This window comes from Vanessa tameamea, chromosome 29 (genome assembly GCF_037043105.1).
Source record: "Vanessa tameamea isolate UH-Manoa-2023 chromosome 29, ilVanTame1 primary haplotype, whole genome shotgun sequence".
In the NCBI taxonomy this organism is placed as follows: domain Eukaryota; kingdom Metazoa; phylum Arthropoda; class Insecta; order Lepidoptera; family Nymphalidae; genus Vanessa; species Vanessa tameamea.
The window spans coordinates 11,286-83,374 of NC_087337.1; the positions used below are offsets into that span (position 1 = coordinate 11,286).

General features: G+C 39.6%; 1 protein-coding gene across 1 annotated transcript; it reads left to right on the plus strand.

Moving 5' to 3' along the window:
• Positions 1-26,669: 26,669 nt before the first annotated feature.
• On the plus strand, positions 26,670-53,258 carry Cv-d (crossveinless d). The gene is made up of 29 exons (XM_026641927.2): positions 26,670-26,729; positions 28,538-28,581; positions 28,907-29,097; positions 30,106-30,198; positions 30,674-30,796; positions 31,263-31,406; positions 31,742-31,863; positions 32,077-32,233; positions 32,926-33,020; positions 33,452-33,620; positions 34,061-34,307; positions 34,420-34,583; positions 35,150-35,370; positions 36,640-36,832; positions 39,493-39,630; positions 40,307-40,400; positions 40,918-41,019; positions 41,576-41,690; positions 42,055-42,201; positions 44,244-44,364; positions 45,180-45,271; positions 45,639-45,833; positions 47,069-47,213; positions 47,633-47,863; positions 48,475-48,579; positions 49,560-49,686; positions 51,284-51,398; positions 52,000-52,098; positions 53,080-53,258. Exons 2-29 carry the CDS (start codon positions 28,551-28,553, stop codon positions 53,240-53,242), a joined length of 3,939 nt encoding a protein of 1,312 aa, XP_026497712.2. The 5' UTR covers positions 26,670-26,729; positions 28,538-28,550; the 3' UTR covers positions 53,243-53,258.
• Positions 53,259-72,089: the final 18,831 nt, after the last annotated feature.

The window sequence follows — 72,089 nt, forward strand, 5'->3', positions numbered from 1 at the left end:
TTTTATTAAATTAGTAACCTATCTACTAGATTAATAAATTTCCAAAATTTCAGATTTTTCCAATTAGCAGTTTTGATTTTATTAAAGATTTAATTTTTTGTTTACGCCACGAGGCCCCCTTTCGGGGCCCCTGCCATAAATTCCGAGTGTGAGGTCCTTCTGGCCTCAACTTTTAAAGCTAAAATTTGAAAGAAAATTTTAAATACACCTACAGACCTCGGAGCTACAACCGTTTCAGTAGTTTTTAGGGGAAAACTTTTTCCAGGTTTCCCGGAGATAAGTGTAACCTATCTAGAATTACTCGGGACGAGAAGACCTTTCTTGTGATACCAAACTCGATACTCCTGGGTCACCTGGTCGCCGAGTTTTTATATTACTGTCAATTTTGACATTTAAGGCGGCCATCTTGAAAAACTTAGAACCACAATATCTCGGGTTCTAATCGTCCCAGGAGACTGGGGTTTGGCACAGGATTGGTCTGGCAGCCTCCGGAAGCTATTCCCGTCACCGATAGGAACACAAAAAATTGACAGATTTTTTCGTCGTAGTTGACAGGACCATCGCGGGGCAACTCACGGGAGCCCACGCAGGCCAATATCCGACCACCAGTTTGGTCAGGAGTGAGTTCCAAAAATTGGGCCGCCATATTGGTCGGCCATCTTGGAATTTTAAAACATCTATAACTCCTTAAGGAATCATCCTAGAGAGCCCCGGTTTGCTCCTGTGAACGTTGTTTCCTGACGTTATTAAAATAGACATCTGTCAAAAAAGTTGTTTATAGGCGGCCATTTTGTTTATCCAGAGCGGAAAACTTAAACCCCAATATCTCCGTAACCAGTAGTCCTAGAGTCACGCGGTTTCCTTCACCGTGTCAATACAGGGGCACTCTACCGATTTCACCCTAATTCCCCTGGGTCACTCCCTCTTAAGACATACCTCGCCCAAAAACTTTCAGAAATGTCTGAAAAAAGCGAAAGTTTCGGCACGGCCGCTTCGAGGCAAAGCAACAGGAAACCGTGTGTGGCGTCGCCTAGCGCCAAACATGGCAAACTGACTGCGAGGGAGACATTAAAGGCTAGGAAACAGCTGGACCTAACCAAGACAAAGATGAAAACATCTAGCAATCCATCACAGAACCCAGCAGAGATACCTATAATTAACATCACCGAGTTTAAGGGCCCTGAGGATATCAGATCAGCTGCCAGTGAAGGCGATGCAGAGCCAACAACATCTACTCCGGAAATTGATCGCTTAGATCGCCCCAAATCCGACTCCGCGTTGCTGAGAAAGATAACAACCATAAGAGCCGCAACCCAGGCAACAGTGAACGACAGTATTCGCTCGGTTTCCGAACCTGGGGATCTGGAGGGTTCCTTCACAGGAACCTCAGATATCTCGATTGGCTGTGGAGGTGCTCTGCACGAAATTCCACAACTGGCGGCTGCACTATATCAGAAGTGTAAAACTCGTCTAGAGGAATCCAGAAATCTCAACCGTGACATAAGGGAAGAAGTCAGCAACGGGATGAATGGCCTCTATGAAATGATTTTGAGATTGGCTGACTCAAGAAACCGTCACATAGCGGAGAAAATGCGCCTGAAGGCCCACTATGAGCATTTGGTGGCCAGAATTGAGGCAGCGCATGGCAAGACTCTGGTGGAAATAAAAAGCCACCATGAGTTAGATAACAAATCACTTATGGAGAAGGTTGATAAAACATTTAAAGAGTCTGAAGCTGCGCGCTGGCTGGTCTATGAACTTGAATCTAAGTTTAACGACCAGCGTTCAGCGCTGGAGCAGCTCAACAAAACAGTTGAGACCCTGCGTGATATCAACCGCATAGGACATGATCAAGTCATAGTAAATGAAGACCTCAAAACCCTGGTGAATGAGTTGAAAACGCAGAATAAAGCTTCTGAAATCGATGCCCCAAAAACTACGCAATACCCCACTGAGGGCGCCACCAAAAAAAAGAGCTACGCAGAGGCACTCATTAAACCAAGCTACGCTGTAGTGGTGGAGTCGGCTGACCCACGGCACTGCAGCGATGACATAGTTAAGAAAATAAAGGATAAGGTTGACGTTATTGAGTTGGGCATTGGTATCAGTGGAGTGAGAAAAGTCAAGAATCAAAAAGTAGTCCTTACTTGCTCAACCGATAAAGAAAGATTGGCACTCTCTAAAGCGATTGCAGGGACTGATAGTAAATTAACTGTGGCCACTCCTAAAGCCAAAAAACCTCTCCTAAAACTGATTGGAGTGTCGCACGACCTCGACAACGACAAAATAGCGGAAGCTTTAATAAAACAAAATCGTCACATCTGGCCCGAAGATATTAAAGAGGACGACAAAAATGTCAAAATAATACGTAAACAAAAAGGCCGCAATTCCGCTATGAGTAACGTTGTCGTGGAAGTGAGTACCACCATTTGGAATTGTATGAGGGATCGGAAGGTAAAACTTGGCTACCAAATGATCTTAGCAGTGGACCAATCCCCAGTTCTCCAATGCTTTAAATGCATGGGTTTTAGTCACAGGGCCTCTGAATGTAGAAATAAAACGAACTGTGGCTTCTGTGGTGGTGACCACGACACAAGACAGTGTGGAGCCCGTAACACAACGCCCTGTTGCATAAACTGTCCTGAGGGAAATCGAGCTCACCCGGCGTACTCCAAAGACTGCCCGGAATGGCGTAAGTGGGACAAGATTGCCAGACAGGGAGTATCATACCTGTAAATAGGACACCACAGGAGACTCAACAGAACAAAACTTAAGATCTACAAGGGGGTCACTAATTAAAATGGCCCAATGCAATCTGGGGAGAGGTTTTGCGGCTACACAAGAATTTTTACAAGCGGCCAGTAAGAATAAATTCTCAATCGTTCTGTTACAAGAACCATACGTCGGCGCACAAGGAACGGTATCTTGCCGTTTCCCGACGTACCAAAAAAATATCAATAGAATAAAACCAGTAAAGTCTGCCATTGTGGTTCTTGACCCTAACTTAAAAATAAATTGTAACCTTAGTATTGTCACTGAAAATATTGCATGCATCACCGTAGATTTAGTTAAATTTAGACTAGGATTAATTTCGGTATATTTAGAAGCAGACCTAGACATAAGTACACAAATATTAGAATTAGAAAATATCATTCATTCACTGAACACAGAACAAATCATCATAGCGGGAGACATCAATGCCAAAAGTCAATGGTGGGGCCATGATACTGAGGACGATCGGGGATCGTTATTCGCCAATTTCCTGGCGGCTAATGATTACGAAATCGCAAATATAGGTAACACACCCACATTCTACACAATAAGACGAAACATACCCTATAAGAGCTGCATTGATGTAACATCTGCAAAACAGGAAATCATACACCTTATCGAAGATTGGCGAGTTAACAAGTCCATGGTGACCACTTCAGACCATAGAGCTATAACATTCACCCTAAGGACACATAACAACAAATCGACTTTAACCAGAAAAACAACAAGAATTTATAGGACAACCAAAGCGGACTGGTTAACATTCAAAAAAGATATAAAACAAATAGCCAACAGTAAACAATTAACACCAGAAAAAATCGAGAACATTAGTAATACTAATGAACTCGAAGCAGCTGTTCAAGCCTACGAGGAATGCATGAGGACAGCTTGCAGTAGCTCAATCCCTGAACTAGGACCTCCGAAAAGGAAAGAAATAAATTGGTGGAATGCAGAACTAGACCAGCTCAAAGCAGAAGTCAACAGACTGCGTAGAAAAATAGCAAAGGCAAACCCCCGGAGGAAAAATTACATAATAAAAGAATATCTAGAAAGCCTCGAGCTATACAAGACCTCAATAGCGAATACAATCACTAATAGCTGGAAGAACTTCTGTACCAAACAAGAGAAGGAATCCATGTGGGACTGTGCATACAGAATAATTAAATACTCAGACAGAACCCATGATGAACCCAATCTTAGAGGTACAGGGAATACTGATCTTAACCCCCAAGAATCTGCAGACCTGCTGGCGAAGACGTTTTACCCTCTTGATAATAATGAGGAGGATAACGAATATCACGAGAATATTAGAATTGAAGTGGCAAATCATATGGAGAAAATAACTAAAATAAACAGCAACCCCCTGTGTAACCCCTTCACACACCAGGAGATAATACACGTCTTGGATAATATCAGTCCATCCAAGGCCCCAGGAATAGACGGATTTACAGCGGACATCTGTAAGAGTGCATACGAGGCACTACCAGAAGTGTTCCTGTGCATTCTAAATAGATGTCTTGCACTGGGATATTTCCCCAGGGTATGGAAGAAGGCCTACATCCGAATCCTTCGGAAACCCAATAAGGAAGATTACTGCCATCCAAAATCTTATCGACCAATCGGCCTTCTCCCCATAAACGGAAAAATCTTGGAAAAGTCCTTATGCAATCGACTCACCTGGACACTAGGCAATAAAGGTGCCATAAACCCGAGACAGTATGGGTTTACGCCTCAGCGGAGTACCGAAGATGCCCTCTACGACGCTATGGAATTAATCCGGGAAGGAGTCCGTAAAAAACGAATAGTGGCAATAATTTCGTTGGACATTGAGGGTGCTTTCGATAACGCGTGGTGGCCGATGATCCTGAAGCAACTCATTGGAAAAGGAATCGAAAACGACCAACTCCGCCTTATATCTAGCTACCTCAGTGAACGCGAGGTTGTGGTCAACTATGCGGGCACACAAGTCACTAGAGCAACCAACAAGGGTTGCATCCAAGGCTCTACAGGTGGACCACTAATGTGGAACCTTCTAATGGATCCACTTATGTGGGAAGCCGAACACCTAGAAGCCCACGTGCAAGCATTTGCAGATGATATCCTCGTGATAGCAACGGCCAAGGATAGTATAGAACTGAGTGATAAGGTCAATATAGCGTTACAGAAGATCACAGCCTGGGGTGACAGAAATAAGCTTAGATTCGCACCCCATAAAACTCAAGCCTTAATTGTCACAAAAAAGCTTAAATATCTTGAACCTACGTTCAGAATATACGACACGACTATAACAATCAACCAGACCCTTACACTCTTAGGCATTACCCTTGACCCTGCATTAAGTTTCAGCACGCATCTCGACAAAGTGATAGGGAAAGCCATAAGTTTATATAGAATGGTAGCTCGGGCAGCCAGAGCATCCTGGGGTTTAAATCCATCAATAATTAGAACCATTTACAGAACTGTAGTCGAACCTACCATCTTGTATTCTTGTAGTGTATGGGAACCCATTGCCTATAGAGTTTATGCCCAAAGAAAACTAGATAAAATAACCAGACTATTTGCGATCAAGATAGCCAAAACGCACAAAACTGTATCACTAACAGCAAGCACTCTATTGGCAAATATTCTGCCATTAGATCTAAGAGCACAAGAAAACGCTAACCTGTATCGCCACAAGCGAGGTAAACCGTTGGACGATTACCCAGGGAGAAAACTCGAAAGGAAAGCAAGCCCATATGAGCTGCCACACCCCTCAAAAAGAATATCTCTTTCACATGGGGTAATCACCAACGAGCAACATCTGCTAGAATTAGGTACGGACAGACCTCAGCTTTATACAGATGGCAGTAAGATTAACAATAGAGTTGGTGGTGCAGTTACATGGTTTAAAGATGATAGAGAAATAATTTATACAAGTTTCCGTCTGGAAAATTACTGCTCAGTGTACCAGGCGGAACTTATGGCTATTTTGAAGGGATTGGAGTTAATACGGAAAAAAAATAGAATTAATGCAATAGCCAACCTATTATCAGACTCCAAATCAGCTCTGCTAGCACTACAAGACCCGAACAACTTACATCCGATCATAATAGACATAAAAAAATGTATCGCAGATATATGGAAATCCGGTGGGGACGTAAAATTGTTCTGGATCAAGGCCCATGCGGGTTTCAGGGGCAATGAGAGAGCTGATGAACTGGCAAAATATGCTGCCTTAAAAAATAAGTGCAGAGCATTATATGACGCCATCCCGGTCTCCTCAGTAAAGTGGCACCTACGTCAAACAACTCTGACTAATTGGCAGACAAAGTATGGTAGCAGCACATCCGGCTCAACCACAAAAATATTTTTTAAGGACATTAAGTTAGCCCATAAGATTATTAACCAAATTAACCTAGACAATAAGACAGCTCAATTATTAACCGGCCATGGCGGGTTTGCTGAGTATCTGTATAAATACAAACTTAAAAATGACCCGACCTGTGACTGTGATGAGGATACTAGGGAAACAATAATCCATCTATTATGCCAATGTCCCAAACATGAGTATGAAAGGTTAAAACTAGAACTGATAATAAACTGTACTATATCCCCCAACTCAATAAACACAATAATGTCAGACGATAAAAAAAGAAATAAATTCCTAGAATTCGCGTTGAAAATAGTAAAACATAGTAACATTAGAAATAAATCAAAATACTGAAAAATATAAATCCATGTAAATAATAATAGTAAATAATAGTATAATAGCATTGTATATAGTATACCAATAGTTTTGATTAATAGTATAAGTAAATATAGAATAGTAGTATTAGATAGTAGGCATTAGTTACATAAGTAGTTATTTATAGTAATAAGTAGGACACTAAGGAAAATAAATATAAGTTGTAGAATATATGCGGATGGAACCACAATGGGAGACAGTCCACCCGCGGATAAGTGGACGCTAGATAGGATAATGATAGCAATAGATAAGAAATGTATTTAGACTTAAATTATGTAAGATATTAATTGTAATCACCACTGTCCGCTGGGAGAAAAAAAAAAAAAAAAAAAAAAAAAAAAAAAAAAAAAAAAAAAAAAAAAAAAAAAAAAAAAAAAAAAAAAATATATATATATATATATAAATATATTTTAATTACTAATTATAAACAGGTTTAAGTACCAAGTATAAAACATGCAAAGAATATAAAGTTGTTGCAATATAATAGCAACAGTGGTGATAGTTTTAAAAGGAAAAAAAAAAAAAAAAAAAAAACCTAACCTAACCTAACCTAACCTAACCTAACCTAACCTAACCTAACCTAACCTAACCTAACCTAACCTAACCTAACCTAACCTAACCTAACCTAACCTAACCTAACCTAACCTAACCTAACCTAACCTAACCTAACCTAACCTAACCTAACCTAACCTAACCTAACCTAACCTAACCTAACCTAACCTAACCTAACCTAACCTAACCTAACCTAACCTAACCTAACCTAACCTAACCTAACCTAACCTAACCTAACCTAACCTAACCTAACCTAACCTAACCTAACCTAACCTAACCTAACCTAACCTAACCTAACCTAACCTAACCTAACCTAACCTAACCTAACCTAACCTAACCTAACCTAACCTAACCTAACCTAACCTAACCTTTTTTTTTTTTTTTTTTTTTTTTCTCGCTGGAAAAACGCGTTACGCGCTTCCCCCACGTGATGGAAGGTGGGGGGGTGTGTGGGACTCCCCGGAGCCCTGGACGCCGAGTGCGCCCAGGTACGCCGGGTTTACCCACTAAAAAACCAGCGGTACCCTCTCCGTCTTTCGGTGGGCGCCACGGGATCGCTTGCGCATGCTACCGTGACGCCCTGACGGTCGGCCCGCCTATGCGGGCCTCCAACACCTAGAGGGGGTTCTCGGGGTACTGAGACCCCCCCTAGTCCCTGCGACGCCTATTGAGGCGGGGGGAGAAGGTGCGCGTAGCGCTTTTTCCTCCTCCCCGGTCGTCAACCTAACCTAACCTAACCTAACCTAACCTAACCTAACCTAACCTAACCTAACCTAACCTAACCTAACCTAACCTAACCTAACCTAACCTAACCTAACCTAACCTAACCTAACCTAACCTAACCTAACCTAACCTAACCTAACCTAACCTAACCTAACCTAACCTAACCTAACCTAACCTAACCTAACCTAACCTAACCTAACCTAACCTAACCTAACCTAACCTAACCTAACCTAACCTAACCTAACCTAACCTAACCTAACCTAACCTAACCTAACCTAACCTAACCTTTTTTTTTTTTTTTTTTTTTTAGTTTAACGAGGAGGAAATGCCTTTACGCATGCCGCCCGGCCGGGGGACCGGGACGGGTATGTGGGACTCAACCGGGGCCTAATGCCCCGTGCCAGGGCCTAATGCCCTGTCCTACCCACTAAAACCTCCTCGAACTTTTCAACTCGCCGCAGGGTGGTGAGGTTACGGGAACGCTTGCGGCTTACAACCGCGACCCCACCAGCGGCAGCCGCTGAAAGGCGACTGAACACAAGGACGCGCGCCCAGGGCGCGCCTTCCTTCTCTGCCTCCGTGGTCGAAGTGACGAACTCCCCCGAGTTCGCCACTAGAGGCCGGGCGTCAACGGCTGACAGAAACTAACCGAGACTACCCTAATCTACGCTAACCTAATCTAACCTAAACCTATTCGAACCTAACCTAATCGGCCTAACTTGACCTACCTAAACCTAACCGGCCTAACTTGACCTACCTAACCTAACCTAACCTAGTCTGATCTAATCTAATCCTAACACTATCCTAAAGCTAACCTCCCTACGTAATCACGCCGTCGACGACCCAATCTACGTCGGCGTAGCGGGAGAGAATTTATGTCATCCTCCCGCTGTCTCTCTGCCTCCTCCTTGGCGGACATTACAGTTTCGCTAAAAACACGTAATGCCGCCCACGCTTCATTACTTGCGACCATTTTGCGGACTAAGGCCGCAAGCGAAATGTCGCCTCCAAACGCCGTGAACAGGGCTGCGCGAGGCTCCGCCCAAGCTGGGCACTCTGCGCGCGTGTGTTCTGCCGTGTCCACGACTCCATCGTCACAATGATGACACACCACCGACGGCTCCCTCCCGACCACTTCGCACAAGTATTTGGCGAAGCAGCCGTGACCGGTCATGAGCTGCGTCAGGCGGTATGTGAGTGGGCCATGCTTACGCTCGACCCACTGTCTTAAAACAGGCCGAATGGCCGCCACGAGCTCCCCACTAACTTGTGGGACTCGTAGTCTATCCTCCCATCTGTCAAGGAGACGCTGATGTGCCTCCTTTCGCCACTGCCGAACCTCACGAGCGTGGGGTCGGCCCCCCTCGACTCTTGCAGCCTTGGCCCGCCAGTAGACACTCGAGTTTACTTCAGCCTCGAGGTCCCATGGCGGACTTCCGGACAGCAAGCCGGCTGCAGTGTATGACACCGTCCGGTACGCCCGAGCCGCCCTGAGCACCATCGCCCGCTGCGGACGTCGCAGTGAGGCGACGTTACGAGCGCTCAGAGCATCCGCCCATATCGGCGCACCGTAGAGTGCCATCGAGCGCACCACGCCAGTATAGAGCCGCCTGCAAATCGATCCAGGCCCTCCAATGTTTGGCAATATTCGCCCAAGAGCTCCAGCAACAGCCACCAATCTCGGGGCCAAGCGCCGAAAATGCTCGTCAAATTTCCACCTTCCGTCAAGGACTAGTCCAAGGTATTTTATCGCTGACCCGACGGAGATGGAACTTCCGTCAATATTTAAAACCATACCCTCAGGTGGCCTTTTCCGAGGACCATAAAAGACTAGGGCCTCAGATTTGTGCAATGCCACCTTGAGACCTAATGCGCAAATGCGGCGGACCATATGTGCCACACCTGCAGTCGCTAAATGTACTGCCTCCTCATGTGAGTTGCCGCGGGCCGTTACGAGGGTGTCATCCGCGTAACAGGTTACGCTGACCCCTCGCAGCATGACCCCACGAAGTGCCCAATCGTAGCCGATGTTCCACAGTAGCGGCCCCAGAACCGAGCCCTGTGGAACACCGCACGTCATGTTCCTCCTACCATAACCACCCTCCACTGTCGGATACGCCACCGCCCTGCCGGCGAAGTAGTCGGCGATGATTCGTCGTAGGTAGCCCGGCACATTATGATATCTGAGTCCCTCCAAAACTACTTCCCAGGGCAGAGTGTTGAAGGCATTGGAAATATCCAATGACACTGCCAACAACACCCCACCCCGAGAAACCTCCTCCTCAGCGAGCTCCCTTAGTCTAGCAATTGCGTCCAGCGTCGAACGACCAGGACGAAAGCCAAACTGCACCTCGCTCAAGCCAGGCTCCATACTACCGACCAGACGGGCTGCGATTATACGCTCAAAGAGCTTGCTAATCTCGTCGAGCAGCACGATAGGTCGATAGGCCGACGGCTGATCAGGGGCTCGTCCCTCCTTACGGATGAGTACGAGCCTACCCGTTTTCCACCGCTCGGGGAATCTGCCTTGAGCCAGACATGCAGAGAACAAACGTCGGATGTACTCTCCGACCTTCTCTGCAGCAATCATCAAGGCGCACCCCGGTACCCCATCAGGCCCAGGGGCTGTTCTTCTCGAGCGGAGCTTCAGAACAGCCGCACGCAACTCCGCCTCGGTAACCGGGTACGCCTGATCCACTACCTCTTGATTTGAGGAGGAAGTCGGTATTCTCATCGGCGGAACGAATGCTCCTCGCTCAGGGAAGAGCTCTTCCAAAACGTGTTCCACGAACGGCAGCCGGAGACCGCTGGTGAGCGGAGGAGTCCAGGGTCGGAGCTTCTTCCTCACGACCCGGTACGGTCTCCCCCACGGATCCCTCTCGAGCGTCGCCAACCACTCCTTCCAAGCCTCTTCTTTAGCCTGTGCAATGGCCTTTTTAAGACCCTCACAGGCAGCCCTGCAGGCAGTGTAGAGGACACCCTCTAAGTTATGATCGCGTATCCTTCTTCTTCTGCTCCTCACGTAGTGGCGACGAGCCGCAACGCAAGCCCGCCGCAACTGGCGGAGTTCCGGGCGCCACCAGTACACACGGCGACGTGGAGTCTGAGGCTTCACTCTTGGCATCGCCACGTCGCAAATGCGAAACAGGGCGGCACCAAGTTGATCAGCCTCTCGATCGACCTGGACTACCGGGTCAGAACCGGCACACCAGGCTTCCACAATGGCCGCCTCTTTTGCCAACTGGCTGTCGAGACGACCAAGACTCCACCGCGGACCTTCTGACCGCTCAACAGCCGGCTGGACGACGGGAACCGTGGAGACATCAAATCGGATATAACGATGATCCGATAGAGTCTCCACCCCCGTCTCCACCCTCCAGTCACGAACACAGCGGGCCAGGGCGTTGGACGCGAACGAAATGTCGACGATCGATTCGCCCTGTGGCCGCACGCACGTGCTCTCCGACCCACTGTTGATCACCGTGAGACCCAGCGAAACTGCCCACTCCTCCAAAGCCTCTCCTCTGGCATCCGTCACAGGGGAACCCCAAGCCATAGATTTGGCATTGAAGTCCCCCGCCACTAACACCAAACTCGACGATACCTGCCCAACCAGAGCCCCAACCTCGACGAGCAACTGCTCGAACTCGGCGAGAGTCCGATTGGGAGAGGCGTATACTCCCACAATCGCTACACTGCCTACGATGGCACGCACACACCCCCTACCTTTGCCTACACCCTCGATGGGCGAGGAGCCGACAACAGCAGGGGCAACGATAGCCACCACTCTTTCATGATCGGAGACCCAGTCATCCCGTGAAGGAATGAGGTAGGGCTCAGATACCACTGCTACCCCAATTTGCCACTCTGCCATGCTTTGGACTAGAAGGTCCTGAGCCCTGGCAGAATGGTTAATATTAGCTTGGAGACATCGCAAGGCCATTACGATGCGGTCTCCATTGTCACCTCCAATGTCCGTAGGGACGCAGTAACGGGAACTTTCGTTACCGCTCCTCTTATTCTTTTTACAAGATGAACTTTATTGCTCTGACACGCCTTACTTCCAACGGCATGTGTCGCCAACTTACCAGCCGCTGAGCAGACGACGCATTCTGCTTCAGGGGCGGCACATTCACGGGCCTTGTGGCCGGGCAGACCGCAGCGGAAGCACAGGCGGCTGCGGTCAACACCTCTGTCGCATTTGGCCCCTACATGACCCCCCTCGAAGCACTTATAGCAACGTAAAGGCCTGGGCTCGAGTAGCATCACTCGCGCCGAGACCCATCCCACCTTCACGCGACCAACCTCCACCACTTTTTTAGCAGCCGCCACAGGACAGCTAAGCCAGAGGGAACCAGAGCCACTCGAGCGCCGAATAATCGTACCCGGCTTAATCGCTCCTGCCGAGCATCCTCCCTCCTCAGCAACCGCTGCCACAACCTCCTCTGCTGAAACAGAGTCGTCCAAGTCCATGACCCTTATTTCAACACACTTAGTCGGACGGTTAACCTGGACATCGTCCGGGCTGAAGATCTCGCGGAGCCTGTCCGCCAGGGCATCTGCCGCCTTCTCTGGTTCACTGGTGCCCGGCGGTATTTCGAGCATCCGCGCTCCCGTGGCCGCCATCCGAAACCGAATAGATGTCAGGCCTATTTCATGTAATCTTATGCTGCTCTTTGCCTGAGCCAGGACCTGCTCGTATGTCATTCCGTTTTCTTCAGCGCTACGCCTTATGGTGATTGTGACCACCGCGGTGCGAGGAGGGCGGAGCTTCCTCTTGCGAGGGGCCTTCTTCTCCATCGTTGAATTCATGGTTGCCTTCTTAGCCGGTTTGTTCTTTGCTGTTTTTCGAACAACGGCACTCCAGGACGCCTTAGAAGTACCTTGATCCGCTGTAGTTATCTCCGGAATTCTTCTAGCTGCCGCTTCTTGGGCAGCCAGAGTTGGTCGTTTTGTCCGTTTCACCTTTTTTCTGTTAGCCAAAGGAACAACAGATACTGATGCAGTTGGAGCACCCACATTTTCGACAGTCTCTTCAGCCACAGCAGCAGCCCGCGGCGCGTTGCGGTCAGCAGCCAACGGAGGCCGCAGCCGAGGCTCCGGAAGAAGGCGGCGCTCGATGCCCTCCATCCGAGCGTTCAGCATGTTGCCGAATTGCTCCCGGTTTGAACGCAAAGCCTCCTCCACAACACGCTGAACATTTGTGTCTGCCAGCACCGGTTGCCGACGCATCTGGGCCACTTCGCGGCGCAGCTCGACCAACTGGCCCGAAAGCTGCGCGTTGGCCGCTTCCAGTCGAGCCACTTCCTCCGACATGGTCATCGCCCTGAGATCTGCCACCGCACCTTTTATAGTATCCGCAGCAGTCCTCAGGGCCCGAATGAAAGTTCCCTTCAGGTTGCCCGATTTGTCGGCAACCTGAAGCACCACTCCTAAAGCCTCCTGGACGGCTGCATCCAAAGTGGCAGACGTCTTCGGTGGGCCTTCCGAAGTACCCTCAGTATTACGAATTCTTAAACGAGCTGCTCTCTCTTCAATTTTTAATTTGGCCGCCTCATTGTAGGCTGCCAACGCATCTTCTGCTTGAAGACGGTCCTTCGCCGACTGCACACTTCTGGACTCCATCTGTGCCTTCTCCAGGCCAACGTATTTTCCATGGGTGAGCTGCTGGCCCCGCCCTCTCTTGCTGGCGGGTTTCAGCCACCTATTTATTGATTTCAGGTCGTCGCCCTGCTGTGCAGCAGGGCTCGCGTCGCTGTCAGAGCCCAAGCAACTACCACCAGCATGAGTTCGTTTTTCACCTCTTCGCCGATCACAAAATTCACTAGCCGAACCCGGTGATTCCGCCGTCCGTACGCTGCAGACCGACGAGTCCGACTCAGAGAGTAGAACAGGTCGGGCAGCAAGTCCTTTTTTCACGCCAGGGTAAAAGGTTTCAGCGCGCGCCATCGGGGCGCCCACCTCCACCGCCATATCGTCAGTTTCCAATCGTTTAGCACTTCGTTGTCCGTTGTGAGTTTTTGATTTTTGAACTTCCATATAAAATCCCACGAGTATGGGGGAAGTGAAGGTCCGTCCAGGTGGTGCCCCCTGCACCTGGATAAGCCTAGCGTAACTCGTCAAGGGTGTCGGCTGGTACCCTGACGGGGATCGCAGTTGCGACTGAACTTCCCATCAGCCATGCATCCCCTCGCGCTGCGTCGCCACTTGGGATTCGGGGTAATTTTTATAGAGGTTTTCTTCCTCGTGGTCCGGCCAGTTAAGGCAAGACCCTCGGTCCAACACGAAGTCGCGAGACATGTCCACGACACCTCGGAGAAGGATTACGAGTTTCCTCCTCAGGTCTCCGGTGACTCAAAAGATCCCGAAGACCAATCCTCCATGAACATACTATTAACACCAAATAAACAAAACAAAAGAATTGTATATACAACAAAAACTTAACAAAACCAACAAAATATAAAATATAAAACCCCCCAAATTGTCACGAAGCCACTCACAAGGTCCACTCTGCTCAAACAGAGACGCACCACGAGCGGCCCCGCGACATCCCTCCGCGTCAGTCTTAGCCGTTGCCGACGAAAAAGTCGTCGACACCGTTGCCCAGGGTACGCCACGAGGAGGCGACTGACATGTACCCCAACCTAACCTAACCTAACCTAACCTAACCTAACCTAACCTAACCTAACCTAACCTAACCTAACCTAACCTAACCTAACCTAACCTAACCTAACCTAACCTAACCTAACCTAACCTAACCTAACCTAACCTAACCTAACCTAACCTAACCTAACCTAACCTAACCTAACCTAACCTAACCTAACCTAACCTAACCTAACCTAACCTAACCTAACCTAACCTAACCTAACCTAACCTAACCTAACCTAACCTAACCTAACCTAACCTAACCTAACCTAACCTAACCTGTTCCATACCCCGGTGAAAGGGACAAGTATGGAAAAGAGCCCCAGGATGATCTCGACACCACCAAACCAGACTGAGACGACAGAAACGTCCAGTACAAGTGAGACTTCCCAAGTCAGAAAAAGCATAGGAGAATGGGAAACGAAAGGACCACTCATTAAGAAAGTGAATTTAATACAAGAAAACAAAGAAGTACAAAAACGAGCCTCAACCGAAGTTCTTAACATTTCACCGGGCAAGAACAAAGAGCAGGTGAAGTCCACCGACAGGGTGACCCAGGCCCGGATCTGGCTCCGGAAAGCGAAGACCCACCTTAGTGAGTCTCGCAATCTGAAGACAGATCTGAAGGCCGGGATCACAATGGCGCTGGACGAAATGTTTAAATTGATAAAGGAAGAGGCAGGAGACACGAAAAAAGGACAAGTGAAAAGAGACGGTACCTTCATAAAAGAGAAGAGTGAGAAAGGTACAATGACAGAAAGAGAAGAAGCAAACACAGAAAATAGGGAAGTGATAGAAATACTGAAAATACAGATGAAAAAAATGGAAGACACCTACCTCGAAGTTGGGAAAGTGCGAGAGGCCATCACGACCCTACAAAATTCCGCGACAACACAACCGAGGACCTATGCAGAAGCAGCAACAGCAGCAAAAAACCAGAATCATAGGGAACCGGCATTACACTCCATTCTAATCGCACCAAAAGATGACAAAGACACCGGAGACCAAGTTTTGGAAAGAGTACGTAAAGCGGTCAACGCAAAAGACGGATGGATTACGGTGGAGAAGGTGCGCAAAGTCAAAGATCGAAAAGTAATAGTGGGCTGCAAAACAAAAGAAGAGAGAGATAAACTAAAGGAACGGCTGAGGTGTGTGGAGGAACACATACACGTGGAGGAGGTTAAAAACCAAGACCCCATGATAATTCTAAAAGATGTTCTCGCCGTGCACAATGAAGAGGAAATCCTCACGGCTTTAAGAAATCAAAATAAGTCAGTGTTCCACAGCCTCAACAAACCGGACGATAGAGTTGATATTAAATATTATAAAAAAGCGAGAAATCCACACACTAGACACGTCGTGCTCAGGGTCTCTCCGGCTATCCACAGCAAAATATTACAAACCGGAACGGTGCACATAGACATGCAGAAGATAACGGCCTTAGACCAGTCCCCCCTAGTGCAATGTTCCATGTGCCTAGGCTATGGACATGGGAGGCGCTTCTGCAAACAGACTGAGTTAAAGTGTTGTCACTGTGGAGGACTCCACTTGAAAGAAAAATGCCCCGACTGGATAGCCGGAGCAGCACCACGCTGCGTAAACTGCACCAGTGCAAAACTGGAAGACGCTGAGCACAACGCCTTCAGTGACCAGTGCCCGATACGGAGAAGGTGGGAGGCACTAGCTAGGGCTAAGATAGCCTATTGCTAAGGTGGTCCCCAGCCGTTCCAGGGTAGGCAACCTCACCAGGAAATATGCAGTAGCCCAAGCCAACCTCCAGCGTAAGGAACTGGCAACAAACGAACTCATGATAGAGGCCAGTGAACATAAAACCGCATTTGCGTTGGTCCAGGAGCCATATGTGGGCGGCGTGAGAAGAATGAAGGAATACCGCGGAGCGAGAGTCTTCCAGAGCACTGTTATAGGAGATGGGACTGTGAAGGCAGCCATAGTTGTCTTTGACGACGACTTGGATGTCATCCAGTGCCCGAAACTTACCAACAACAATATTGTTGTAGTAAGGATCCGAACCAGCGCCTGGGAAATCGTAGCGGTGTCCTTCTACTTCGAACCGGATCAGCCCATAGGGCCATACCTGGACCAAATTAAGAACATCAGAGAGGAGCTGGGCCCCACAAAACTACTGATAGGAGGAGACTGCAACGCAAAGAGCACCTGGTGGGGTAGCACCATAGAGGACCACAGGGGAGAAGAAATGTCCGGGACCCTGGAAGAGTCCGAACTACAGGTACTCAACGTAGGGAAGACACCCACGTTCGACACTATACGGGGGAACAGAAGGTTCACTAGTATAGTGGATATAACTGCATGCTCAATTGACCTGCTGGAACTAATAGAAGATTGGAGGGTAGACCAAACCACCACCAGCTCCGACCACAATACTATTTTATTCAATATCAAATTGCAAAGAAGTAAGGGTATAAAAATTGAAAGAACCACAAGGATCTTCAATACCAAAAAAGCCAATTGGCACCTCTTTGTTGAGACTTTAGCGCAGGCAAAAACCGAAAATAAACTCAGCCAAACATATATAAAAAACATACGTAACAAAGAGGATCTTAAACACCTAGTAAAAATATATATACAGGCAATTACGACAGCCTGTAACAAAAGTATACCCTTACAGAGTAATAAAATAGTACTTACCATCCCGTGGTGGAGCGAAGAGTTATCTCAACTAAAGAGGACCATGGTGAGATACAGACGCAGGATCAAGAATGCCGCGAAATCCCGAAGAGAGCATGTAGTCGAAGAGTACCTGAAAAAGAAAGAAGAATATGAGTGCCAAGCCAAGAAAGCCCAAATAAAAAGTTGGAAACAGTTTTGCGAGAAACAGGATAGGGAAGGAATATGGGACGGAGTGTATAGAATTATAAGAAAAACCACCAGGAGACAAGAAGACTTGACCCTAACCAAAGATGGAGCACACCTAAACCCCAAAGAGTCAGCTGACTTGCTAGCTGAGACGTTCTACCCCGAAGATCTCGCTAGCGCAGACAATGTCCACCATCGCCGCACCAGAGAGGCGGCAGAGCGAATAAACGACAGGCAGGATGATGAGCATCACGACCCGCCGTTTATTATGCTGGAATTAAAGACCGCGATCGGAGGATTTAATCCAAAGAAGGCTCCAGGGGCGGATGGTTTCACCGCGGACATATGTGGTCGAGCTATATGCCAGGACCCGGACGCCTTCCTTGCCCTATACAATAAATGCCTAGAAATAGGATACTTCCCGGACATCTGGAAGGAAGCCACAGTGGTGGCATTGAGAAAACCGGGCAAGGAAGATTACACGAACCCCAAATCCTATAGACCTATAGGCCTGCTGCCGGTGTTGGGGAAGGTCCTGGAAAAGATGACAGTAGCAAGGATTAAATGGCAGCTGATACCGCGTTTTAGTACTCGCCAGTTCGGATTCATGCCCCAGAAGAGCACCGAAGACGCCCTCTATACCCTGATACACCATATCAGAGGGTTGATTAAGCTCAAAAAGCTTGTCACCCTGGTGTCACTGGACATAGAGGGTGCCTTCGACAGCGCATGGTGGCCAACTATCAGAATCCGTCTGGCTGAGGAAAAAGTACCGGTAAATATCAGGAGGCTACTAGATAGTTATCTCGACGAAAGGAAAGTCAGACTCAGGTACGCAGGGGAAGAAACGGCAAGAGCCACAAACAAAGGATGTGTGCAAGGGTCAATAGGTGGCCCTATCCTGTGGAATCTCTTGTTAGACCCACTATTACAGGAAATGGAGAGAAGGAAATTCTTTTGCCAGGCGTTCGCGGATGATGTGGTGCTAGTTTTTGCGGGAGACACCGCTCTAGAGATAGAGGGACAGGCCGGAGCCGCCCTGAGCTTTGCTCACGAATGGGGTGTTGCGAACAAATTAAAATTCGCACCCCATAAGACCTGCGCCATGGTAATGACCAATAAATTAAAATACGACACCCCACGTTTGAGCATGGCCGGGGTGGATATCGGAATGTCCGACGAGATAAAGATCCTGGGGCTCACGATAGATAAAAAGCTTACCTTTAACAAACATGTCGCGAATATATGTGCCAAAGGCACAGACATATATAAAAGATTGTCGAAAGCCGCGAGAGTGAGCTGGGGTCTACACCCAGAAATAATTAGGCTTATATACAAAGCAGCAGTAGAACCAATCATTACTTACGCAGCAGCGGCGTGGGCGCCTGCGGCGGGAAAACTTGGGGTACAAAAATATTTGAATGCGGTTCAGAGAGGTTTCGCCCAGAAGCTCTGTAGATCCTACCGCACAGTCTCCCTGAACGCGGCACTAGTACTGGCCGGGATACTGCCTCTTGACCTAAGAGTAAAGGAAGCAGCCGCACTTTACGAGGCACGGAGAGGGTCATCCCGTTTAGTGCTGGGCGATCGAGAGACCGAACGAGCGGCTGGATTTGCGGACGCTCCTCACCCGGCGATGCAGATGGACCTGGAGATCCGAAGTCTCTTGGACCAGAACCAGGTAGACCAAAACAATGTGCAGCAGGTGCGAATCTTCACCGACGGGAGCAAGATTGACGGCCGGGTCGGGGCCGCATTATCCTTATGGAATAATGAGGTCGAGACCAAGGCGGTCAAACTCAGCCTACCCGCGTACTGCACAGTCTACCAGGCGGAACTCCTGGCCATCTGCAGAGCCACTGGCGAAATCATCAAAAGCGGTGGGAGTTCCTTTGGTCTGTACAGTGACTCCAGAGCAGCGCTGGAGACTGTAACGGGCCAATGGAATCTTCACCCGTTAGCGGTGGAGATCAGACGCAATTTACATCGGGCTTTGGTACAAAGCAAGATAGTATCCTTGTTTTGGATCAAAGCCCACGCGGGTCTCCCCGGTAATGAACGCGCAGACTGCCTGGCGAAGGAAGCAGCGCTCTCGAGCCGGAGAAAGCCGGACTACGACCAGGTTCCGGTTTCATTCGTCAAGAGGAACATTCGTGAGAAGACTCTCGATGAATGGAACCGGCGATACCAGTCGGGAGGGACGGCTTCCGTAACGAGAGCGTTCTTTCCGGACGCGGTAAAGGCACACAAAACAATTCGGAACATAAAACCCCAAGGCTACCTAACGCAGATGCTCACGGGCCATGGTGGATTCTCCGATTACTTGTACCGGTTCAAGTGCAGAGAGAATCCATCATGCCTATGCGATCCACAGGCGGTGGAATCGACGCTGCATTGCATACTAGAGTGCCCTATCCATCAAACGGATAGATTTAACTTAGAACAAAAGACGGGGGTGAAACTTGATAAGAGTAACCTACCGTATTTGATTGACAATAAAGAACACAGTGCTGATTTTATGCGCTACTGTGAGAAAATATGTAAAATTGTAAATATCAGAAATGTAGATGAATAGGAAAATAATATTATTGGTTTAGCTGTAAGTATTTATAAAATGTTTTAGATTAGATGTAAGCTTTTAAATTGTATAGTATATTGAAATTTTGAATTATTATTTTAAATTGTATATAGTATATTGAAATTGTAAATTGAAAAATGTAAATAAAGACCCTGAAAGAATATCAGGGGTAAAGGGAGGAAAAAACGAGCATAGAAATTGACTTGCTGACAACGGGGTTTTTAGCTAACCTAACCTAACCTAACCTAACCTAACCTAACCTAACCTAACCTAACCTAACCTAACCTAACCTAACCTAACCTAACCTAACCTAACCTAACCTAACCTAACCTAACCTAACCTAACCTAACCTAACCTAACCTAACCTAGACCTAACCTAACCTAACCTAACCTAACCTAACCTAACCTAACCTAACCTAACCTAACCTAACCTAACCTAACCTAACCTAACCTAACCTAACCTAACCTAACCTAACCTAACCTAACCTAACCTAACCTAACCTAACCTAACCTAACCTAACCTAACCTAACCTAACCTAACCTAACCTAACCTAACCTAACCTAACCTAACCTAACCTAACCTAACCTAACCTAACCTAACCTAACCTAACCTAACCTAACCTAACCTAACCTAACCTAACCTAACCTAACCTAACCTAACCTAACCTAACCTAACCTAACCTAACCTAACCTAACCTAACCTAACCTAACCTAACCTAACCTAACCTAACCTAACCTAACCTAACCTAACCTAACCTAACCTAACCTAACCTAACCTAACCTAACCTAACCTAACCTAACCTAACCTAACCTAACCTAACCTAACCTAACCTAACCTAACCTAACCTAACCTAACCTAACCTAACCTAACCTAACCTAACCTAACCTAACCTAACCTAACCTAACCTAACCTAACCTAACCTAACCTAACCTAACCTAACCTAACCTAACCTAACCTAACCTAACCTAACCTAACCTAACCTAACCTAACCTAACCTAACCTAACCTAACCTAACCTAACCTAACCTAACCTAACCTAACCTAACCTAACCTAACCTAACCTAACCTAACCTAACCTAACCTAACCTAACCTAACCTAACCTAACCTAACCTAACCTAACCTAACCTAACCTAACCTAACCTAACCTAACCTAACCTAACCTAACCTAACCTAACCTAACCTAACCTAACCTAACCTAACCTAACCTAACCTAACCTAACCTAACCTAACCTAACCTAACCTAACCTAACCTAACCTAACCTACCTACCTACCTACCTACCTACCTACCTACCTACCTACCTACCTACCTACCTACCTACCTACCTACCTACCTACCTACCTACCTACCTACCTACCTACCTACCTACCTACCTACCTACCTACCTACCTACCTACCTACCTACCTACCTACCTACCTACCTACCTACCTACCTACCTACCTACCTACCTACCTACCTACCTACCTACCTACCTACCTACCTACCTACCTACCTACCTACCTACCTACCTACCTACCTACCTACCTACCTACCTACCTACCTACCTACCTACCTACCTACCTACCTACCTACCTACCTACCTACCTACCTACCTACCTACCTACCTACCTACCTACCTACCTAGTGCGAATATTTACTGTCGTAATTTAACTAAGCGATTACTAAGTAAGTTTTATAATCACCTTTTTTGCTTCCTTATATATTTTGAGTAATCAGCGTCGGTCTCGTTGACATCATGCGGCTTCTGTCTAATGACACACGATTCGCACGAGACGCATCCAACACGGTTTCACAGTATTTTTCATTTAAGAATCAAGACATTAAATAATTTACATTTTTGACGAGTAAGAACACCGAGCAGCGGGCTTAGAGCACCGATCTGACGTTAACAGCCGAATAGTTAATACACTTCAACGACAATTTCATCAGTTGCGTTACTCCAAAGGTACGTCTAAAAATTGTCTGCCTCTACGAATGAGTTGGCGCCGCGGCCCCACTGGCGGCAACATTTTCAGTCGCATTGTTCGTTGCGAGATGCTTTCTGTACTTTAAGTAATGATATACAAATAATTCTTAGGTATTCGATATTATTATTATTTAATTAATACAATAATTTCTTTTTTTTTGTTATTTACTTTGATTTGATTAATAAAAGTAGTTCTCTTGAACGGTTTGGATATTGTTATTAAAAAAGAAAACACTATTTAAGTTTATAGTTACAACTAAATAAAATAAAATACACTTAACAAAATTTTTAAATATATTTTGGAAATCATAATAAATTTTAAGTACATTTAATTATTTGGAAAAAGTATTTTCCCATTAAATTATAGTTGTATTGATTATAAGAAATGAGATCGGCGAGAAAAACGTCGCAGGCGCCATTTTGTGTTGAGGTTTGACGACTGTCTGAATAGTAACTGGGGAAGGAATATAAGTGTTCTAAGAAAAGTGTAATTTGTGCAGAGAAGTAATGAAAAGTATTGTGAGTACTAATTTAATTCTGTTATTTTTGTTTATATTTTAAATTTAAATGAATTAAGCGCTTTATTGAAGTGCTTGTTAATGTTTTTTTTTTATTATTTGCAATTACGTGTATAGTACACGTGTAACAGAAAAATAGTGGTGTTAGCGTAGCTCACGTCTCCAATAATAATAACTCTGACTGGATAAATGCATCGGTATGTACCTTAACTGTCCACGAATACTTTCTAGATTAAAGCATTCTTTATTGTGCCGCTTTATGAAACAAACCCTGTTTTTTAACAGACTTTAAAAACACTTTAAAAAATATATTTCTTGAAGTATTCTCGTATTATTATTATTTTTTTTGCTAGGTATATTGTAGTGTTTCCTTGGCTGACACCGACTCCAAAACTATAAATAATTGTGACTATATTATATTATCGTAAATCGACTTTTAAGTGATCTAATATTTTTCATTTCATTTTACTTACTAAACTCATAGATCGTACCTACATATTGATGAGTAGAAAAAGTAAGTTGATTAAGTTGTTGAAAAATACGCAATTTTTTTTTTGTTTTACTTTTTAGTTTATATTGTTTTTTTTTGTTTTGGAATAGTGTTTAATTTAAAGTCTTTTTTTTTTTTGATAAATTTTTTTGTTTATACAGTAGCTGGTGCCCGCGAGTCCGTGCGCGTGATCGTTTTTTTGATAGATAACTCATTTGAGTGCTTTGCTATCGATAAAAATCGAACCACAAACAATGTTTTAAATTTATTATTTAATGTTGTTATATTAAAAAAAAAAATGATGTAAACGAAAAGTACTTTGGAATGAGAAGGAACCGGGGTGTAAACATAAAATCATCTTCGCTGTACCCATATATTTATACCGTATATGTACACGTATTACTCGTATATTTATTTCAAATGCAAAGGGTGATGTAGCACCACTGGAACTCATTTTTTATATATTGACGACAGTAAGTAGGTCGTTCAAGATCTTGGGATTTGTATTGCGCAACTGCAAAAGTTTCAAAAACGCTGAGACGAAAATATCGCTCTTTATTGCATTGGTTCGTAGCGTTTTGGAGTATGGTAGTGTAGTTTGGAACCCTTACTTTGATATATATAAAAATAGGTTAGAAAGTGTACAAAAAAAAAGAAAAAGATTTCTCGGGCATTTAACCTACAGTCTCAATTTAGCTAAAAAAAAAAAAAAAAAAAAACTACAAAGCTGTGAAGAGAGGTTATCATTTTTCAAACTCCTTTCGCTTCAAAACCGTAGTCGCGTTCTAGACTTTGATTTGTGTTCAAATTAGTCAATGGGTCAATTGAATCATCTTATCTGCTGTCTAAAATAATGTTTCGTTCTCCTTCTAGATCCTTCAGAGCATCTACTTACACACCTTTTGTCGAAAGTTTTGTTCATTCACGTTATGGTCGTCTATCCCCAATGAACAGAACTACAACAGCATATATAAAATAGCAAACTCCTTGCATTATAATAATAAGAATAAAAATAATTCAACGGTTTATCCAGACGTTGGCATTTTTAATGATAATATACGTTGTTTTAAGAAAATAACAATAGTGTATATACATTATAGTTCATAGCCTGTAGTAATCCAGTAACTCCAAATGGTTATCCTGGTTTTAAGATGTTGCATACAAACTGATAATTAATATTCCTATGTATAATTCAAACTTTATATTTTCATTGTGACATTTTATAAATTCTAACAATTTAAACTCACAATCGATAATTTTGGTTAATTTAATTTATTTAATTTATTTTTAACATTTTGACATAAAACCGTACTTAGACTGTTTTCCTATTGTCTCTTTATTTTTATTAATTTTATAATGTTTTATTTTATCAATTAGCTTTTTACATTGTTGATATATATTTCAATTTCCAAGTAATCTTAGAACACCTGTAAAAAAGTAGGCAATTACCCATTTACTTATTATGACGTTTGGTTTACTGTGTATTTTTGTTGTACTACTTGGTGGTGTTGCCAAATAAATAAATAAATTCTCAAACAATTTCATTTCAATGAAAAATAAATAAGAAACGGCAAGTAATTAAATAATAGTTATAAAATACGAATAAAGCTGATTGTACATATATCTATACAAATACATAAAAATGAAGAATCTATTTGTAAAATGCCATTATAGGTGTAGACTATTGTTACTTCGGTTGAATATTCTTTTTAAATTATAATTACATAGTATACAACAGAGTCGCTTAGTCTGTCCCTGTGTATGCTTTGTTCTTTAAAATTACACAACTGATTTTGTTGCGGTTTTTTAATAGATAGATTGATTCAAGAGGAAGTTTTATATAAACAATTTATGTAAAGAAACACTGATTATTTTTGAGGTTTCTAAAATGTGATGTAAATAAACACATTTTTTTGCGCCTACAATTCGATCGCTGACTGAACCCTACGAGATAGATCAAAATAATGTACTACGGTATTGTGCACCTCAAAAAGGTCTATACCATTTTCTATTCTTTACTTTTTATGAGAAATAATGTTTTCATTTTGGAGCTATTTTAAGCAATACAGCAAAAATACTTATCTAATTAAGTATCCTAAACTTTGTGCATTTAATATAGATCAATATGGCCCTTTACAGCATGTAATTTAAATGAATATTTTCGAAGATATTATAGATTTAAAATGCAGGGACATAGCGCTTTGTATTGTCTAATGACTGAAAAACTGTGAACGTTGTAAGACATTCTGTAGTATATTTAGTACCAGCATTGCACCCGTGCGAAGCCGGGGCGGATCGCTAGTGAAATATAAATAAAGTATGTCTACCCCATGTATTAGTAACCGACAAGTTGCAGGGTATGCAACAGCCCCGCGGCCTCGGAAGGTCCTTAAAGAATCGTTTGTGTGTTAAGATCACAAGATCCCTGCACTCGGCGCTCGTCGTGGTTACGCGGGGCTGTATGTATACAATATAACTTTCTAGCTGGCTGTGGTAAATCACGCCGCACCCAAAACAACGCAAAGAGGCCGGATCAGATGTGTTTGGATTGTCGGTGCGCTTTAAATCTGCTCAAAGAAATTAACAAATTTAGTTTATTCTTCAGTCATTTTAAAAGGATAATTAAAGATCGGTCTCCACTAATGAGAGGTTTAGACTTGACCCTTTACTCGAATGTAACTCGTGAGTAATTGAGGGTCTAGTTACATTGGTCAGGTATTAATAAATGTTTAATTCAACGGGTCAGAGTGCACGCACTCGTCATCTCGCCGATAAGGCTGAGATAAAAGTGTTGTAACTCGAAAATGTTATTTATTTTTATTGAATATAATTTTAAAGCCTATTTATTATACATATTTTAATGCCTAATATTTAACCTCCTGGTCAATATAGTTACATTCATTGTAATAATCTCATTTTCAATTCTTAGTTTGTACAAGCCACGAGTCTCAGCGCAAATAGAGATGCGACTTCGAATATTGCGTTGTTACGATTCAATTATTTAAATAATAACCTATGTATTCATTACTAAGATATATAACCCGGGCAACAGAAGTTTCCTTATGAGACAAAATTAAAGAAATAAAAATATTGACTGAAGTCGAATGTTGGTAGAGGTTATACTGTAAAGTACATATGTTCGTAAAAAATATTATCATAAAGTCACATTATAAGTAAAGTCTCTTGTAGAAATTATGACAAACATACGATTAGTACGAGACACAAACGTACGCGAGTTACGAATGTTAGTATGTACGGTTAATAAATTTTTTTTTGGGAAATGTATACGGTTATTTAACAGAATCGCACAAAATATTCAGGATTAATGAATTGAAAATACATATAATTCAATTTTTCATTTCAATTAGTGCACATAGCTCATCCCGAGCTCCGAGGTTCTGGAAAATATCATGCAGAAACTTTAGTACGTCGGATGAAATGCCGAATGCGTATCTACCAACTCTTTTATATAAGTTCTGATCATTGTGGACAGTTGGCTTCATTTAATTCTCAAATAAAAGAATAATAATAAGGAATTAAAAAAGACATTTGTTCCAATCAATATATATATATCGAATGGGGAAGTTCAGATGTAATATCATGGCAAAGCTCTCATATTTAAAATTAAATGAAAATTCAAATGTGCTTTATAACAATTTCTTTAAATTAATTAAAACAGAATTTAATGTCATATTTACTTCTAAGACAGACAATTCTGGGAATTTATTGACAGCAATGGAATCAATATACCATCCTCATAATCAATTATAATTATTAATAATATAATACAAAACACAAAATCCATTAAAACATTAAAGTTACAACACACTGCTATGCGGCGTCTTAATACATATCATTCCTAAGACACGGTGTCGGGAGCCGGTCGTGTTACACATGCATACATACACTTTAAACGATTCACTAAGTGAGTACGACAATTCATTAATCAATATTTCGTGTGTAATATTAAGTTTTATATAAGTGGCAATGATCTCAACCTGTTGATTTCGTAGTAGTCACAGGCTTCGCGATTAATACTTCTTGTTTCTGTGTGTGCATCATATTTTCTCGCAAACATTTTCTGTTATTTTGATTCCAATATTGGCAGTGGTATTATTGTGTGTCGCCTAATTTATTAATTAAATAGGTAATTAGTTACTTGGTGGTGGGGCTCTGCGCAAGCCCGACTCGGTAGGTACCACCCACTCATCATAATCGTATTCTACCGCTTAACAGCAGTACTCAGTATTGTTGTGTTCCGGTTTGTAGGGTGCGTGAGCCAGTGTAACCACAGGCACAAGGGACGTAACATCTTAGCTCCCAAGGTCGGTGGCGCATTGGCGATGTAAGAAATGCTTAATATTTCTTATAGCGCCATTGTCTATGGGCGGTGGTGACCATCAGGTGGCCCATTTGCTAGTCCGTCCTATATCATAAAATAAATTATTATAAATAACATTAATAAAATTTATGTACACTTTACGATTATTATAAAAAAAAATCTTAGCAAATTATAATTTGATACGGCGCAGGTCGCAGAGGCCAGTCTCTAATTCGTCGTTTCGACCGTAATGTCTCAAGGCGATGCGCTCGCACGCTATTCTGACACTTACATCCTCGAATTGTTACAATTAATGCAATCAATTTCGCTTGTCAACGATTTTCACTAATTATCAAAAGTCAGACGGTGAATGTTTAACACTGGCTCACTATCTGATCACTGTTGTAAAGTATTGCTGTTCCGGTTTGAATGGTGAGGGAGCCAGTTACAGGTTATACGTGTTTGCTGGCTTTATAGTGGTTATGGAATGGTCTGACATTGCCTACAATGTCAGTGTTTGTGGGCGAGGTGAACACCACCAGGTCCTCAGCTTCCGAAAACAAAAATAGACTTTCTTAATTTGTTTGTTTATAATTATCGTACAGACCTCTTTGAAACGAATAGGAAGTTAATAAAAACATTTTAAAAGACTTTCAAATAAAAATTGTGAGATTGAAAATACCAATATACGCGACTAGTAAACAAAAGTTTATCTTCGGGCGGTTGTGACCACCCATTGCTCGACATACTTGCACGTCTACCTGGACAGTCGAACAGGCTTAGATACGTATCCGTCGATCGTTACGACACAGTGATGTCGATTACATACGAATCCTTTCATTCGTTGTTTCATCAATTACAATTTGACGTTGAATTTAAATTCTGGAATTATTTTTACATTGGTTATTGAAATGCAAGCAACCGAGTTAAATATTGCCCAATACTAACAATATTGGTTTCTTATAAAACGTTGGGACCCTAAGACATACTCGTAAGTTGGGATTGAAATTAAAAACTAATGCTCCCCAAGTTTGTGACGTCACACACCTATAACCAAAATGTTAATATTTATTTGAATCCAAGTTATATTTTTTGTATGGATTTGTAAGGCGTGACAAAGCTACTCATTGAGGCATTTCAATTTAGATGACACACACCGCTTGAGTGCAGGGGGCAGTGTGCAATACACACGTGGCAGAGTTTCCGAAACATGTAGGTTTCCTCACAATGTATCCCATCATCCCGAATCAAACAGCCGCGGTGCCTCGCGAGATGTTCCAAGTGTAATCAATTTTGTTTATTCCAATTTAATACAAGTAATACAAGCAGAAGGTCGTAAGCGCCAGCACGTTAGTTGAATGTGTTGACGTTTATCGTTTCGTTGTTGTCGTATAAGTTTTGTTTGTTTACAGATAACGGGACATAATGATATCTAATTGCTTGTTACTACTAGTCGGTGAGTTACTTCTCGTATCTTAAAATTTGTTTTATATTTTGGTCGCTTAAGTACCGTCATTACTGATTTTTAAATTAATAATAATCTATTCTAATAGTTTTGAGCTGAATAGTTCGTGCATATTTTGAATGCGTTAAACTTTGAATGAAGCAGTCCGATTTAAAAATAAATATTATTCTATTTGATAGCCGATTTACTGAGAACGGTTAGACTATGTAACATGTTACGTCCCACTCAGCTGATTAGACCAAGTTCTAAGTTTATCTTTGAAGAAGGCTCAACTTCTGTTTTAAAAGTAGAAATAATTTGAATAAACAAATTCCAGGCATCTCCCTCTCATCATCAGCTGGAGTCCAAGTACTGTTTCCAGAGCTCAGACAGTACAGCTACATCTTGAAGACGAACGTGTCGACCGGAACGCCCTCCGTCGACTCTTACTGGACGATCGAAGCGAGATTATTACTCACTGTTTACGATAACTACACCAGGATCAGATTCAAGTTAGAAGACTACGGGGTAACTCGACTTCTACTAATAACTGTTCCTTTCTTATGATATTTTGATGTTGATGAGGTTGGCGAACGAGCAAATGGAATACCTAGTGGTGAGTGGTCACCACAGCTCATCTTTGGAACTAAGATGTTAAGTTTGTGCCTATAGTTACACTGACTCACTTACCTTTCAAAGCGGAACACAATAATGCTAAGTACTGCTGTTTGGCGGTAGAATATTTGATGAGTAGTTGGTACCTACCCAGGTGGGCTAACGAAGACCTACCACCAATTAAAGTATTTTGATATTATAATTGCAAAACAGGACAGACATAGTTCTACATCTTCTTGTACATAAACCAAGAGTCATAACCATCGATTGAATGGTGCTGGAGTTGATGTGCTGTAGCGCCATCTAGTGGGGAATGACCACAAAGTGATCAGTGTACGGATGCATTTCATTACAGGGATACATATATGAGAATCTTCACACAGGTATACCGACGTTCAGTTTACATGACATCAACACGGACATCGCCATCAATAATTCACTTCGTGTCTTATTTCGTTTATTCGAATCTTTACTCATTCACGTCTCTCTAACAGCTCGCTCAAAGTTAGTGTATTTCGATATCGAAGTGCGCTATAATATGAGTGTAAATTTTCACTAAATGTTACTTTCATTTACAACTAAATTATTGTTATTTAGTTATTAACTGCACAACATCTAGGTGGTACCCGCTTGTTATTGCGTGAATTGGCGTAAATTTGTAGTATTAAATAATATATTATTTGAACGCTCATATTCAAAATCAAAATATACTTTATTCAAGTAGGCTTCTACAAACACTTTTTAATCGTCATTTAACAAACTATATTAAGTGAACCATTGGTTCGGAATGTAGATTCTACCGAGAAGAACCGGCAAGAAACTCATTAGTTACTCTTTTTCAACGTATAAAAATACAGTCATGTTAGTTAAATACAATTATATATATATGTATCGAATCAAAATGTCTTTCTTTTTTTCCAGACGTCGCTCTACAGCCAGAGTTCTGGCTACTCGTCGTATCAGTTAGAGGAAGCTTCTGAGTATTTCAAATGGCCCTGGGATGTAGATTATCAGGTTAGTCAAACTTTAGCAAATATTTACTAAATTTTGATTTTGACTGTCTGTGAACAATAATCTATTTTTAAAAGTCTATTTCCTTCCTTGGGGTTCAAGCTTACTTCGTGCCAAATATCCGATTCCGAGTTCCGAGTTACCTACTTTTGAATTTATGATATTAATACAGATAGATTTAACCACAAGTGTATATTAGAGGATACTCATTCTTCGAACAAACACTGATGTCACGTTTGATATTGTTGGCTATGTGTAATAATGTCTCCTAAATTAACTTCATTAACCGAAGCAAATCCCAAAATAACTTAACATGTGCCGCCGCACCGCAGGCGCGTGTGTGCAAACGTAGATTCACTGTTTCTTTACTCTCGTAATCCAATGTAATAAAAACTCCACACGACCGTAAAATATTAAATTCCGGATAAGAGAACGTAAATATATTAAAATTTGAATTAACTCAATCGCTCGCATCCAGGAAAATGGCTTCATCAGCGCCCTGTACGTGACGGATGAGCCGGTGTGGTGTACCAACCTGAAGAGGGCCATTTCGAACAACTTCCAACTGAGGAAAGACATCGGCTCCTATACTAACGAGGAGGTAAATATTTTACCAACTTGGATTATCGAAGCTAAATGATTTCCAAATGCTGCCCTCCACAAAGAAAGATGACTTGACATTTCTAAAATGCCGGTTGCCTTAAATGGATTCGATAATTCCTGTATGAATGTCTAGAAAATCTATAAATTTATCTAGAAATCGGATATACTTAGACTATTTTGCAAAGGATGCACCTTCATCCCGTAGTAACCTATCACCAAATGGGAAGCAGATACTTCGTGGCGCAAATATAAATTACACATTTTCGGAATCCATAAATAAAGCCGTTTTTTTATTTAATACTCGATTCTTTACATTTATATAAATTTTTGGCGGGGCATGAGATTTGGAATAAATCTTGAATAAAAACTAGTGACATATAATTAGTAGTTTATAAGATACATGGGAACAGATGAAGATACATACTTCTGAGTTAGTACTGAAATCCTAACCTTGAATTTTCCAGCCGTGTCTCTACGAGAGCTGCCTCATGGTGTACACAGCGAATGGTAACACCATAAGGAAGTACAGTTCGTACCAAAAGGCGTCTGTCGTTTCCGAAACCAGCTGGAGCTCTGTGCCTTGGGGTGGCGATAATGGCAGAGGAGCGGTTAGTATAGCTTACCAATTTCCTACGTGGCAAAATTGTTTGCTTTTCTTACAGCTGAGTTTACTTAACCCGCTCAACGCCAATATATTAAATAGATAATATTTAACTTAATTCTTGACAGTCAAAGTAAAATTTACACCAGTTCGGACTGAAAATCCAAACCCAGAGCTGAGTCTTTTTTTGAGGTACGATCTTAAGGATCAGTGATCAAAAATAGAAACGCAATGATAAAGTAATCTCAAAAAAATCAATGGTCTTCACAATGTAGATGCAAACCTGGAAACCTTTTCCTTATAATATTATTCGTGCGCTAAAAGTTTTTGTGTTTATTTCAGCCAGAAAACATAGCGACGTCCGAGCGTCTCTTCGAGTTTAATGGGAAGAGACTCAACAGCTTGAGCATGCGAGGCGTGTTCCAATACAGAGTCAGTGGGCACGTGCTCGGGGTTACTTCTGAGTAAGTACGTCTTCTTGAAAAGTAAAGAGATGCCTCCCAACCTATATGCCACTGCTATTCGGTAGATGGTAGGTAGGTAGGTAGATAAATGTAAAGCTGCCCTTAAGGTATGTGTAATATGTCCCGAAGATCCGTTAAGGCACTTTCCATAAATTAAGTTTTATTTAGAAATCAATAAATACTTGATATTTTCAAACTTGCGTCTCATACCAGGCTCTCGCTCTCCTACGACACCGACTCCCCGTCACCGTCGGTAGAGAAGTTGAACATGACTCGGACCGGCTTGCAGTACGTGGCCGGGAACTTCGACGACTGGACCACCGGCATCCGCACGGTCTCTCAGAGCGAGCTGAGGAACAAAACATATGAGGTACAGAAATAAACTTCAAAGATACGCGTCTTCCTTCGGTGCTACAGCACTACGCAAAATCTGAGTGGCTGCGGCCTTTCGTAAGTTTTTACTGCCGAAAAATACTGTATAATGCTGTTTCGCTTTAAAAGATGAGTGGGCCAGTGTGCTACGTATAAAACATTCCTTACATTGGGGTCTAAATCCGACGTATAATGCTTTGCTTATACTTCTTGCAGTGCTCATCTATGGGCAAAGATGAATTACCACCAATTTTATTAGTGTTTTGGAAAGTTAAGAAAACAGACTTAACTATTCCTAACATTGTACACGCAATGCCCGTCCCGTGCAAAGTTAGCGAGTGTTCGTTGAGAACAGACATTAACATCATCACCTGTTCCGGGGTTCGTTACTTTACTCGTATTGCCCGAGTGATGTTCACGTGTCCGTGTGTTCATGGAATCACGATCGTTTACGCATTCGTTGACCGAACGTCATCGAAATAACTTCTTTGTCAGCAACTACCTAGTTGCTTAAGAGGCTACCTTTGGATATCTGTATATCTTTAGGTATTGGGTTCGATTCCCGGGTCAATGAAAAATTCGAACAACGGTGATAAAGGAATTGTTGTTGAATTTAAAGGCAGGTATTTTTCAAGATTATTGTCTATAAAGACATTTCATAAAACAGTAAATTATTATTATTAATTTCAGATCCTCTTAAAAATAGCTAAGAAAGGAATAGACGCAGATAATATCGTCAAGAATGCGTCCGTCATACACAGTTTGGATTTCATTCATCTCTTGAAGTAAGTATTTCATGATCGTTTACATTTAAGCAATACACTAACAATAAGCATATTACATGTACCTCAATAACAAACATTTACTATTAAAAACTTTACTGGAATTTGCGCTACTCCGATTGATCTTGTGTTCGCTGATTCCAACGTTCTCCAGTGTCACTTTCAAAATACCAGACCATCTGGTCCTGTGCAGCATACGTTCCATTCTCGGACTCAAGGTATACGTTCGAGAACTGCTCTTCCCCATCGGCTGTCAGCCGTTCGAATGAAACCTAGCCTGTGGACTCAACATTGCGCTTGCAGCTTGCTAACCCTGCAAGTTATGTGCTCTATGACCTTGAGTTTGCAAATGAGGTCGACAGCACCGTCTCGTAGACGACCACACGTGTGGTGCGTCTTATTTAACTTTAATATAAGCAACTCGTTATTTCCAGCACAGTTACTCGTCTGTCATACGCATCTCTGGTAAAACTGTTCGAGGACCTGGTGCTGGGCACGAGCTACGACTTGGAGACGGCGAGGAATATATTTCTGGAGGTCCTGCCGCATGGGAGGAGCGACGCCTGTGCAAGATTTGTCAAGTATTTAGTTGTAGAGGAAAAGGTTTTTATTTTAAATTTTTATTTAATATTATTTTTTAATAAATGAGATTCATTTTTGGCATACAAGATTTTTTGTTTATAAGTATAATTCTGCGCTAAGCCGGCTTAGTTAATTGATTGTCGCTTGTAACGAATAATTGTATTTATTATTATAAAAGTAAAGTAAGGTCGGTTACTCACCGGGAGCACAATCACATATGATAAATTTGTATGACACTAAAAGAACTGACTGGCGAATGCTCAATGTCGAATCCTAGACGTTACATTACAGACTCCAGGGTGGAGGACCACCCTAGCAAGACAAATTTCACTGGTGGGCAAAGTTTAGAACTCAAATTAAGCTGATCCACTCTAAATAACATACGCGTGTAACATATTTAATCCTTTGACTTTGATTTTGTTAAAAATATCCGAATCTTCACAACGCACCCAAAATTTCAGGAGAAAATCGAAGATGCAACACTTCTCTCCCTCATTCGTAAGCTGCCCTTCAATGTGGCAAATCACAGTCAGAATCTTCTTGAGGAGCTGGAGACCTTCACGAAGCTCGGACTGGACTTTCCTTCAGACATCAGGCATGCGGGAATTCTTTCTTTTGCCGTTCTGGTCTCTAAGACTGCGGAAGCGAGAAAGGTCAAACAAGACTATTTTGATAATATCGTTGTCAAATACTTCAGGATGTACAGCGGTAAGTAATTGATAAAGAACAGGCACGTTCACATAGAAATCGGTACAAGGAATATTTATACTTATTAGTCCTACATTAATTCACGTATCTGTTAATCGAACGTTTCTTTCAGATTGTCCCCAATACTTAGACCGCATGGTCTGGCTGCAGGGACTCTGCAGTTTGGGGTACACGGCCGAGTCGTACATTCGCACAATATACGCCGATCGGACGAGAAACAGACATGAGAGACTTTGGGCGTCACTGGCTTGTGGACACGAGAATCGAGGATATGCAGTGAGTATTGGCTCATTGGGCGGGACATTGTGGGAGCCTGCATTCTAACCTCGGGTCGGGCCAATTAAATTTCATCAGTTTTTCTGCCAAGAAATTGTCAGTAACAAAGTTTGGAAGATGTTCACACTCCTTTACCTCGAAAATTACGTCAAACCTGCTATCTTTCTGTTCGTGGCGAATTACCCCTAAGTTTTATTATCCCCACGGATTGTGGGATATTTTGATAAATAATCGTAATAGTATGAGGAAATTTATAAATATTTTTTTAATTCTGCATCCTGTGTATGCTTAAAGCTTAAACCAAACTTGGAAGTCTAAATGATTATGATTATGCTGGTATCAGTTATGGGATCTTTTTAATTAATGGTAATTGTTAATGCAAATGAGCCGCCTGATGGTAAGCGGTCACCACTGCACACTGTTACACTGGCTCTCTCATCCTTCAAACTATAACACAAAAATACTAAGTATTGCTATTGTATGCCCAGACAGGCTCGCACAGAGCTCTACCACCAGGTGAATTAATTAAAAGATAAATCATTCAAAACACTTTACTCCATATTTAGGCTTTAGAGACATCTTTACCAATTCTATTAGACGAGCAAGAAGACATCCAGCTTAGAATAGCGGCGTTACATGACATCCTCAGCTCTGGGATGCGAGAAAGTGACTTCCTCTTCATACACGACTTCATAGCGACCTCCAGCAGCAAGGAGCTGCAGAGGTTCTGGTATACCACCGTGAAGAGCCTGGACAGTAACAAATTCTTCAGCAGATACAGAAATGTGTAAGTGTTGTTGATATTATTATCAATAAATAAAGTGTCCATCTCGTGACCCTCAACAGATGTGAACATCGAAACTAATGTTTTTTTAAATAATGTATACGTATATCATTTAAATTTAAATAAACGAATACACTTTCTACCACCTACTCATCAGATATTCTACCGCTTAGTTTTCAAGACTGGTTGGTGTGATGTTAGGATTTTTTATTATTTCAGATAGCGTCAATGTCTATGGGCGGTGGTGACCACTTACCATCAGGGACCACTTACCTATTAAATAAAAAAAAACGTGTAGAAAAATCAATAAAAACTTAGAGCTTAGTTAATAAAATGAAAATTAGCGACAAAGTACACGCACGTAGTACACGCCGCACACTCGAGGCACTAGAGAGCGGCGGTGCAGAGACAAGACTGTGTACAAGATGGTCTGTCCAGCTTTCTTACTCGCAAAGCAATAGACGGTTCACGTTAAAATAAAATATTTCCGGCGAGTAAGAAATAAATCAAGAAATAAAATAAAAAAAAAATGTTGCAAATCATGGCAGAGATTTTATCTTAATCTTAACAAAACGCCGACAGGCCTTAACCGAAGTTTGCGTGTCGGTCACGCGAATGCATTTCCGTGAGCATTTTGTTTAAAGTTCATTTCGTGCTCGACATAGAAGGAATTATTATGAATATTGCATCTGTCGGATGGAATTCCACCGCATGTATATTCATGTAATTTTATATTTATGTAGTGGAGTAGTCTGGGACAACTTTGAACTTTGCTTATTAGCAAGTTTAAATCTTTTGTTGAAAAGCATTAATACGAGTAGATGATTCAATTTATGTCTCGTATAAGTTGTACAGAAATATTAGTATAACAAAACTGTATGAGGTTAGTATTCACATTCGCAATTCCCATGATTTTTTATTTGAGAAAAAGAAAAACTACTGAGTCCATTGAGTTTTCTCTGTAGGATGTTTATTTCAAGCCGCTGGTGACTATACATTCAATTTGATCCTGTATGGCGATTCAAGAGTGCTCGTAGAAGCCTACTTGAATAAAGTATATTTCGATCTCATTTGAATAAGCTCCAATACTAGCAGGACAGGAAACCCAGTCACGCGGATAATCGCGGGCTGGTTATAATACTAATACAGAATGAAGGACAACTTCACTTCACGCTCCAAAACTCACTTTGACGAAAAATATACCTGTATAAAACTCTACATCAAGCAACAACCACGTATCGAGTTGAACTGATTTCTAAAGTTTTATTTCAGAGCTGACTACGTCCCATTTGTCGCAAAATATGTGAGGAATCCTGACACAACTTACTGGGCTACGAATAACTATATAGCATCTAGCGGCGAGCTCAGTCCCTGGGTGCAGCTGATGAGCGTCGGGGCCGAGCCGGCACCCAGCCTCGCAGCGCTCACTGTGTCTTCCGGAGGACGAAGACCATACGTGGCCTCTGTGAGTATTCATACTGGAGTGCATTCATTGGTTGACATATCTATTGATAACATGCAATATCAACGGAGTCATACACCGTCCCGTAGTGCCGATTAGGCCCGAGCCCGATGGATGAGTTTTATATACTCAACCCAGAAACCGAATAGAAGAAATTGGTCAAACCGTCTTCAAATTCAAATATTTCTAGTAGTGTTTACTCGCACCAGAAAAAAAGGAAGAAAATATTTTATCGTTACCAAATTCAATCCGCAGTCTCAATTGTAATAAAATAGTACTTTCATCCTCCTCTTGTTTCCGTGACAACATATTCTGTTCCAAATCTATTACTTTCACAGGAATAACACGAGACAATGCCCGAGTAAAATAATATGTTGGAACTCGAGCAGACGAGTCTCCCGCAATTTGGATTATTTTATGCAAAATTACCTAACAGCGCTGAGCCAACATTTGTACCCTTTAAACTAAAAGTGTTCGCATGCAAATGAATGAGCGGTGAAAATATAACGGCGACGACATTTAAATAATTACACAATAATAATGCGCCTTGTTACTATCCAAGTTGCGTTAGAAGATAACAAAAAGTTCCGACTTATCGTTAACCAGCCTATCGCTAAAGCAGATGGAGTGCGTTGCTTTTTTTTGATATGTAATTGAACGAGCACATGGGCCACCTGAAGGTGAGTGGTCACCACCATAGACAATGGGGCTTTAAGAAATATTACACATTTCTTACATCGCCAATTCGCCACCAACCTTGGGAGTGAGATGTTATGTCTCTTGTGCCTGTAGTAATACTGGCTCACTCATTCAATCCGAAACACAGTAATACAGATGATATAAAATAGATATAATGAAATAGATAAATCTCGCTGTGAAAATTATAGGCCAATTAGTATATTATCTTGCTTAGCAAAAATATTTGAATCCATTGTTTACGATGCGTTATAATACCACATCGAGCCTCGATCTCACCTAAACAACAAGGATTCATTAAGCATCGATCTACTTGCTCGAATTTGTTAGAGTACAAAAATTACGTGTGCTGTGCTATTGGCAAGCAGTTACAAGTCGACTCTATCTATACTGATTTTTCTAAGGCGTTTGATAGAGTTGATCATAAAATACTGTGCACTAAACTTGAGCAATATGATATCCACGGTGACATATTGCGTTGGATAGTCTCGTACCTTGACAATAGAAGCCAGTTATTTGCTATTAAAGAAGAATTCTCTTCCAGGCAAGGTTACCTCTGGCGTCCCCCAGGGATCTCATTTAGGTCCCCTGCTCTTCATCACTTTCATTAATGATCTAATTGAAAGATTAGAATCACCTTGCTTATTGTACGCCGATGATCTTAAAATTTTCACTATTGTTAATAATTTTGAGGATGCTATGATACTCCAATCACATTTAAATAGTGTTGATAATTGGTGCAGAGAAAACAAAATGGTGTTAAATGTCAACAAGTGCAATGTTATTTCTTTTACAAATAAAAAGCATAAATCTAACTTTAACTATAATTTGAATAACGTTTGCCTGGACAGAAAGACCATCATTAAGGATTTAGGTGTTTTGTTTGACGAGAAATTGAGGTTTAATAGTCATTATGATTACATAATTAATAAGAGCACACGTCTTCTAGATTTTGTTCATAGAGTCACTAAGACACACACATTTCAAAAATCCTTACAGTTTTCTACGTCTTTATAAATCGCTAATTTCTAGCATCTTGGAGTAAAACTCAACTGTTTGGTCTCCTAACTATGTCACTCACAGTGATAAAATCGCACGTGTACAAAAAAGTTTATTTGTTTCTTAACTCATAAATTGGGATTACAAAGGAAGTTAAATTTGTATGACGACAGAAATAGTTATTTTAACATGCTTACCCTTAAACAAAGACTTGTGTGTAATGGCCTCTACACTTTACACAAAATAATTCACTCTAAAATAGATTCTTCTGCCTTGTTCTCATATATTAATTTTAATATAAAATTTAGATCTCGTCGTGCACACTTGAATAGTTTCGTACTCAGTGTTCACAGTAATAATACATCATATTATAATTCAATTGTTAGATTTTGTCGTACTTACAACGATTTACTTTTAAAACACAGTGACATATTAGACATATTCAATCCCAATTTCCCAAAATTTAAAAACATTTTAAGGAATATTATATCTACGATTCAATGATCGACTGGATGGATATACTTAATAATTTGTATGTTGTATTGTTATTAGATTATTAGTTTAATAGTAATAAATATTCAATGTTATATAGATAATTTAATTATTAAGGTTACATAATTCCAATTTATTTTAATTTATATACTATTTGCTGTAATTTATTAATTTTTGATTATTATATAAAATAGTACCAGACTGCATTGATATATAATTGTTAGGAGCATGCCGTGTACACACGCTTAGGAATGTAATCTAGCTCAAAATTGTTTAAGTCTGTAATTTTAATGTATGTTCTGATTGTATTCTGTTTGTGTACCTATGAACAAAAATGTACCCTCACCGCATTATGTTGTATTCGCTTTTATTGCTTCACTATAATGTTGCGCGCGTTCCGTCTGCAATTTGTTTTATATTCTGAGTAAACAGCGATTCGGTTCTTGTATTTCTCTAACATATTCGGCGTGTTTTAGATCTACATCATAGCAGAAGGCGTTGCTTCGAATTTGTTTAAGAAAATATACAAACTAAACTCCAAAAATGACAACGTGGAAAAGTTAGTTAAAGTTTTGGAAAAAATGAAGGTCTCGAATTTGAAGACACCAGAAGAAGTAAGTGGATTTTTTATTATAGTATTTTTAACCTTTGTTAATTTTATCTGCGAGTTTATTTTGCCTTCTAAATCGTTAACCAAGTGGGTGTAGAATTTCTTAGTTTATGTAGAAGGTTAAGTTATATTCGTATATGCTTTCTAGTTGTAAATGACGTTATTCTAAAACAGTCATTCGAATTCATTATTAAAAATGCATGTTATGCCTACTATAAGCCCATTGAGATTTTTTCGTCGATTCTTTTCAAGTCAGGGTATTTTCTTTTCCAAATCAATAAGTGTAATGCTTCTATATTGAATAAAGTAATATGATTTGATTTGATTTAAAGTCTATTCAATTATAATTTTGACGATGAAATAAATACATTTTTAATAAAATTTTATCAGGCTTTAGTACTATAGTTAGTTTAAGCTCGTCAAACTAATAAAATCAAAATTAAAATGACTCTATTTTTAATTGGGCACTTAAAAGCAATTAATTTTAAATCATAATGACACATAATTGTACGTATATGATGTGTACTCCTCCGGAATGTAAACTCTACTGAAGTATAACGGGCCAGGAACTCTTGCTGCAATGACATACATACAATACACAGGTATTTAATATTATATGTGTATTGCTCACACACGTTTCAGTGTTCTTTCGTGGAAGTAAATGTTCTGTGTGTCTCCAGGTGCACATCGACATCGTGGTGAAGGTTCACGATAAGACGGTGTTCGCAACTCACGTCAACCAGTCCAGGTTCGAAAGTTGGAACGAAAATGATAGTAAGCCTTTCATATTGTTTTGTCGTAAGAGGCCTCGGCCTTAGCAGCGTCACTCAGCAGAAGAGCGTATGGAAACTCAGGCCAGAGGCCAAAAAAAGGATTGATATCAAGAAATAACTCAAGTTTCAAATGTCTCAGCCATATAAAAAAGTCTTTACTTTACACACTAACCTAACTAACTACACTAGACACTATTTTCTCTAAAAATGTTAATACGCCAGCAACCTGTTAGGTCCCTTATCCCTGTAATTACACTGGCTCACTTAAAATCATAAAAATGAACAAACCACCAATAAACTTCATCAGCAATTTTACGAGTATTATTTTAGTCTATGTATATTGAACGTGTCGTATAAAATAGAGTGCAAATTTTTCTATCGACTCGGCCACCTCGAAAACTTTATACAGAGTGTCCCAAAGCCGTATATAAAACCTCACGAGCTTAACGCCTGAAAAAGTTCGGACCTTTTATGATAATATTCATGAATATTTTGCAAGAGTTTTGTGATTTTTTCAGTTAAAAAATCTATAATGGAGTTTCTTCGCTTCGGGAGTCACATCAACCAACAGATGGCGTACTATCCGGTGCAAATGGATGTCTACTTGCCGACTGAACTCGGTAAGGGTCAGACGGACATTGTAAATGCTAAAGTTATAAAAATGACGGAGAGGTTGTTTAGGATCTGGAAAGTTCGCGAGGCGACCCTAGATGTTAATAATAATGTTGTAAAGAAAGAATAGCTTAGAAAAGAGAATTGCCTTTTTATGTAACATAGTTAATTGCTCTGGCAAATGCCGCCTGCAGGTAAGTAGTCACTGCTCAATGCTCATGGACATTACTATGAGAACTATTAATCATACCATCAATGTACCATCGACCTCGGGAACTGAGACGTTATATTCCTTGTGCCTGTATAACACTGGCACACTCTCATTTCAAGCCGGTAAAAATAGTATTACTGTTTGGTGGTAGAGTCTGTGTTGAGTTGCTGGTACCAATCCAGATGAGTCTGCACAGAGCCCGACCACAGAGCGACGCTTAGTTACATCCTTGCTTTTATTCGTATTTGTATGACTTCTTTGATTGATAGATTAGATGGTTCGATACATTTTGCAATTAGAAAGTCTTTAATACGGAATCTTTTCTTTTTATGATTACTTTTTGTTGTTTCCAGGTACACCGATCCGTCTGCAGTCGTCAGTAGTCACGTTCACATCAGTGAGAGGGAACATCACAGCACCTGTCGAGCCTGCCGACATGCTGTACTGGAAGAATGACCTGCATATACGGTAAATAACGGCCTTGTAATTGAATTAAACCCGCAGCTGAGTTAACGCCTTATTCAACTAGATAAGGTTTTGGAGCGTGTTCCGCCACATGTTGAGGTTTTAGCTGTCGGTTGCAGACTTGTATCTGACACGAATTATTATAAATACAAATGCATAAAAATGAAGCACTTTATTACACGCAATAATCTATGGATAAAAAAGTAGACGGTTGGGGTAGCTTAGTTATCGTACGAAAGTGCAGTTTCATTTTGAGATGATCATGAGAATATCAATCAGTACCGTACAGTAAGATGGATGGGGACCTTCGATTGTAGATTTGGCTGCGGGTCGAGGTCCGCCGTGACGCGCCGCCGCTTGTTCTCAGGTACCAGGCGACGAGCGTGACGTCGCTGTCGACGTCGGCGCCGCTGCTGCGCTCGCAGCACGGCGTGCGCCTGCAGCGCTCGCTCGTCACGCATTTGCCGATCAAGTTCAAGGTCGGCGTGGAACCCGTCGAACATAAGAAAATCACGTGAGTTCTGTTAATCACTGACGTAAACACAGACGGAATGCTTCTTCTGGTGGGTTGATTTTCATGTGCTCTTCCTAAAAGACCGAAATCAGATTGGTTCGCAAAGAGATAGTAACTGGACTCCAGGTGGCGAAATGTATAGGTCGGGTCATTCCCAGTTTGGAAGCCTGTTTTGTGTGACAATGAGCGCGAGGACACTCCTTAACCAGCACGACTGGACATAATATAAACATGTTATTTGATTTGCTTATTTGCATCATTAATGAAACCGTTTCCCTTGGGGTTACGGTTTAATGTTTATCGGCAACTCCGGCTAGTGTTTAATGTCGCACGAGCGATAATGTTAAAGTATAGGCTGGAGTTTAAAGGTATCCTCAACCGTTCGTTTAATGTACAAAGTATTTAATTTATTATATATGTCAGAAAGATTTCATATGATTACTTTATCAAATCAAACAAATTCAAGTATTTGGAGGGAACCTCTGATAATAAAGGGAATGAATTTTGAACTCCACATATTAAAAAGCAAACACTAACTATTAGGAAATCCTAGCATTAACAATATGGAACATTTCTGATTTCTCACATTTGCTTATCATATAAGCAAATGTGAGAATCGACAAAAGACCTCAGAAATAAAGAATATATTCGATTCATAGTGACACCAAAAATTGCCGCTCGGAACATGATGTCGCGGATCGCTTACTTTTCAGCGATCAGTCTCGTTGGCGTTCTCTTACGATCAGTAGTAACTGATACAGAAGCTTGAAATCACTTCGAAAACTTTCGAGCTCGAACAAATATTCAGAAAGAAAATATTCAGGCATCCAAAGTTGTCTTCTTAAAAGAGTTGTTAAGTTAATCCGTCGATTGATTTTTCTGTCTCACTTCACGAGTGATCTTGATCAAATTTTCCATAATAAAACTTAATTTACATAAGATTGATTTCATTAAATCAAAATTTAAAATCACATAGCACGCCAAGTCTCAGTCCAAACTGTCTTCTCAAATAAGGTCGAACCTTACGTTCTATTGTATACAATAATGGGTAGTTTTATTTGCTCTAAATTATATTTAACGAGGTAATAATAATAATATTTTATTGCAAACCATTAGTGCTGAGTGAGTGTTATCCGTCTATGTGAAGTGTTCCTTCCAATACAATATCGAAAGGTTACATTAAGTTCTTAAGACTGTTCTTATTTTAAATTTATTCAAATCGTGAGCGCTTGAATGTGTGTGTGTTGTTTCTATGGACGGCATACAGACCCACACACGCATATACTTGCAGTTTATAAATATATTTGAAAGTTTATTAAAAAATAATTTGGCGATAGTTAATAAAAAAAATTAACAATACTATATATGTATATCAATACAAACATTAAACACTTTAATAGAAACAGCGGCAAACATGTATGAGCTCGAGAAGTAAAGACACACGTGTAACGTCCACTTTCTAAAAAGGTCAATTCATGCTTTTCAGGCGAGGTCTTCGCTTCTACAGTTATACTCCGCAATTTTTACGACTTTTCCCGTTCGTTAATTTAAGCCTCGTGTTAAAAAAAACCAATAATAATGAACACGCATTATGTTAAAGTTTAAATTCATAGATATTCTTATCAACTAGAGAACTCAAAATGAATTTGTAAAAATAATAAACGAAACTATCCGACTTTATAACAACAAATAATAATCAACGATTACATGAATTACTTTATTTACTCATAATTAACACCAAAAACCAACTGAAACGCGGCATATTTTCTATGGCTCAGAAATAGTACGTCCGAAGCACCAAAATTTCGCGCCAAAATGTGAACCCAGGCCTCTGTGACAGGTGTGTGTGACCGCTCGCTGTTTTTTATGTATCATATACAAGGTATTGATGCATTATGCTTTAGGCAGTAAAATATATAAAATCCTTGATATTTATGGACGTTGAGAATGTTTTATTCAAATATTTTAATTGTGTGTATGTGATTGGAGGGAAGGACTGACTACTGAATTTCTTTCTTTCTTAATTTTTTGTTCGTTTGCAGTCTGACTTGGCCGGACCCGTTCGCGCAACACGCGGGGGTGGCTATACACTCCCGAGTGCAAGTCGAAATGGACTCGAGGAAGGGACTCGAGGTCGTCTCGGTGTCTTCCAATGGAGGGGAAGTTGGTATTTTTTTGTCTCGTTTATTCAATAAATATGATTATTAAAATTTTTAACAAAAAATAATAATTTACATCAATTAAAAGATAAAATTTCCGCCATCGCAATGGTTTTAGTGGGTAAAAATCTAACTTTTTCCGGTCCTCCACTGGCCCGCCAGGGTCCTTTCTGAAGAATTCTACTGTGTTAAAAAAGGTCATAGTATTCAGTGAACCGAATACTATGAGCTTTCATGTAGATACACTAACAAACCAAGTGACATTATTGTAACTACTAAGAGCACAGGATCACACAACAATTTATCAATTCATACAATCCAAAAGACAAGTTCCGTTCTGATCCAACTCCGGTAACGATTAGGCTAAAAAATGTATTGATTATTAATGATCGAACTTTACTACACCGAGATCGGACCGAGAACGAACTGTGACATGACAGATCGACCCCTACCGACAAGAGCAACAGATGCTTAAATGTTATCACTGATAGGCCTTTGAAACGGAACTGCTGTTCGTGGTAGGACTACGGGCCTCTTGCTGTGTAATATTAATGCTTTGTTACTGACTCTATAAAACTTACTAACATATTATGATAAATTATCTTAAAATTTGTGAGATGTTTTCAAAGCTCCCACACTGATAAAATTGTAACGTTGCCGTGAGACATTTTATATCTATTGGATTTCGACCTCCTTTCCGAAGAAGGTAATTTAAGTAATAATATTAACTTAAACCATGTTCCACACGTGAAAATATTTTGCATGAGTACAGTTTGGACGCATCATTACCGTAATACTGAAATAACGATTCGTATTCAGGACGACAGCGGTGTCTTCTTCGACTGCGAGAGAAAAATGTCCGGAGCGGAAGTTATAGAAAAGTACATTATGTCCAAATTTATAACTTACGAGTAAGTCAATTCTTTCGAACATCAAGCATAATGTGTTCCTAACTTAATGGCGTCCACGCTCTCGAAGGCTCGCCAACTGTGCTGTGGAGATGTTACAGTGCAGATGTGTGTGTGCAAGCATAAATATACTCTCCAACCTATGTACTCGATCTACTTCACTAACATAATATGTAATTAAAATGTTAGAAAAGAGTAACTTTTGAGTATTTTGCCGATTCTCGGTAGTCTACTTTCTGAGTCGTGAACATAAAATTTGAGATTCAAAAGTGCTTTTATGAGTCTACTTGAATAAAAAAAAATTGGTTTTGATGTTTTTGAATTTAAAAACCCTTTATCAAATTATAAATTATCAATATTTATGTTCCAGCATGTTACCGTCACAGCAGTCTGTACTGAACTCGGTGGAACGTTTCATGACCTCCACCGGCTGCGGTCTCGTCGTCCCCCCCACGCGCCCCACCCTCGCGCTCGATGAGGTCCTGCATGTTGCCTTCAGTTTCAAAAATACTGTCGAGTTTGATAAAATGGGACTCACATTGAACACCGTTCTACGTTACTTCAAGTAAGTGCTTGAATTTGTATATACATACAGTATTCAATCCACGGAAGAAAGAGACGGAGGTATCCTGGCCGATTTTGGTCACGACTGCCATTCCAAATAGCATCAATCCGGCTACGCGGGGATGTTGTAGTGCCAATACTCTTACGAAAATATTTCTATTGCAGCATCGTAAGGTAACGTCGGTACTGGCTTAAAGATGAATGGTTCATCTAATTGGGATAAACCACGTGTCCTTTTTTTTATAATTACTAAAAAGTTTTTATTGATTTTGTTATATTAGAGACTTTCGTTTTTTAGAAGTATAATGTATTTTAGTTGTTATTGCGTTGTGGCCTACATAAACATTTTCATATTTTAGTTTTCCCTTTCCGAGGCACAGGTGTGTAGAATTGCCAACATCCCAACTCTGAGTTATGATTCAACAACCCCCGATAACGGAACTCGATTGTTCCGTCGCACTAACTTACGAACAGACCGACGAGGTGCTGAAGATATTATAGAGGGAATCAAAAGGAGTTTATTTTATTACCGAATAATATTTTCCCTTCCGTGATGAATAAAATCAAAATTATGTTAATATAATTGCTCAGTGATTTCAAGTGATAGGGTTATTCACCATCGCGTATGTCGGAGAAGTAGTCGGGTTTACAGCTTCCATCGCAGTGAAACGCAATCAACTTAAAGAATCTTTATTCGTTATGTTAACAATTTATTGTCTTTTCACAAAACGTGTCCATGCAATATGGCGTTGCTATAACGATGCCCGTTTCTAACGCGTCCTCTTCGAATGAATCAAACGGATATTCACAACTACGACTTTTTATAATAAATTAATGCAATTACTGCAAATTCATTCTTAAAATATAGTTTAACATTAAAATAAATATCTATTTGGTTCTTATTATTAAATATAGCTCTTAATTAATTACAATTGAATTACTTAAAAAATAATATAATATTTTTATTACATAGTCCGTTATGACATATTACAGGTGGCACTGCAAGACGAATCCAAATTAAGTTTTACTTATTGAATAATAGTGTTTTAGAAATTTACATAATAAAATATAAACATTAAAATGATGATTGACAATATATAATTATTATTTTATATTATTAATATTTTAAACCGTTGCCGATGAATGGCGACTTGCGCCCATATGTACATGGTGTACATAGCTTGTAATGGCCTTTTCAGCCTGTATGTTTTCCATGTGTTACAATTAAATTTTCAGAAAAAACAAAGACCGAGACGACGAGATGTTTTTGAAAATCGACGCGGACACAAATGTGGAATGTGTCGGTAGAAACGTCTCCGTGCAGTCGGTTCTGTATGTGAACCAGCCGTTTAAAGATGACCCGAATAAAAGGTTTTGGAAGGTGAGCTTGGCTTATGAGCATTTTCTTCGGTACAAACGTTTGGTCTGTAAATTTAAGTAATTTTAACTTGTTTGATACAACTGACACCACAGACGAAATAAACAATAATAAAGAGCTGATTTTTAAAAAGATTTTATTAAAACTTACAACCAAGTTACTGAGTCATTCCCTTATCCTGTTTGGCCTGAGGTACCGATTGTGCAAATCATTTTGAGTGTCTTTGACTTCCACTCGGTGTACTGGCTAGCTTATAGACCTATAAATCCTGAGGTTCTGGGTTCAATCCACGGCCAATAGAAGTTATTCCATTTTTATAATTGCTTTTAAGACCCAAACCCATTCAATTGAGGTGTGTTTTACAATGTACAACCATTACGTGAAATCGTCATTAAATGATAACCACAACTCTTAACTTCCAGCTGTGCTACTTCGAAGACGACACCAGCCACGCGCCGGCCGACCAGGACCTGAACACGCACCCCGCCGCCTACCACGGCCGCACCACCGTCACCTACCGCACGTCGCCGGCCTACGAGCCCTGCGCCGCCGGCTCCGGCGACAGCAAGCTGACCATAGAGTACCGGGGAACGCCGAAGTACAGCTACGGAAACGTCGAGAGATATGTCGAAGTTGACATTAAAGGGGAAAGGGTGAGACGAATTCCAACTATACTTTACTAATGTGTAAAACTTTGTGCAAGCCCGTCTGGATAGGTACTACCCACTCATAATATTACATTCCACCGCCAGTGAGCCAGTGTAACTGCAGGCACAAGGGACATACAGCTCACAAGGTTGATGATTCAAATGAAAAGGCGATGTAAGAAATGATTAATATTTCTTACAGATATGTCTATGATGGTGACAACTCACCATCACTTCGCATTTGCCCGTTCATCTATATCACATTTAAAAATCACTTATTAAAAAATAAAATCTCTTTCGGATTGCTAGATTAGCACATTGATATTTGAGTGAGTTTTTATATTTGAAATATAATGAATACCACCAAAACAAAAAAGCTGCCAAACTGGCTAAGGAAACTCATTGGGGATTTTTAAAAGATACATCATATACAGAATAGCCTGAAGTGTTTATAAGCCGTGGACCTGTCGCATTAAAAAAAAAAGAAAATGAGAAATCGAATCGAGAAAGTACGTTGTTAACTTCGTCGACACTCCAGCGCTGGTATAATCATTCGTGATTTCTGTCGTCATTGATTTTGTAGACAAATGTCAAACGATTCAATGTCACTCTTCCAGCTGCACCAGTTCGACCTGCTCCCAGGATTAGGTCTGGGTCCCGGAACACCCATCGCGCAGCTTCTGGGCACTCTAGACTTCATCAACACCTCCGCGATTATTAAGGTAATGTTTTTTGTATTTCATAAACAATTATCAACCTGCATCTGCGCCCTGACGCATACTATTGTGTTCTACCCGTACCAGCCGATTTCATTCCTGATTGCCATTATTACCGAACATTAACCAACTGTCGGAGACGTCGATTATAGTGCACAGATACTGATGCACTTTCGATTTCCTAACTCGGATAGTTTGCGGAAATAGGAAGATTTCAAGAGCAGAACCAACGGCTCCACGTGCATTTCAATTCATTGAAGTGGATACAGTGCTAACTTTTGGGCTTCGGGTTCTACTAAGACAGTCTGATCAGAAAACCCATATGATTAGCCCGACTAGGGATTTGATCCTCTGTACCATGGTCATGGACAGTCCGATAAACTCTGTCATAATATTACTACCAGTATTCATATTCGTTACATCGAAGTTTGCGACACGTGTGAACTGCGAAGCCAATGAACTCAGCCCACGTTATAATATAAATAATATATATATATAAATAATGTCAAGTAAAGGTTCAAAACTAAATTACAACTACAAAGATCACTTTATAACATTTATAGCCTTTCAAGTCGTAGAGTCCTCTTGGATCTTTTGTTTTTGTACAAAATAGTCAGACATAGAATGAACTGCCCTAAAATTCTTAAGGGAATTAATTTTAACGTGCCTAAGAAAGCATGTCCACGTTATCCAATAAGGGTATGTTACATTCCATCTTTTACCATCGAAAACTAAACTAGGACAAAATGCACCTCTTGTAAGATTAGGTAGAACTTATAATAAATACTCAAAGTCACTTGACATTTTCGGGGATTCCATAAATAAATACAGAAACAACATTTACTTTAAAATTAAGTTAATACAATAATGATTCAACTTCTTTTCGAAAGAAGTTACGATTTGGTTTTATTTTTGTCGCGTGATTGATTCGTGACATTGATTTGTTTGCTTATGATCTCTTTAAAAACGTTTTCGTTTTGAAATAGGAAAAAGATGGGATAGCGTCGGTGATCGTTAACAAAGGAGCGGAGATCCAGTTCGAGTCGGACAGTTTCGCGTGGCTGCTCGACAGTTGGACCTCCATGCAGCTGATGAAGCGGTTCGGAGTATACCGTGAGTACCAGTGATACTACTACTCCTTATAAATGCCCCCTCCGGTTGGCAAAACTCCCTAGAGTGGCGCTCGCGTGTTCTTTTCAATATACTCGTAATGTCTGTTCGTATATTTTACACGTCCCTATTTCTGAACATTTTCATGCATTTCCTCTTTATATAATAAAAAAAATACCTACCCTTTAATATAGTCCATCGGTCATCATAATCACGAAAAGAATCAATTTTTAAAACGAGAACGACAATTTAATCATATTCAACAGAAAACACACACACACACACACCTACAGAAATCTCTATTATAACAAATTTTATTTTTGTTTACATTTTATATATATAAATAAAGCAAAAAATTAATATATACATCAATGGAAAACAGTAATTTTCTGTATTTTAATATTTAATGTAAACATATACTATATATGCTGTATAAGGTTCATAATTAAATTAAATGTGATGTCGGTATATCTGTGCGATTAACAGTCTGCGACACCCATTGCCCGCTCAGCATGAAAATTGCCACACTACGTGTAGTCACGGACGAGGTAACCATACGATCTACTTAGTTGTTACGCACCGCTGGTAGCGGAGCAGGACATCAACTTTTATGCCATATAAAAAAGGCAGGACAAAGTCTGGCTGAGTTTGCAATTTCTCAAAATCAGCGACAACAACAATATTGTTAAAACAAAAGAACACGAAACGAAATATTCCCTTAAGTTTTGTTCGAATACGAATTTCCACCAGCGCCTGTGTGGTCATTTTATTTCGGTTGCTTTGAAATAAGTTCCTAGTTGTTATACGTTGTTATGTTTTTGGAGAGCCAAGAAAACGGTAATGTTTTTAAAATAATCTGCAAGACCTGATCTGTTATTTTTTGTTTTTAAAGCATTTTTGTGGAAAAAATAATTGAAATATTATCGTATTCCGTCTCACGTCATTTAATTTGGACCGATAATAATTATTGTTTTAACATTGACAAATAACCCTTGCCTAATATTTTTTATAAATTAGAAGAAAACATGATATTTAAATTGTAACTTCATTTTAAATAAATTTTTGAAATTACATGTTTGACTTATTTAGAACAAAGCTATAAAACGTGATAACTCAAAAATGGTTCACTGGTGCAGTATGCATACGGGGATTAAAATTATCGCCAATAATCACCCTGACCAATGACTAAACTGAATTACCAATGACGCTGTATATTGAGATTGTTTTTTTAGTTTTTATAAGTCTATTCGTTTTAAATTAATACAAATGCATGAAACTAAATAGATTCATGAAGCGATACAGATTTTATTTTTTAGCGATATGGTCTAGTTTTTCTAGATGATTGAATCCTATATTTTCAAAGTTAAAAGTCAAATTTGTTCTTCATTAATAAATAAGATAGATTTTTAAGGTTTTAATTCTATTATAAATTAAGAAACACAGATATAAAAATATACATATATTTTATAAAATATATCAAATATTAAGTCCAAAATCCTGGCACCATAACCTATTTGCATTGCCAAGCTGATACGCGGACGAGCTGCCAACTCGTAGATCATGTAATTAGATTTTAGTTTTTAATCGATCCTTGCTCCAGGTCAATGTCGTCTCCAAGAGTCGACGATACAAACGTTATCCGGTAACGTGGACCAACTCGAGCAACTGCAGTGTCCCGAGAGACTGGTGCTCGCTGACTGCTCCGAGACGCCTAGGTAATGTGATTCTTAAATTCATTATTGGTATTCATTTGGTTCCCACCTGTAATTCACTACGCAGGAGATAGTATGGAGTTCTATATGTAAAAACTAATTCTTGGAGGACGACTGACACGCAACCGAGTCAAGATAAAAGTCGACTTCGTAGATACCATTGAAAATGTTAACATTCTTAGCATATGAGTAAGTACCATATCGTCATCGATTAACAACCCAAAGATTTAGACTGTGATGGTGGCTGCCAATAAAACATGAAGGCAAATTAATAAAACGTAAATTAATTATGACATTAGATAAACAAAGGCACGAATACACGTCCGAAGAGATAAAACTATAGTGACCAACTGCTTACGAAGACACAAACAGACTGTCTCTCTTATAAATCGATGCGACCGCACCGGGAACGACGTGAGTTGGTGTCCTGACTTGCAAACTTAGTGTTTTTGTTGAGAATAAATTGACAGGAATACCAAATAGTGTTTATGATATCCATAACTAAGAGATCTACAGCTTCACAAGTTCACGAGACGCTCAATTAAACTTACATTAGTGCGTTCTACACAACTATTAATAAATTTTCATGAATGTCTAATTGCAGTTTTGTAATATTGCGTCAACAAAATGGCGGCATTATAATGTACGACGGAGAGCACGCCTCGTACAGCAGCGACACCTCCACCAGGAGCACGAATACAGCGTGAGTTTATTATGTTTTCCTAAATATAGTATTTCGAAGTAAGCTTGTACGAGCACTTTTGAATCGTTAATGTTCCACCGGTGGGATCCTCGATCTTACCGAGAAGAACCGATAGGCAATTAGGATATCAGCGGTCCTAGACTTTCATTCCTATTACTCCGGTGACGTGACTTATGATAAAGACCGCAGTAATATATTTACATTTGATGTCTCTATTATTTTAGAATGTATTTTGTCTCAATTCATCAATTTGCTTGGCGATCAATTTCAAAAGCTTCCCATTTGCGCCAACCCTGGCTCTCAGTCTGATGTGATAGCGATCTTCAATAATTTTTCTCACCAGAAAACCTCGATACAACTATTTGAACTGAACCCCTGGAATAAAAACACACCTTCCAAAAATTACAACTCTAAAAAGTCAAGACCCTATAGAAACCTGGTTTCCATAGAAAATTTTAGTAAAAATTTAGTTTCTGGGATCAAATGTGTCGTGATTAAATTCAATAGATATAAAACCTACCGCCGCGGAACTCCATAGTTATTTTTTCAAATTCATTCATTAAACTAAGCGTAAACAGCGCAATGGTTTACGGGCCACCTAGCGATATTGACAGTCGCAGGATCGATCCTGACCCCTTGGGCTATTGTCGTCCCCACTCCTAACACGAGTGATAAATTATATATTAGTAATTCCTCGACTAATTTAGGGCATTGCTACTATTTAAAAAAAAATAGTAGTAACTTAAATTCCTGTTTGAATCCATAACATTATGAGTTAGCTATGAGAAGAAAGACTACAGTGTAACAATCGGCACAAGGGATGTCCCCCATACTGGGTATAACGTGTCTATGCCTGGTGTATATAATATAACCTGGGTAAGGTCGATGCGGCGTTGGCGATATAAGGAATAATAATTATTCCTCACAGCGCCAACGTCTCCGATGGTGACCACTTACCGCGCGGTGTATTTTTGTTTTCAGATTAATACCAACAGACGACGGCGTGAAGGTCATCTCGAATTCGACGGGAGTGACGATATACAGGCGGTACAACGAAACCGTCATCCTGATACCGTCGTCGTACCTGCCGTCCGTCTGCGGGGAGTGCGCGGGGAGCGGCGACTTTAATAGCTGTTCAATATAATTTCGTTTAAGTAAAATCGATTGTTTCATTACGACCACTCTACTTAGCGTGTTTCTTGTTAAAGTCAACGCCATAATCGAACACGATATCATCCAGACCAGCCTGGGAATTCAAATCGGCAAAGGAGAACTCAGTGGATACATTTTTTCAAGTCAACGAAGACGGGGATTGAATACGCTGATTAATTTCTATAAGAAAAGTTATACTTTGATTCGACTATTACATACGTATATATGTATATGTTGAAACATAAAACCGCCGCGCTCTGTGATATATTGTGAACTCGTGAGTTATTTTCCAGTGAGTTGTTTACTGAAATTAAGGAAATTGTATTTTGAGACGAGTTAGTTCAGTGGATAGGACAAGCTCTACTAAGTTTGAATGTTATCAATGTGGAATGTATAGTCTTGATATTTAATTCAAAAATTCAAAATATTAATTTGATGTTATATATCATGAAAGTAATGATTTAGTTGGCCATAACTTGAATATAATACGCATATAATATATTATTTATATCCCGTAAGATCAAGAATATTAAAAAAAACTGAATTCCCATTAGTCAAATGATTTAATGTAATTATAAAAACGCTCCGCGCTATGTGTAGGAAAAATAAACAGGCAAGTCTTTGAGCTATTAAGGCAACGCAGAAAAACATATTGATAAATAATCAGGTCGGAAAATCACCCTCGTATATCTACAAAGGATGATTTATATTTAAATATTATTTTTAAACGGTGCGCCACTTCAGTGATCAAAAGACGTGCGATCCGCTCGGCGTTCGACGCTCGAATGACCGTTTTGACGTCACTTTAAATGTGGAACGCGGTGAGCGCGAGTGATTGGTCAGGGTGACCATAGCTAATAAGGTGTGGCCTCACTGAGCAGAGACAACTTTGATCGCTCTTACGCTCGGCTGCCTTAATCTTACAAAGGGTCGCTTATGCATTATAATGTGTTAGTTTAAGCAAAACATTTTTCATGCGAAAAATAGGTTAGTGTGTATTTTTTTACTCGACTGTTCGTGGATTTGAAGTAACTTAGTAACACCCGTTCATGATTCATGTTGGGCCAGGGCCTCCTCTTACTTCGAGGAGAAAGTTTTGGAGCTTATTTCAACACTCTGCCCCGATGCGGATTGGTGAATACACAAGTGGCAGAATTTCATTAAATTCGATATATGCAGGTTTTCTCATGATTTTTTCCTTCACCACCGAGCACGAGATGAATTATAAACACACATTAAGCACATAAATTTATTATTATTAAATAAATACAAAACATAGACTTTCGTTACTAAATAAAATAGAAAGAATATTTTTCTTATTATAATAGTTATACAGAACATTGAAATATACACACACACAAAATACAGTAGAGAGCAGCAAAGGAGAGGAGCATGACGCCTTATTTGCCGTCACGCTATACGACCACGACGCCAGTCTTACCTTCGACGCTCGGATGTTTTAAATCCATAAAATACGCTTACAATCGACTTCCTAAATTTGATTTTTTTTAACTAACATTTCAAACAAACCGAACTCTACGTAATGGAAATTGAACTCGAACGAATAGAAAGTTAATAAAATCATTTGAAAAATCCCTCTAAATCCTAAATTCATTTTATTCCGTTTATAAAAGTTATTTTTAAATAAAAAATTGTGAGACTCAGGTTATGGAAGCAATACGTACGCGGCTGTAAACAAACGACCGTGTTAAGGTGTGGTTTTACTAAATTATCACTACGAGCTTGCGATGCTTTAAGGAATACATATAATATTATAAAAACATTTTTTTTTATAGCTATATAGACAGTTTAGTTACAAACAACAGACTGTACCACTGATACAAAAACACCAGGAATAGATAATGACCTAAACGTAAGGCATGCAACAGGGTGACGTCGAAAGAGGTTGACTCCACAGCATACCCCGTTAGCGACAGTGATTGAACTATTGAGTGTATATTTCACCAACTTGTCTAGTGATTAGCCTATAAAGTCACATACCTAGAGGTCGTGAGTTTAAACCCCTACTTAGTCCACTCATTTGCTTCTCCGGTTCTCATTCTTCCATCACAGGACCGAGGGCGATACGAGTCTTCCGTGGCTCGGCAGTGTAAGCATCGGCACCTTCCCAGCGGGACAGTACTGTTTTTGAGATTATTTTCGACAGGAAACCCAATAACTTTAGACGGGCCTGCCCCGGGGCCCAAGAATCTGTATCACTGTTTTTGTAAGGTTTAATCATTCATTTTAAATTGCATGTTGCTTTGTTATATTTATTTTAAATTTGCATTAGATTGTCTCAAACAAACATGATTTACCTTGTGTGTAGTCATTATAGTAGTTAATTTATTAAGTAACAGTGTATCGCTTCTTTTTAAAATTATGTTTAGTCCATATTTAACGTGCTTGATGCGGTCTCCTATAGTTGAAGGAGCTCCTTAAAGGCCAGTAAAGCACCTGCAAGCCCGCTGAGGTAGCAGATGTCCATGGGCGGTGGTAGTCACTTTCCATCAGATGAGCCTCCTGCTCATTTGCCCCCTATAACGTAATCATACATTCTAAAACATTATCACACGATTTAATGTTCTCGTAAGTGAGTGTATCATTGGTTGGAGATCATTAATGAACGAATACCTAACCCAGTCAGCACGTTGCGAACGTGTTTTGTGTCAATGTTTTTTCAACATCGCGTGAAGACACAATGCTGTCAATTTCGCGCTCGTGGACGCGGCTTTAGTACGTACGGATATTTTACGAATGAAATATTTCGTGCGAGTGAAATAGGATTATTATTTGATCCTTCTCCTCTTTGAACCGGTTCAGCGACATGTGAAGAGGCGACGTTTGATCGATTACCGACCCAATCGTTCGGGAATACAGTCCAATTTGCATCGATCGATAGATTGTGTTTTATGTGCGATGAAAATTATTTGGAATATATTTTAGGTTGCGAAATTTACATGTAGGTAATTTGTGTGCATCGCTTAGTCAGTTAGTGGGGTAGCGGGGTCTATTCTGGGTCGCTAAATGTTTGTTGTCGTTATTAATCGGTAGTCAATGTTTCGACGTGGCAGCTACGTGAATTGTTACATGAATTGTGCGATCGCTTGGTGAGCCTATAAGGCTACAAATCCCGAGGTCCAGTAGTGTTGGTAGAGCTGATAGTGTTGTGACCTTGAAAATCATGACTGAAAATGTGTTGTTTTTTAAAGGGTTGTTGTTTTGTTTTTGTTGATTTTTTCAAATTTCAGTTAGATCTGGTTAGTTATTGAAGACGGACCAAAGTCAAGTGAGCGTCATGTGGATCCCAATTTAAATTGCCTTAAATCTTAAATATCGACGGCTTTGCGATGTAGTGTCTACTGTAGATCTCACTGAATACATTTTCATAGTATGCACATGTTTCAGTAGTTAAATAAACGTCAGTAGCTTTGAGTGATTTTAATTGACGCCTGACTTATTGCCTTATTGGTTCTATGGTAACTTTTTATAGGCGTAAATAAGTTACGGTTATTTCAACTTGAAATTTTGTGTATTTTACAAATTTCTCGAACGTAGTACTTTGAGAATTTACGTCTGGGTACGTGCCACCCACTCATCAGAACCCAAACAACAGTACTCAGTATTGTCGTGTACCGGTTTGAAGGGTGAGTGAGCCAGTGTAACTACAGGCACAAGCGACGTAACATCTTAGTTCCCAAGGTTGGTGGCGCATTGGTGATGTAAGGAATGGTTAATATTTCTTACAACGCCATTGTCCATGGGCGGTGGTGACCACTTGCCATCAGGTGGCCCATTAGCTCGTCCAGCTACCGATATCATAAAAAAAATAAAAAGACAATTATAAGTATTGGCTGTAGCAATATCTACAATGTAGACAGTTTTACTTGTTTAATTTACAATAGACATATTTATAGTTTTGTCGGTTAATACAGCTCTGAAGTCGCTGTTCCAGGTTCAGGTCGTCTTTCCAGGTTCTCATGTTCACCTCGGTGCTCATTGGGGTCTTGTTTTCGATAGTAGTTGATCATCGTCAGTAAAATTTATATCTTCAACTAACAATGAATTTTTAATAAATAATCTATATTCATATTATAAAGCTGAAGAGTTTATTTATTTGTTTGTTTCAATGCGCTAATCTCTGGAACTACTGGTCCGATTTAAAAAAATCTTTCAGAGTATAGCCTATTATCATAAAAGTACCATCAAAATGTACCATCATTGTGCGACTGATAAGAGCGGATTGACGATGAAAAATTTTGCAAAAACGGAGGAAATTTTTTCCTTGTGAGAGCTTTCGCTGCGGAAGGTGCATAAACCGTTCAAGTTTCGCAACAATCATATATAACATAGTCTGTAACCCGAGCGAAGTCGGGACGAGCGGCTAGTATGTTATTGTCTAAATTATGAATGTAGTGTAATGTAGAACTCAATTTGGATTGACATTTGTGAAAGTACATAAGGTATTTGCTTCCTCGTGTATTGGGTTTATACCGACAAGCTACCGGAAGTCAAGTTAGTCTCTCTCAAATAACAGGATTTCAAACAAACGAGAGGTGTCGGGACGTTCGGTTCAAGTGGAGAGCTTTACGCTACATGTTCGGAAAATAAAAACATTTAAGATAAATTAAATAAAAAAAGGAAAAATTTACTAGAATTGTACAAAAATTTTAGTCGTTACAGCACGCATATAAGAAAACAGCTGACGAGCACGCCGCACGTCCGTGCTGCAATAATGTACACAGACAAACGTCTGGAAACGCAAACATGCCACACCAGTACGAGTAAGATAGATGAGCAAATGACTCACCTGATTGCAAGTCGTCACTACAGAGTTTGCTGTGTGAGAAATGCCATCATTCCTTACACCGTCGCTGCTCCTCCAGCCTCGGTACTTAAGATTTTATGTCCCTTCTATTACACTGTCTCATTCACCCTTCAAATTCGAACACAACAACCGTTTTGCGACCTTTCACAGCAGTAGTGGTAATACACATAATTGGTGGTAGCTTCGTGCAAGCCCGTCTGGTTAGGTACAACCCACTCAACAGATATTTTACCGCCAAACAGCAGTACCCAGTAGTTTTGTTGTGTTTCGTTTTGAAGGCTGAGTTAGCCAGTGTAACTACAGGTACAAGGGACATGATATATTAGTTCCTAAGGTTGGTGGCGTATTGGGGATACAAGGAATGTAATATTGACAGGTGACCACCTACCATCAGGTGGCCCATTTGCTCGACCACCAAGTTCTGTCGTGACGGTCGAATAATTAGTGTTCGGACTGTACTGTACTGTACGATAAACAAATTTGTTTCAATAAGGTTTTATTGGAAAGTTAAACTCCGTAAAGTACATCTAATATTAATACTTTTAAACCTAAATCAATAACTAATTTGGAAAACATTAACAGGGTTTCACAGTACGCAGTATAATGGCGAGGGGGTCAAAAGATCACTTGGCGGTGTATTGGTCGCTTAATGTGAACCTTTTCGCTTATCTGTGTTAAAAGGTTCTGTGTGGGCGATTCGGTCATAACGAAACTTTAGTCGTAAAATCTAAAACATGCGATTATTGTTTTTTAAATAACGTGTGTTTTACTTTTATATCTTTTTAGTGTCAGATTTAAATCGTACTTTATTGCTGTTAATATAAAAAAAGAGCTGTAACCAAAGTACCAATTAACTATTGTTACGATTTTTGTTTTTTAATTAAAATTGGTTTTCTCGCTTCAAAAGTTTTACATAAATATCTAAATAAAAATATACTTTATTCAAGTAGACTTTTATAAGCACTAGAATTTTTCTTCTTTTGATCTTTATTTGTAGAATCTTAGTGAATTAAAATCGACCGCAGATTCGAAATTTGATTATACCGAGAAGAACCATCGAGAAACTCAGTAATTACTCTTTTCCAACATTTGAAGTCATGTCAATCAAATACAATTAAATTTCTATTAAAATATCTTCTGATTTAAAAAGGTAATATAAGAACTATAAATACATAAAAAATAAACTTCTAAATTTACTTCTCGCACAACATCTTGACCGGAATATGAAGCATATGAGCTTAAGTGGTTTCATAATTCGTAATAATTTTATTTTGTTTTCTTCTGTATCGATACCATATACATTATTTATGTATTCCTCTTGGTTTATTGTTTCAGATTATATAATTGTATAATGATTATGTTATTATGTCTAAGTTATTACTTTTATTTACATAAGAATTATTTACATTAAGTGGTCATGACCGCGTGGAATGGTGGCAAGAACGCTATCAGTAATACCCCGTCGAATCGCCATTCCGATCCTCTGGGCAAAAAAGTCACCAGTCGAGGCAATAATTCCACCACGCTGCTCCAATGCGGGTTGGTGGTATACACATGTGGCAGAATTTCGTTGAAATTAGACACATGTACGTTTCCTCACGATGTTTTCCTTCACCGCCGAGCACGAGATGAATTATAAACATAAATTAAGCCCATGAAATTCAGTGGTGCTTGCCTGGGTTTGAACCCAAAATTATCGGTTAAGATGCACGCGTTCTAACCACTGGGCCATCTCGGCTCGACTCGACTTAGTTTTAGACCCATCATTATTGGTAGCTCAGTATTTTGGTTTAGATTAAGTAAGTTTGGTTAAGTTTTTTAAAAAAAAAAACACTTCTGGTCTAAACCTTCTCCTCAAAGGGAGGCCTTAGCCCAGCGGTGGGAAATTTACAGGCTGCTAATGTAAAAAATGTAAAAAAACTAAGTCAACACTAACCGTCCTACAGCTTCCACGTCGCTACCACGGTGAGTGCCGAGACGAAGAGAGCGATTCTGGTGAGGGACCTCATTTCATGCGCTCCTCCCCCATTCCACTGGTCTCACTTTATTCATCTCATACAATGTTTATTCTTTGTTGTAAAAACACGACGCACGTCTGTCGTTGCATTAATAATAAACCTCAGTGGTTTAAGTAAAATGAGATTTGAGTAGTCATATCATAAAATCTTAATTAATAAAATTATTCACATGAATTATTAAATTTACTTATTTATCTACTCGAGTCGATCTCGCGACTTTTTAACGCATTTAAATAAAAGCGTGTTTTTAAAAAGGTTTTTACTTTTAATTTATTTTATACTTTTTGGTAATTAAACTCGCATTCGTATTAACAGTAAGTCCTTTCATTCGATACCCAAATTAACCAAGCACTAAAAAATGATTCCGCCATATTGGTTTACAGTGACGTCACTTAATTTTTTGACATATTCTCAACAAGCTCTTTCATTTTATATTCACACTCTAGGAATGAATTTAAAAAAAATCCGCCATCTTGGGTGTTCCGCCATGTTGGATTTAGAATGACATCACACGGTTAAGCATGCATTATCCAAACTGAACGTGTATACAAAATTTCAGCTCAATCGGTTAAAGATATCCGTTTCTGAATTGAGTTGCAAGTTTCACCCGTACATACATACATTGCAAATTAAATGGTTTTTAAAAACTTTTAAAAACCAGCTTAACATTAGAACGTAAAGCTTGTTTTTCAATTCGTGTAATATGAGATTCGAGTATATTAAGTTTTCGCTCTGTTTCAACCATACGGACGGACCGAAATGGAAATGACCGTCCGCATCCGGCTCGCAAGCTGCAAACGAACAATTGAGGGAAAATCATATAGCATTTTGGCTTGAAATGATCCCCAGACACTGCAGGAAATCTCATTAAAACCGGCCAAGCGCCGGCATTGCGTGACGAGCAAGCGTTATTAGAGCTTTGAATTTTTGATGCGCACTTAAATGGTTTTATTTCATATCTATGTACCGACTTAAATATATATATAGCATTTGAATACCGCACTGAGATCACTAACCCAGATCTATTCTACGTACAATATATTCGAAGCTATTATGGAATCATGTTTGAGGTTGTCGTTACCTGAGATGACTGCCTTTGTCTGGTGGTTGCAAGGCCGCAGATCTCTGGGTTCAAACCGCAGGTCGGGCTTTTCAATCGTGTCGAATTTGCCTGTGACATATATGTCCTACATAATAGTTCTGGTCTTCCTTGAAATTACTCACTGGACTGAACTCGATCGGCATGACATCGACATCGTCATAGATACTTATATCATCGATAGTTACTCCAATTTTAAGTAATTTTAGAAAATGACTGCGCCGAGACGGCCCATTGGTGAGAATGTGCGTATCTTAACCTCTCGTGCTCGACGGCGAAGGAAACGTCGCGAGGAAAAGGTTCCGCTACATGTTTTTTTTTATTTAAAGTAAAGTCAGTCTGTCAATGATCCAATGCTGGGCTAAGACCGCCTCTCCCTATGAGGAGATGGTTTAGACCTTATTCTATCACGCTGTTCCAATGCGGGTTGGATGATACACATGTGGCAGAATTTCATTGAAATTAGACACATGCCGGTTTCCTCGCGATGTTTTTCTGTACCGCTGAGCTTGAGATGAATTATAAACAAAAAACATCAGGTATTTGTGTGTAGAGTAGCGCGTCGCGACACGTATGCGAGTCGAGTTTGTGTCGCGATTCGTTTGCCAAAAAACATTCAAAAATTGGATTCCGCGCCATTTCTATCTCTCACGGTTCTGATTTCGTTTATCGGGTGATTGATTTAATTTCCTCTTTTTTTTGTACGAAATATTGGAATTTATAGTCGACGGTTGATAAAAATACTTGTTATTTTTAGAATAAAGCTGATTTGGAACTCTGTCTAAGTCTGTCTCTGTCGCCGAACCTTTTATTAATTCTGCCATTTATGTGATCTACGGCTTCATCAATGAAACAAATGAATCGCGCTTAGATACTTTATTAATTCGAACTTTGATTAATATATTTTTAAATCATTAACATTAGCCAATCACGATCCTTCATCCGGGCCCCCCCTACGTTCTTCTGGTCATCAGTCCATCTGGACTGGACTGGAATTTGAGTGATAACGCCATCTACTGACTTCAGTATTGTATCGTATCGTGTGATTTTTATCGTAGACGTGAACGAAAACGAAAGGCGTGCAACTTGACACTTAACTGTATAGGTTTATTTTATAACGTAAGTAACTGCTAAGTGCAGATTTTTGGAAATTCTCTCCCGTATGACGTCAGGGTGAGCCGCTAATGAGTATGTGATTGACCTTGGGGCAACGCTACTGATATTTAATCTGTTTTTATTTTGCAAAATAGAACCGATTCTTGCCGGTTCTTCTCGGTATAATCTGCATTCCGAACGGCCGGTAACTTCACTAGATATAGTTTTGTAAAAAGACGATTCAAAAGTGCCTGTAAAAGCCTACTTGAATACAGTATATTTTGTGTTTGTTAAATGTATTGTACAATAAAGAGTTTCTGATTAAAAACATACTCAGAATAGACTTACATCATATAAAATTGATACAATTTTAGCTTTTAGCTTTGTCTGTTAATACATTTCAATCACATGTTAAAAAGACTGTTCAATAAGGCGTATTGCTCGATGAAGGCTTATGTAGATGACAAAAAAGTGTGGCGTTGGTATTCATTTCCATGCAGTAATAACACAATAATAGTATTTAATAATCTAAGTAACTGATTGTCAGAATAGAAACTACTGAGTTTCTAGCCGGTTCTTCTCGTATATTTAAATTTATTTTAATCAAAAGCATGAGGCTCTACTTGAATAAAGTATAATATTTTGATGTTGATTTTGATTTGAGATACTCTTAAAGTAAGCACTTAAGTAAATTGTATTACACAAAGCGTAACACAGGTGGCCAAGTTTTGCGACGCGATCGACGGCAGCGGAAGAGAAATTGTCTGAGTGAATGTAGAAATGAATGCGGAAAATATATGACGGAATACGACGAGGGGTGGATCCTTGCGGATTATATTTGCGAGCGCACGGACAAATATAAATTGTCATTTATAAAATTTATTGAATACCTCAGCATCACTAGTTCGAAATATAATCCAGGTAATGTGAAAAATCTTCAAGTTAATAATTATATAAAATGTATTATTAGTAGCTCAGGTTGATTTTTATCCGATCAATTATTGTTTCGTTTATTAGATGTTAATTTGACTAAATTTGCGATAACCAATCAGGAGCGTTGGTCAATCACAGCGACTACTCTGTCATAGTTGACATTCTGGCTTGAGCGTTCAACGAGGACACAATCATAAAGTGTAATAATATATTTCAATTAAGGAACGTTATAAGTGTTTAGTTCAACTGACCCAAGATCCCTATATATATTTATAAGCAATTTAAGTTAACCACGACCGTACAGATGAACTCGACGCCGTATTTCATGATTGATTGTTAAACACAAGATTGAAATTTATTCAAATAAAATTAAAACATACTTTATTCAAGTAGGCTTTTACAAGCACTTTTGAATCGTCATTTATCCAACTATATTAAGGTAAGCTATCACCGGTTCGGAATGTAGATTCTACCGAGAAGAACCGACAAGAAACGCAGTAGTTACTCTTTTTCAACATCTAAAAATACAGCCATGTTAGTTAAATACAATTATATATATATCCTGCTGACATAGTTATGAATATCTACGTAATTTTAATATAGAGACGTTTTTTTTTCTCTAGGATTATGGAGTTTGCGAAGTCTGTTAATATTTATATAATGAGTTGGTTTTAAGTTTAGTAGTTTCCGCTCGCAGCATCTCCCGCACGTGAAAAGGCAGCCCGGTGTCGAAATGCTACCTATTACACTGCCTCCTACACTTTGCAATATAAGGTTACCTATACTCATCGTAAATATGTTACAATATTATAATTTTTTTTTTTTATATTTGAACAATGAATTTTGGTGCTCATTTGATGAATTCCTGTGCAAAGTTTCTTCCTGCTAGACTCGCAGGTTTGGCTGTGCATCGTATGTCAGTCAGTATTTTTTCTATAAGTAGTTACGTTTGGAGTTGATAGAGAAAGCGTGTAGCTTTAGCTTTTCGTGCAATGTAATGTTGTTGTGCAATAAATTGTAAAATCACATAACGAACCAAACGATATATTTATCATACAGTATTTATGCTATAGTAAATAAATAAAATAAAATGCCTTTTATTTCTTGATTCACAGTACAGATTTACAGTTACAGAGCAATTGTTTGGATTAATCCCGACTGCTGAATTTCACCTTCGGACTCTTCTCATCAAAGTTTCACCCGCACCACCTACATGTACGAAAAACCACAACAGTTAAATTTTTAAGACATTTTCTGCCTCCAACTACCACTCTGTGGAACCAGCTTTCGCCGGCGGTATTTCCGAACCGATACGACTTGGAAACCTTTCAGAAAAGAGCGTACTCCTTCCTCCAAAGGCCGGCAACGCACCTGCAAGCCCCCCGGTGTTGCAGATGGGTGGTGGTAGTCAGTTTCCATCAGGTGAGCCTCCAGCTCGTTTGCCGCCTATCACATAAAAAAAAAACATGAAGCATTAATTCTAACCAAACTATAACTGGTTTATAGTTCCATTAAAAATATTTCCTATAATTAAAACTACGATATAAGCTCTACACTTCTAAATTGCCTCCGTTATTGTATAAGATACTGAGCAGATTGGCAATATCGCAATTTTAAGGGCTCAATTACGGTTCCGTTACTTTTTTCCATCAGGTGAATTTCCTCGTTTGCCACATATCAGATAAAAATAGGAAGTTTTAGTTAATTTTGTGCTCTCTGATACAGCGATTAAACTCCTCCATCTTTCAACCTATGTGTCATCGGCGAAATAACATGCACTAGAGGCAAAACTGAACGCAATTAAATCGACAATTTTATTTTATTTCAGATAAAAGCTTGTAAAAAAGAAGCACACGTTTATCTAGTTAACATTCCCGAGCAAACATTTCTTAATTGATAGCATTTACAAATTCAATCAAACAGCGAGTACGAGCTCACATAACGTAGTTTTAACCCTGGTGGAAATTCCTCGACTTGTCCGAGCGAGCCAGTTTTAATTTCGAGGGCGCATATTGCAGACCAGTCGTGATTTATGGCATTTTTTTTAATTATACTAGGTAGGCGAACTGGCAGTGAGCCAATAGTTGGTGCTGTAAGAAATATTATTCGTTCTATAGAGCTGCTGACCTTGGAAATTAAGGTGGTTTACCTCATGTGCCTGTAATTAGACTGTCTTCGAATCGGAATACAGCAATACCTAGTACTTTTAAGGTAATACTGTTGTGAATACAGTCTGTTAAAAACCAATAACTAGCGTCCCGCTCCAACTACTCACGGTTTTAATTTACTAAAACCGAAAATGATTCAATATAAATACAATCTACAAATGATAGCACTCAGGAATAATCGAATCAAATCAAAATATACTTTACGACCCGCCCCGGCTTTGCACGGGTGCAATGATGATACTAAATATACTACAGAATGTTTTACAACGTTTACAACTTTTCAGTCATTAGACAATACAAACCGCTATGTCCCTGCGTTTTAAATCTGTAATATCTTAGAAAATATTCATTTAAATTACACGCTGTAAAGGGCCATATTAATTTATATTAAATGTACAATGTATTAAGGTACTTTATTGGTTAAGGATTACTGTTGTTTTGCTTAAAATCACTTCGAAAATAAGATATTATTTCTCTTAAAAGTAAAGGATAAAAATGATTGTTGCGGGTTTTCCCTAAGAGATAGACATACCGTGGATATTTTTGAAAACCTATTTAAGCTGTACAATATTGTAGTACATTATTTTGATCTATCGCGTACGGTTCAGTCAGCGTTTGCAATGTAAGCGGAAAAAATATGTTTATTTACAACATCACTTCAGAAACCTCTAAAATTATCAGTGTTTCTCTACTATACTGAGCATGTATTATACATATAAAACTTCCTCTTGAACCAATCTATCTATTAAAAACAACCGCATTGAAATCCGTTGTGTTATTTTGAAGACCTAAGCATACATAGGGACAGACAGCGGTAAGCGACTTTTTTTTTTACTATCTAATAATTCAAGTAAGCTTTTACAAGCACTTTTGAATCGTCATTTAACAGACTATATTTAGTGAAGCTACCACCGGTTCGGAATGTAGCTTTCTACCAGAATAATATTTTTATAATAAAACCTTTGGTTTCAGAGATTACCTTTAAATTTTAATTAATTAATATTTTAATTTATTATAATACTAAACTTATGATAATTAAAAGAGATTATTGCACTTGGGTTATAAAATCACCAGTGTGCAGTCGAAGTAACATCAGCGGAATTTAATTACGAATGTAGCCCATTAGAGGGAGCTAAAAAACGGAACGATACTCATCCCGTGCTCCGTTTACACCTTAAGATACACTAGAACACCGATCTCTTTCTTAAGAAAGCTGTCGTTTCGTTTGCTGAGTCAAGTCTGACAAATGGGGCGACGTTTTTTGGTAACGCCTAAGTAAAAACCTACCGAACCAATATACATAAACTTTTACCAGAAGATTCAGTGCGTTTCTGCGTTTGAGTATGTGATATCGTTATATAAATAGATGCACTTTTCAGTGTCATGCGCCCCACCGACTACGTTCTGAGCCGAGGTGCGATCTCATAGGAGACACCCTCAGGACGAACGTCACTCTCGAGCCCAAAAGGGTTCACCTTAAGGCAGAGTCTTAGCACTCGCCCCGACGTTCGGTGACGCTGTAAAGGCCAGTAGGGCCAACAGCAATACACAAATACAGATAAAAAAAAAAAAAGTGTCATGCGCTTTAAATTAGGACTGTCTTCATTTGTTAGACGACTTGTATTAAATAAGAGGGAAATATTAGTGTCGATGGTTCATTTACAGATCTTATTAAAATGGTTTTCAAACCCTTGCCATCGATATCGTTTTAGGTGGAATTTTAACTCGTATTTATTGGTATATGTGTGTGTTAATGTATTAACACCGCTGAGATAATATTCACTTTTAAGAAACTAGATGGCGCTGCATGACATCGAATGTTTACACTATAATTCATTTGAAATTTAAATATTTTTTTTTTTTTTTTATATTAGAGGTGGCAAACGAGCAGGAGGCTCACCTGATGGAAAGTGACTACCACCGCCCATGGACATCTGTAACACCGGGGGGCTTGCAGGTGCGTTGCCGGCCTTTCAGGAAAGAGTACGCTCTTTTCTTGAAGGTTCCTAAGTCGTATCGGTTCGGAAAAACCGCCGGCGAAAGCTATTATTTATTATTTATTTGAGACACACATCGCTACAGATAAATATGATATGCAGATGTCTGCACAGCAGTGCACCGATACAAAAATGAAAGTCACTGAGTTTACGTTGGAAACAAACAATGAGCAAAGAAGTACTAAAAAACTTAAAACTCCTTTAAAAAAACATTAATAAATAAGGCCTATTACTAAATACAAGATTATATTAAAGATATAAAAGCCTGTACTAATTATTTATTGATTTCTAGCCAGAATATTTGAAAAAAATGTACTTTACTGACGTACTCTTAAATTGAAGTGGTTTGAAATTGTTACTACTGAATTTTTTACTGGTTCTTCTCGGTAATAGTAATAGTTTTAGATTTAATTGTTTAAATGACAATGTAAGACGACAATTCAAACTTATTGGTGTTGTTACTTTTTGTTTTTTTTTTATATACATAATAGTTTCCGTCGCGGCTTTACCCGAGGAGAGGAGTGTCAGGAGCAGGCGTGGTGCACATGTAGGTGAGCCAAGACGAGCACTGGAACATAACAGAGAGTTACTTTGAATAATTTCGACTCGCTCAACAACGAGTTGAGTTCAAACGAGCGATGTTTTTCGGGTCAACACAAGTATTGTTCTCATTAAAATATTACTTGTGATTAAATCAACTCTTACCTCGAGTATTTAAATTAGTTTATTTCGTGTATATTCATAACATAATCCTCTCATCGGCAATTACACTTCTTATGAATAAAAACAAATCTTTATTTAAGTAGGTTGATAAACACTTGAAACGTCGTGTCACATTACGACACTATTTATGTGTTTTTTTGCACATTGGCGGCCTGTAAATTTTCCACTGCTGGGATAAGGCCTCCTCTCCCTTTGAGGAGAAGGTTTGGAGCATATTCCACCACGCTGCTCCAATGCGTGTTGGTGTTAATTACGTTGAAATTAGACACATGCAGGTTTACTCACGATGTTTTCCTTCACCGTTCAATTATAAACACAAATTAAGCACATGAAAATTCAGTGGTACCTGCCTGGACTCGAACCCGAAATCATCGGTTAAGATGCACGCGTTCTAACCACTGGGCCATCTCGGCTCATCACTAACCACTGGGCCATCACGGCTATTTATATGTAGCATTGACAAATAAAAAAAAAAAACAATCAATCAAGCCCCCCGGTGTTGCAGATGTCCATGGGCGGTGGTAGTTACTTTCCATCAAGTGAGCCTCCTGCTCGTTTGCCACCTATGACATCAAAAAAATATCGATACTTTGACGAATGTATTTAATTATATGACATTACAAATTATTACGTTTGCCTAAATATCATTTTCACATAGAAATAAATAAAGATTGACGATTTTGGCGCACTTCATTCGGATGTGATCGGTTTTAGGACTTTTGCCGATGCTGCATCTAAGTTGTGTCGTACTATACAGGAATACATTGAATGGAAAGCTGTCACTAGTTCGAAATTTAGATTCTTGGCAGAAGAACTGGCCAGGAACTAACTAGTTATTTTTTCTCATACATGCCCAATAAGTGTAGAGGGAGGGAGGGGAAGAGGACGACCTAAGAAGACATGGATTGGGAGGATAGGGAGGGATATGAGAGATATGGATGTGAACGATCAGGTGACGAATGATAGAGGAGAATGGAAGGAAAATCAAAGTCAAAGTCAAAAATCTTCATTCAATATAGAAGTGTTTACACTTGCTTATTGATTGTCAAAAATCTACCACCGGTTCGGAATTTAACACCTCGGACCTGAGAAGAACCGGCGAAAGAAACTCAGCGGGATATATATAATTTTAATTTTTTTTTTTTTTTTATTTTCTTTTCTAAATTACAAAATATCTTAATTGTAACTTAGCTACTGAACTGTTTATGAATCTAAATTTTATTTTAAATTTGTATTAAGTAAGTAAGTTTTTTTACATTGGTTATTATTTTAAATCAATTTTGTGGGAATTTTAAAGAGCGACCTTTAGTACGAATTCGGTCATGTTCGAATACGAATTTCCACCAGCGACCTTTCTGATCATTTTATTTCGGTTGCTTTGAAATAAATTCCTAGTTTGTATACATTTTCGGAAAGCTACACGATTATGTTTTAAAAATAATCTGCAGAACAATTTCATAAGGATTTTTTTTGTTTTTAGGCATATTTGAGGGAAAAAAATAAAAAAATATATTGAAGTAATATCGTTTTCCGTCTCGCATTTTTAAATATGAACCGATAATTATTGTTTAAATATTGAAAAATATTCAGTGTTTAATCGTTTTTATAAATCAGAAGAAAAAAGTAGATTTTAATCGAAACTTTTTTTTTAATAAATTTTTGAAGTTGCAATTATGGTTTATTTTGAAAAAATCTGAAAAACGTGATAACTCAAAAATGGTTCACTTTTGCATTATGCATATGGGGGTTAAAATTATCGCAAATAGTCACCCCTATCACCTCCTAACGGGAATACGTCGAATTACCAATAACCCTGTATACTGTTAATAAATGCTGTATCGTTAGTGTAGAGGTTCGTTTGTTAAAAAGTCCTTGGTTAAAGCTCTGGTGCCTAAGGAGCAAAGGAGGCCCTCCTCTTGAATTTTAGAACTTATTTCACCACGCTGATTCAATAGGGGTTATATATTCTGATAGCCGGAGGTCAGTTTAAGTGAGCTACTAAAATGGTGTTGACACACACCTGAACATTGTGTATGTCAGAATATGAACCCAAGAATCTATGTGTTATGCATCGTGTGTACATCTTGGTTCTTCGTAATTTCGAACAATTTAACAATGACAATTAAAGAAATGAAAAAAAAAATATTAATAAAATAAATTGAGAAAGCCTATAAAAAAAGTTCAAAGTATTTCGATATTTTTCCCGACAGTGACATTATCGGTCAATCGATGTTTAAAACGAAGTTGAGCAGAGCCGTCACGCTCTACTTTACTAATGCGACAACTTTAAATGGATAGATGGAAATCCGAAGACTTTCACTTGAAGCCCGAGGGGGATAGGTTCCCCTTTTTTCGGTATTCATCGAGTTACTACTGAGATGTTTAAGTAGACTAAGAAAACTTTTTTATACGAAAGCTTCATTCATTATTAGTTATACTTGAACTCCAACTGTTTCTTTGTTTTAGTAGCTCATTATTATTTCTCCAAACCCTGAAGTATTTGGTGAAATATTGTTTGTATTGTTGAAAATAAATAATTACTGAATTTTAGCTTTTATATACAAGATTCTGTATTACTGATCAAGAGTTGTTTTTATGATATATGGAGGCGGACAAGCAAATGAACCACTTGGTGTTAAATATTCAGATAAGTTTAAAGTTCTCGTCAAAAGGGAGAGGAGGCTTTAGCCCAACAGTGTGATATTTACAAGCTGATACTGTACTATTTACGAACTCAATTCGACCGTCACTCATGCAGTTATGAGTATCAACATACAATGACACGCTGTTTTATTTTAAATTGATTTAAATAAATAAATAAACATTGGACAACATCACATACGTTACTCTGATCTCAATGTAAGTAGCTAAAGCACTTGTGTTATGGAAAATCAGAAGTAACGACGGTACCACAAACACCCAGACCCAAGACGACATAGAAAACTAATGAACTTTTTCGACATCGACTCGGCCAGGAATCGAACCCGGGACTTCGGAGTGACGTACCCATGAAAATCGGTATACACACTACTCGACCACGGAGGTCGTCAAAAGATTTATTTATTTATTTAATAAGTAATACATACAAACTTAAAATGGCATAATAATTGTTTAAACCAGTTTAAATCTTACTCTTAACAACTTCTAAGTACAAACAAACACAATACAAAATCAATTAATGCTACATTTAACACTTCACGGCCGTGTTCTGCGTTGAGCTCTGAGTTTGTACAAGATAGCGCTCCAGAATTACTTATAACGGTACCTCGTGGTCTGTCGGCCTGTTAACGTCAGACCTACGTTATTGTCAGTTGTTTAAGTAGAAGGTTAAAAGATTCTCTTCACGCCGGAACATTTCTCGGTCTTTTTGTAAACAATCATCCATTAAATTAGTTTTTCCCAATATTTATGTACTATGTTTTTTTTTTTTTTAATTTATCGGAGTAACTTTCGAGATAGAATATTATTTACATTTTAAATAATTACTTCAATTGTATTTTTATTGTTACGTATATTATCGTGTTAAATCTTACTAATACATTCAAAGGTAATATAATATCATACATCACGACCGATCAGATTCGAGGATTGTCCTTGAGTGGGGTCGACGCGCCGTCTTAACGTTTTGGCAGGAAATAAGTAGTGGTTATATAATCTGTGACGGGAATTTGGGTAATACGTAATAAACAATATGGCGGCAAGGTGGATCGAGGTGGATCAGTGGAACAGTTGTATCGTGTATATATACATATATATATATATATATATATATATATATATATATATATATATATATAATGTCTATTGTAATGTTTGATGTTTTATATTAGAAACTGGGAAATAATAATTGTGAAGTGATTGACTATTGTGAAACTTTAATTAAATTTTACGAAACAGCTTATACTTTGTTTTTAGCTCGCATTATTGAATGACGCCCACAAGACCTGCTTATGATGATGTCGAGGAGGGTAGTGGTGG

Coding starts and splice junctions, on each gene's coding strand:
- Cv-d (XM_026641927.2), top strand. CDS start 28,551: ATGATATCTAATTGCTTGTTACTACTAGTCG. Junction 30,199..30,673: donor CCTGGGATGTAGATTATCAG/GTTAGTCAAACT, acceptor GCTCGCATCCAG/GAAAATGGCTTCATCAGCGC. Junction 34,584..35,149: donor ACGAGAATCGAGGATATGCA/GTGAGTATTGGC, acceptor CTCCATATTTAG/GCTTTAGAGACATCTTTACC.